General features: G+C 38.1%; 6 protein-coding genes across 6 annotated transcripts; 2 read left to right on the top strand and 4 right to left on the bottom strand.

The window, feature by feature from the left end:
- Positions 1-14,139: 14,139 nt before the first annotated feature.
- On the bottom strand, positions 14,140-22,573 carry LOC18025667 (structural maintenance of chromosomes protein 3). Its single transcript, XM_006408575.2, has 30 exons — positions 22,420-22,573; positions 22,242-22,284; positions 22,072-22,147; positions 21,735-21,773; positions 21,578-21,645; positions 21,404-21,475; positions 20,890-20,969; positions 20,727-20,805; positions 20,485-20,602; positions 20,202-20,377; positions 19,698-19,943; positions 19,407-19,528; positions 19,091-19,235; positions 18,711-18,883; positions 18,534-18,633; positions 18,252-18,388; positions 17,942-18,143; positions 17,670-17,757; positions 17,406-17,555; positions 17,088-17,239; positions 16,788-16,979; positions 16,523-16,706; positions 16,356-16,426; positions 16,131-16,282; positions 15,779-15,947; positions 15,550-15,696; positions 15,042-15,125; positions 14,769-14,943; positions 14,434-14,639; positions 14,140-14,345 (listed from the first exon to the last, which is right to left on the bottom strand). Exons 2-29 carry the CDS (start codon positions 22,254-22,256, stop codon positions 14,449-14,451), a joined length of 3,603 nt encoding a protein of 1,200 aa, XP_006408638.1. The 5' UTR covers positions 22,257-22,284; positions 22,420-22,573; the 3' UTR covers positions 14,140-14,345; positions 14,434-14,448.
- Positions 22,574-32,642: 10,069 nt separating this feature from the next.
- LOC112089286 (uncharacterized protein At4g04775-like) lies at positions 32,643-33,198 on the bottom strand. The gene is made up of 2 exons (XM_024160356.1): positions 33,010-33,198; positions 32,643-32,903 (listed from the first exon to the last, which is right to left on the bottom strand). The coding sequence occupies exons 1-2, from the start codon at positions 33,196-33,198 to the stop codon at positions 32,643-32,645; spliced, it is 450 nt and encodes a 149-aa protein (XP_024016124.1).
- Positions 33,199-44,437: 11,239 nt separating this feature from the next.
- Positions 44,438-44,893, top strand: LOC18025665 (ubiquitin-conjugating enzyme E2 11). The gene has a single exon (XM_006408573.1). The coding sequence runs from the start codon at positions 44,438-44,440 to the stop codon at positions 44,891-44,893; it is 456 nt and encodes a 151-aa protein (XP_006408636.1).
- A 3,521-nt stretch (positions 44,894-48,414) lies between these two features.
- LOC112089285 lies at positions 48,415-48,945 on the bottom strand. Its single transcript, XM_024160355.1, has one exon. The coding sequence runs from the start codon at positions 48,943-48,945 to the stop codon at positions 48,415-48,417; it is 531 nt and encodes a 176-aa protein (XP_024016123.1).
- A 15,298-nt stretch (positions 48,946-64,243) lies between these two features.
- Positions 64,244-65,313, top strand: LOC18025664. Its single transcript, XM_006408572.2, has one exon. It carries the CDS (start codon positions 64,609-64,611, stop codon positions 65,098-65,100), a length of 492 nt encoding a protein of 163 aa, XP_006408635.1. The 5' UTR covers positions 64,244-64,608; the 3' UTR covers positions 65,101-65,313.
- A 720-nt stretch (positions 65,314-66,033) lies between these two features.
- LOC112089284 lies at positions 66,034-67,044 on the bottom strand. Its single transcript, XM_024160354.1, has 2 exons — positions 66,655-67,044; positions 66,034-66,591 (listed from the first exon to the last, which is right to left on the bottom strand). The coding sequence occupies exons 1-2, from the start codon at positions 67,042-67,044 to the stop codon at positions 66,034-66,036; spliced, it is 948 nt and encodes a 315-aa protein (XP_024016122.1).
- Positions 67,045-72,089: the final 5,045 nt, after the last annotated feature.

The raw sequence follows: 72,089 nt of genomic DNA, 5'->3' as shown, positions 1-72,089 counted from the left end.
CAAACTTGATGACGTGGACAAAGCCCTAAACGAAGCCAAGAACGAGTCTTATGACTTTACAGTCGAAGTTTCAGAGAAGGTTTACAAAGTCATCGACAAAACCGAAGAGCTTGACTCAACCATGGACAAAGTAGTCTATGCTCTTGATGAAGCTGAAGAAAAGGTTGAGGAGATCATGCAAGGACTTGGAGAGCAGATTCCAACAACCAAAACTAAACACTCAAGCCCAGAGAGGAAGTACATCAAGCCAGAAGACCTAGGAGACCACCAAGGAGGCAAAGGAGGAAGCAACAGCAGCAGAGCAACTCGGAGGCAAATCCCTGCGGTCGCGTTGGCTCTGACCGCGGCCAACAGGCGTTCCCCCGTGGTCGTGATGGGTCTGCCCGCGGCCCATGGTCGCTTCCCCGCGATCGCGTCACCTGCAGTCAAGGCCAACCGTAAAAATGTTCTAAAACAGTTCCGTTCAGCTCATACAAGCATTTGTACGTCTGGTACACTTCCTGGGATTGCTAAACCACTTCATCAACAACTGGTTTGCTCCATAAGCACCCAAAGATCTGAAGAAGAGGACAAGTCATGGCCTTGCAACATGGCTTTGTCTTGTGAAGATGAGTATGAAGAGCAATACTCTGAAGATGAAGAGTATGGGTTGTTTGTAGAAGATCCAAATGCAGGATATTCCTCAGAAGACGACTCAGGAGAAATTCAATGGATCACCAACAACATCAGTAGAGAGAAGCTAATGGAGTTCAACAACGTAGTCAGGTCATTCCCTGCTCATTTAAGCTTTGATGAAATCTGGAAACTTGGTCGTTTGCAAGTCTTTTTCAAGTACTGCAAGGAGTCTAAAGAGGATATCCATAGATACTTTATGAGAGCTCGATACATGACAACACCATAAGCAGCTGTCTATGCGATTCACCTCAAAAATCCGGAAGAGTGCAGCCACTACACCAACAAAATCAGCAAGGAAAAGCTCGATGAATTCAATGATGTGGTTCGAAATTTGCCTGAAGGAATCACGTTTGCCAAAGCTTGCAAGGACTTCATGATAGGCCACTACTTCTGTGAGAGCAAGGAATCAATCCCTGAGATAGAAGACTTGTTCAATCATGCCAGAAGAGGTAAACCTGTTCGAACACTTCATAAAATAGAAGGTATAGGTCAATTTCTTATTTCTTGTTCTATTAGAGGAGAGATGTTTAAAAACGGTCTATGTGATTCTGGAGCTTGTCTTAACATGATGTCCAAGGCAATTGCTTTGAGACTTGGTATTAGACACCTGCGCAGGACTAGAGCAAAGATTAGCCTAGCTGATGATTCAAATGCAACACCTCAAGGAATAGCTCATGAAATTCCTTTGAGAATAGGAGATTGCATAGTGCCTGTCGACTTCTACATTGTCGAAACGAGAGATGCAACTTATCCAGTGATTCTGGGATGGTCTTTTCTAGCAACTTCCGGAGCTATAATGGACTGGCCAAATCGGAGGATTTCATTTGCTAATATCGACAAAGATGTTTCATAGAAGCTGTCCCATACAACAGCAAAGCAGGAAAACGTTCTGCAACAGAAGAGTTTGAAGAAGAACTTTGGAGTGACGAAGAACCTGCTAGGCAAAGCAAGGAGATGTCGAAAAAGACTTGTCTCAGGACAAGGTCTTCTTCATTGGAATAAGTCACGTCCAACACCAAAAGTCGAGCTAAACGACTTAAAACAGAAGCGCTTAATGGGAGGCAACCCATTTAGGTATTGTTTTCTTTAGGATTTTTCTTTCTTTTTCTTTTGATCTTTTTCTTTTTTCTTAGTTTCAAGTGTTTCTTATAAAACAAAAAAGCCAAAAAAATCAAAAAAACCCGAAAAAACCAAAAAGAAGGATGGTACCTGACTACTCGGCCCAGCAGGAACCAAGGAGAAGCAGGAAGAGGCCGCGAATAAGCCCCCGCGGTCGCAGGTGTTCGGACCGCGGGAAACACCCCTTCGACCGCGGTCGCGTAGTCCTGACCGCGGCCAAACAATGGTTCGCCGCGGTCGTGCAGCACCTGACCGCGGCACTTGGTCGTTGACATCCAAGCCCGACCCAAACCACCCCTTTCACCTCATTTCACCTCACCAATCACCCTCCACCTCATTCATCACCCTCCACCACCTTCATCACCACCTAATCACCTTCCCAAACCCCTTCGAATGAATCCGGTTCATCTCCACCAGCATCCCGGATCTAGGTAAGTTCTCTTTGTCCTTACCAGTTCGATTATCTATGCATTTTTCTCATCCAATCTCGACTTGTTTCACACTGAGGACAATGTGATTTAACTCTGGGGGAAGATTTCATCCCTTTCTAACCACTTTTCTTTCATGAGTCTTGCATTATCTACACTTTTTGCATTTTCTTTAAAGTTTTTCAAAATCGGTTTTCAAAACAAAATACGTTTAAAAGGGAATGGTGAACATGAATCAATGATAGTTGACTGTGTGCTTTAGATTGTTCCTAGTGACATGCTCATTCATGATTTAGGACTAGACTAGGCGGTAGCTAAGCACATTTGAAACAAAGTACCCCAGAGGAATTTGAATGATTTCGATTTAGATGAAGGGATACACTAGCTCTGTTTTATTTGGACTTAATTTGGACTTAATTTTAGTCTAGAGTGGTCGAATTTTAAGTCCCAAGGCAACTGGAGTTCGATTTTATGGAGTTTTGGAGATTGTTTTCTGATTCCCGGAAAGAATCTAAGTCTGGGGGAACAGCTGTTTACAACAAAGGAGGAAGGATTATGCAACAACATTTGGCAAGAAGAAGTGATTGAAAACTGTGGTCATCAACAGGTCCTTATCTCTCTTGCGGTTTTGCATATTATCTTGCATCCTCCAGATCTTCAGGTAACCCGAAACACTTTAACTCCACCACTTAAATAGCCCTTTAATGCCAAACGCCGTCTACCCTGGATGATGTCTTTAATGAGAACTCACTATTGAACTTAATGAATGTAGAGAGCTAGTTGACTGAAATCAAGATTTAAATTGTTTAAGTTTTGTATGACGGAAAAAGTGGACTAGTATCTCTTGTGCATTAGTGAGAATTTTCTAGACTAAGTTGTGGATTGATGCACTATCTTTGGTCCTAGTTTAGGAGTTAATGTCTATGAGATTTGTGCATTTCCTATTTTTGTTTTCACTTAACCAGTTTAGGCTTTTGCTTTGTTTGAGGACAAACAAAGGTTTAAGTCTGGGGGAGTTGATAACACCGTATTTTAACCACTTTTATGGATCGTTTTGAAATACTTTTTCTATGTTTTTAATTGCTTTTAAGTACTTTTATCACGTTTTTCTAGTATTTGTAGTTCCAAGACTCTTTTCAGGAAACTTAGGAAAAAGTTTAACAAAATGGATAGATAACCAGATTTCAGCTCAGAGTCAAACCGTCAGAAATTTACCACTGATTGAAGGCCTTCTCACCGTCTGATCCAGCTCAAATTTGGAGACCTTAAAGATGGAAGTATCAGCTTTCCAGTGCACTTTACAGCTTGGCAATCCAATGGTTCAATCAAACGATACGCGAAGAACAAAATGTCCCGTAAACCAGCCGGCAAGCACTTCCACCCGCGGCCAACAAGCATTTTCCCGCGGTCAGGAGCATCCTGACCGTGGCAAACTACCCATTCCCCGCGGTCAGAGCACTCCCGACCGCGGCCTTCAACCTCCGAGCCCAAAAAGCCCATTTCTGAAGCCAACATTTGGAGAAACCCTAAGTGACGTCCAGAGAGGTCTTGAGAACTATAAATACATGTCTTAGGAGCCCTAGAAATCGTAGAACCGAATACCATCTATCATTACTTCATACTTTTATTGTTTTTGCTTTAGCTTTTAGGGAGAGAGAGATTTGTTCTCTTGAACCCTTGTTCTTTCTTTATCAATTTCGGTTTATATTCTACTTCTTAATATTATGTCTTTGATTTCGTTCATTATGTCTGAGTAGTTTTATTGTTGGGATTAAGGGATTTTCGATGGGGATATATATGTTCGGTGAGGATTCCATTGGCTATTGAGCTGAATTTTAGAATTTTTTCTTCTGAATTTGTTTTTACTGCATGAGAGTAGCGTCATGAACTACAATCTGATCCAGATGCTTGGTGACACGAAAGTGTTCATCAGGTATCAGATCTAGTTTTGGACAGCAAAACAAACATAGGAGTGGAAACCTACCTATGGGCGATTTGTGAATTAGGACGAGTCTTAAACATAATGCATCTCTTCTCTTCCAGGGCCAGAGTGGAAACCTACTGGTCAGGGTTGAGAGAGATAGTTGTCTATGATCACGACAGTGGCGTATTCATATGTCCGTGACTCCAGTTCGAAAAGTTTAAGCTAAGATCTTACCAATTTACTTTCTAGCAATGTTTTGAATCGTTCGTACCCCTGAGAAAACTTCCCTGAACCCCAACGCCTTCTTTTCCATTGATTTACACCGATTTTCTTTAAAGCTTTAGTTCAATATTGTCTTTCCTTTTTAGTTCATTTTCATTTAAGCATTAGAATATCCGTTTTTATCATTTTTAGTTATTTTCGTTAAGTTTAGTTATTACGCCATTTAATTTCCATATTCTCTTTTAATATTTCGTTTTTACATTTTAAACACACTACCAAACCCCCACTAAACCGTTTTTGTTCTAGACTTCCTTACTTTAACTTATTTCAAAGGCTTTTTGCAGCAAAAGATCCTCTTTCTCTGTGGATTTGATCCCTAAGTACTACAATTGATCAGCTGTGCACTTGCGGCTATTGATTTCAATTAGGGTAAAACTTGACAACCCTCACTCAACACCACATCACTCCACCTCTGAAGAACTTGTCCTCAAGTTCTCTTCTGGATAAAGAACACCATCAGCATGGTACTCATAAATGTCAGCCACATTGAATGTATTAGAGATGTTCATGTTTTCTGGAAGAGCCACCACATAAGCATTATCATTTAGCTTCCGCGAAATCGTGAATGGTCCATACTTGCGAGGCTGAAGCTTGCTATATGTGCCAACTGGGAACCTTTCTTTTCGCTGGAACACCATCACTTCATCTCCTTCTTTGAAAACCTTGAGCCGTCTACGCTTATCTTCTGCATCCTTGTTCTTTTGTCCAGTTGCCTCTAACTTAGCTCAGACAGCTTGTTTAGTTGCTAAGATCTCTTCGGCCATAGCCTCAGCTGACGCACTAACTCCATAAGCTCTAGGCAACTTAACCAAATCAACCACATGTTTCGGACTAGAAGTATACACCAAAGAAAAAGGTGATTTCCCTGTAGCTGAATGCACGACACTGTTGTAAGCAAATTCCACTTGAGGTAAAGCTAGATCCCACTGCTTCGGTTTGTCACCACAAACACTACGAATCATGTTCCCCAAAGTTCTGTTTGTTACTTCGGTTTGTCCATCAGTCTGCGGATGAGCTGAAGAACTTCGTTTTAAGCTTGTTCCAAACATCCTCCAAAGTGTAATCCAAAAATGACTGAGAAACTTGGTATCTCTGTCTGAAATTATTGACTTAGGCACCCCATGAAGACATACTACTTCACGGAAAACAATTTGGCTATGTTGGACGCATCCACGGTCTTCTTGCAAGCGATGAATGTGAAATTTTGGAGAATCTGTCAACAATGACAAACACAGAATCCACACCTCGCTGAGTACGAGGCAACCCCAACACAAAATCCATAGATAAATCTTGCCAAATATCTTCAGGAATAGGCAACGGCATATATAGACCAGTATTTTGAGATTGTCCTTTAGAAACCTGACAGATGTAACATCTTTTGACAATGGCAACAGCGTCCCTTCTTAGATGCGGCCAGTAATACCTCCCCTCTAAGCTTGCAATGGTTTTATCTCATCCTAAATGACCACTAAGACCGCCACCATGCAAATCTCGAATCAGCTTCTCTCGTAATGATGAGCAAGGGATGCACAGCCTATATCCTTTGAAAAGATAGCCTTCTTGAATATGAAAATCTGCTGAAGGATGATTACCATTACACTTGTTCCATAGTTCCTTGAATTCAGCATCAACTTCATACAACTCCTTCAAGAACTCAAAACCCACAATCTCATGCGATAAAGTAGTTAGTAAGGAAGCTCTTCTACTCAAAGCAGCGGCCACCTTGTTAAGTGTTCCAGACTTATGCTGAATAATGAAAGGAAACTTCTGTAGAAAGCTTACCCAACGAGCATGCATCTTATTTATCACTTTCTGGCTGTGAAGAAACTTCAAAGCTTGGTGGTCAGTGAACAGAATGAACTCTCGCTGAATCAGGTAATGCTCCCATTGTCTTAGAGCTCAAAATACTGCATAGAAATCTTGATCATATGTACTCCATTTTTGGCGAGCTTCACTTAACTTTTCGCTGAAGAAAGTGATTGGTCTTTTCTCCTGCGATAAAGAGCACCTATTCCGACACCACTAGCATCACATTCAACTTGGAACACTTTATCAAAATCAGGTAAGGCCAAGACTGGTGCAGTACAAAGCTTCTCTTTAATTGAAGCAAAACTATTTTCTTGTTCCGGCCCCCAATAAAACTTTCCTTTCTTCAAACACTCAGTAATAGACGCAGTAATGGTACTAAAATCTCTAACAAATCTCCTGTAGAAAGTAGCTAGACCATGAAAGCTGCGTACCTCAGTTACTGACTTAGGGGCAGGCCAATCCCTTATAGCACTCACTTTGTCCTCATCAACCTGAATCCCTTCTTCACCAACGACAAATCCCAGAAATAATAGCTTGTTGGTGCTGAACGTACACTTTTTCAGATTAATGTACAACTGGTTTTCTTGTAAAACTTGCAAAACCTGTTTCAGATGCTCCAAATGATCGTCTCTGGTTTTACTGTATATCAAGATATCATCAAAGTAAACCACCACGAAAGAACCAATGAAAGGACAAAGAATCTGGTTCATTAATCTCATGAAAGTACTTGGAGCATTTGACAACCCAAAAGGCATCACTGTCCATTCGTACAATCCATCTTTGCTTTTAAAAGCAGTCTTCCATTCATCTCCAGGTCTGATTCGAATTTGATGGTACCCACTTCGAAGATCTATCTTTGAAAACACCTTAGAACCTGTCAACTCATCAAGCATATCTTCTAGACGAGGAATGGGAAATTGATATTTGATTGTTATCTTGTTCATGGCTTTACTATCAACACACATCCGCCACTGGTTTCTTTTCTTAGGAACTAGAAGGACCGGTACCGCACAAGGGCTCATGCTCTCACGAATAAACCCTTTCTTTAGCAAATCCTCAATTTTGTTCCCTTAAAATCTCGTTCTCCTTAGGGCTCATTCGATAGTGAGAAAGATTTGGTAAACTAGACCCGGAATCAGATCAATGTGATGTTGAATATCTCGCATAGGAGGTAGATCATTAGGCAGTTCATCTGCAATCAATTCCTTAAATCCTTCTAGAATCTCTAACACCTCTCGTGGAGTTGTTGTTCCTTCCGTTACGGCGCTCATCAAACCTTTAACCACCACTGGATAGAAACACTTTGTTTCCTTAACAGCTTCATCAAGCCCTTTGTCGCTCTGTGTCATAACCAGGAAACTTGTCTTCTTTTCTTTTGCACCGCTACAAAAAATCCTTAACAGGAGCCATAGCAATTTTATGATTGCCCCACGTGAACATTACCACATTGTCTCGTCCTCGGTACGTAATATTGTTATCATACTGCCAAGGCCGACCAAGAAGAATATGACAAACATCCATGTCAAGAACATCACAAATTATCTCTTCTTTGTAGTGTTTACCGATAGATATGGGAACCTTGCAAGTCATGCTAATTCAAACTTGTAAACCTTTCTTTACCCAACCAAGACCATACGGTTTCTCATGTTGAGTCGTGGGTAACTTCAGATATTCCACCAGCTTTTGAGAAACTAAATTCTCCGAGCTTCTATTATCCACAATCACATTACACACTTTGTTTTGAATAGAACAGTGCGTTCTAAACAAGTTTTTACGTTGGCCTTCTTCTTTAGATGAAAACAAGATTTTTTGCAGCACAATGTTTATCCTCTCATGTGAATCTTCTTCAGCAAATTCAACCCCTTCATATTCTTCATTCTCAGCAAAATCTCCATCCTCCTCTTCTTCTTCTTCTATTATAGCGACTGTTCTTCGACTTGGACAAACATTTGATTTATGACCATGTCCTTGGCAACGGAAACACTTTTCAATCGAAGGTTTAACATAACGATTGTTCTGTCTTGGAGCTGGTGTTTTACTCTGTTGAGTGGGATTAGAAATATTTGCTCCTTTGTTCCCAGGGTTGAAATCTCTGTTGACTACACTTTTTTCTTTCTCGTTTGTTGATTCAAAACTTTTCTGAGTTGTGTGTCTTTTGAATGTTGAATACCCACGAGATGACTTTTCCATTAGCTCGGCCTTCAACGCTAAACTGGAAGCCTCTTGCACAGTCCATACAGTTTGCAAGTCCATCTTTCCTTGAAGAGAGCCTTTTAAGCCACTGATGTACCTGGCCACTTTTTGATTCTCTGTCTCACCCAAGTCATTGCGTTTAGAGAAACGCAAGAATTCAGCGGTGTATTCGGTTACAGTTCTGTTTCCTTGAACACAATCGAGATACATCTTATAGAGAATATGTTCGTAGTCTTCTGGTAAGAACCGTTCCAACATCAATTGCTTCATTCGGCGCCATGTCTTAACAGGTCCTTTCCTTTGTCTTTGCCTTTGGACGACTAGTTTATCCCACCACACAGCAGCAGTCTTCTTCAATCTGATCGCTACCATCTTAACTTGTTTATTCTCCGGGACACCCATGACGTCAAAGAATCGATCAACATCGATTATGAAACTCCTCCACTCCCATAGTTCCATAGAACAATGGAATATCAGCCTTCACTCGATAATCATGATTGTGTTGTTGGTTCCCTTCATCGGTTCCTTCTTCTGATTCGTCTTCGGAACTGGAATTATCAACAACATCACGATTGTTTCTCCCTTGTTGACCTCGATTTGGTTCAACGACCCTACGATTGTTTCCACCTTGTTGAACCCGAATTCGTTCTCCTTCTTCACCTCTTTGAGCGGCGTTATTAACCTGATTGGGAAAAGCCGCAACCTGATTGGTTAACGCTGTTACCAGATTTGCCAATTGAGCAGTTACAGCAGTGAGGTTTGTGGTTGCCTCCTTTAAACCCTCCGCAAAACCCTCTAAATCGGCTTTGGTTGCTGGTTGATCACCCATGGCTGTTCAAGCTTTGAAAAGAGAAGGAGAAAGCCTTGCTCTGGTACCACTTGACGCAATCGGAAACCTCTAGGTTTAACAAGAGTTAATCCTAGATTGAAAACAAGTTTGCAAGCGACAAACTTGAAGAATAAGACTCTGGAATCCACCAGAAAGAGATAACTTCTCTGCTTTGATTAATTAGAAAATAAAGTTGTGTTCTTCACAAATAACCTAGAACCTCTATTTATAGAGGAAAACTAAACCAGAAAAAAGGAAATATCCTAGTTGTAAAACAAAAAGGAAAACATAGCATAAGTAAAAAGGAAAATACTAATTATCTCCTAGGTCATATGTGGACGCCCTGAGAAACCTATATCTTCAATTTTTATTAGTATATAAGATTATCCTAACAAATACAACCTAATTCGTGATAGAACAGAACATATTTGAAGAATTTGATTAATTATTGCATAATTAATTTGTGCTCTCTAAACTAAATTAAATAAAAGAAAAATAAAAAGCAGTTTGTAATATTGTGATGAGACCATATGTATTTAATTATTAATAAAGCTGTCATACTTTCATCTTCTTGTTAGCTATTTGCCTTCTTTTCTAAGGTTAGCATCCGTCTCCCATAAGCCTCGAAGCCATTCACCATGTGTTACACATTTTCTGATGGGATCATTGATTTTATAGCATTCTTTATCACCATCAAAGAGTCCTATGGTATAACAACTTTCTTTGAAAGTTTTATGAGTAATGCTTCTAACAGATCAAATATCTTCATATTTCATACAATTTCTTTTATCTAATTTATTAAAACAAAAATATTCATATCACGATAACCACACAAATCTTGTGACCAATAGAAGATAATATCTAGATGCAACTTGAATAATATGAAGCATCTCTATTGTTATTCATTTTTTCAGTTAACTGAAAGAATTGCATTATAAATCTAGATATATCGACCAAAAAATATGGGAAAGAAGTACATTAAGGTGATACGTGCATTCTGGTGATATACCATATGTATTGACCAAATTCCCTTTTCACAATATTATGAGCAAGTGGCTAATATCATAGCATAAACTTCTAAAATATATCTATAACTAAGAGAGCAAATATCAAAATAATAAAATTGCTATTGCGCATCATTTGTTCTTAGTAAACTTAGCTCACAATATTGTAAAACAATAAAAAACATTATTACCCACCAAGTCAGAGTGCAAAACAAAGTAAGTGAGAGCTAATTTGTGAAAACTATGTGAATTATATAATATGGTTTGATTTATATGTTTCAAATGGTTTAAAACATTCCTCAGTCTTTCCCAATGTTGCTCGTATTTCCATCAGTTTGTCATTCGGAGTTTTGATCCCTACTCTTCTCCTATATATGTCAAGCTTACAATTTTTCAATATTTGAACGTTTACCTTGTCCTGATTTCTTCCGGCGATCAAAGTGGTTTTCATAGGTTTTGTGTTCCCTTGCCATGTACAACTAAAGTGAAAGTGAAGCAATTGGAGAAGGAATCGATCTTTTTTCACCAATCCCTTCATTCTCAAAGACATGGTCAAATCAAATCTAGGGGTCCATGTACTTATTGGTCAGGCTGTTTTAAATTCATGAAAATAGCTATAAGCTTTGATCTTTAGAATGTTCCAACAAATGATAATGAACTCAGATGAATTGGAAGTTTCCTGCAAGTGAATCGGCTTGAGATAGATATTAGTGGGCGAGGTTCAAACTATGTGATCATAAACCTATAGTTAAGCTACCGATTGTGTTACATATCACACACATAAGAGAAAAAATATCTTGGCTTCAAATCCCATGGAAGTAAAGCAGCCAAACACAAGTAATGAATTGAACTCTAGAACGTGACTTTTCTTGAATTAATACAACTTACCTACAACTTGGGAGTGCCAAGAGCCATAATGGTAAAATGTTTTAAAATAAAAACTTCAAAATATACAAGATCTTACAAACGATGAGGTTTTTACCTTTTTTGCTGCCAAAGATCTGACAACAATCAATGTGCTGATATCCGGGCAAAGGGGAAGAATATTCAGTTAGTTTACGTGAATGACTGACCAATTTAGCTACGGAGTTGACGATAAGTCTTAAAGCTCTACAATTAGTGACCAATCATCAAGGTTTATTTAAAAAGGTCAAGATAAACCTAAACGGAAACAAAAATAAAAAGAAGTCATCACGACGAAGCCGCAAATTACAGACAAACTTTAACAACAGCATCGAAAATGTTTCTCACGAGATTAAGATCATCCGTCTTGAGATGACCGATGGTATATTCGCTCCGGAGTTAAAATAAAAGAATCGAATTCATCCGAAATTTTCAATGCTAGCGAGATGGATTCGCCCAATGTAGGCATAAAGGAACATTTGCCTCATAATTCGTAGGGTTTAGCATGGAAACAAGTTTAGGGTTCCGATTTTAAATCTTTTGCTTTGGAGGAGTAATGAAAGAATCGTCCAAGGTGGAAGAGGCCTCTCAGCATCTCAATAATGAAAAGTTTTTTTTGTAGGGTGAAGGAAGAAGAAATTAGGGAACACAAATTGGATATGACAAGTGGCTGATTTTATCTTGATTTTAAAACTGATGTGTATTAAGATGAGAAGCTTATGTGTGAGACACAACTAAGTTTTTATATAATAGATTTTAAATTTAGATTAACATGGGCTGCTTCAAATAAGCCCAGATTTTTTTCTTTGGATTTTTGAATAGTGAATTACATTAAAAGTCATTTTAGTTTGATTAATAAGAAAAATCTAAAAAAGACACATTGTGCTATTATTGTGTAATTATGACTCTATTTTTTTAAGGGGAAAAAAGTTTAAAAAACCCTGAAGTATTTAAAATTTGCCAGTTTCCTACACAAACTTTTTGCGTTATTAGAAACCTACACGAACTAATTTTTTGGTTCAAAAAAAATTCCAAAATTTTATACAATTCCACTTTTTTCCTTATGATTTAACGGCCGTTAACAGCTAGCATAAGCAAACCCGTTAACTGGTTTTGAATTTAATTACAAAAAATTCCTGAAAAACATCTCAATTATTTTTAAATGCCAAAAAACTACATAAACTTTTTTTATTGTCTAAAAAATATCCAACCTAATTTTTTGAGTGCTATTTAGCTCACCATTTTCCAGATCCTCTCGTTGCCACCTTCCCTGTAAATTCATTACCATTGATGGTTTAAATAGAATCGGTAGCTGATGTTAATCTTAATTAACACGTGATTGATTGGTGACTGTGAGAATTCAATATTATCTTCCAGAGTAAATAGCACCCAAAAAATTAGATGGGTATTTTTTAGACAACAAAAAAAGTTTATGTAATTTTTTGGCAAAAAAAATAGTTGAGATATTTTTCTGGAATTTTTTTAAATTAAATTCAAAATCAGTTAACGGTTTTGTTTATGCCGTTAACAGCCGATTCGTAGAGAAAAAACTAGAATTGTATAAAATATTGGGGTTTTTTTTGAACCAAAAAATTAGTTCGTATAGGTTTCTAACAACGCAAAAAATTCGTGTAGGAGTGGCAAATTTTAAATAGTTCAAGATTTTTTTAACCTTTTTTCTTTTTTTTTTAAGTGTTTGACTATGTACAGAATTGTTTCTTGCAATTTAAAAATGAAAAATAACATCATCCTTACTTCTTTCAAATCGCAGCATCATTTTTAGGTAATTGCAGCAACATTGTTCTTGGTCGATCACATTTTTGAGAACTCTTAGATTTCTAGTGTTTTTGGAACTTAGGTTGATAAATTGCGATTTGGGAGAAGGTAAAGCACATTTTCTGTTAGTTTCGAAAAAAAAAATATATATAGTAGGTTCTCTAATAGAGTAAGGAATTTTGCCGATTTCTTATAAAAATAACAACAATTTTGCTATGTGTTTTAGTGACAAACCCCTATCATGTCCATTTTGATGACAGCTTGAAATATACTGGATCTAAGCGAGCATAAATGTTAAGGACACACAGAATTTGTTTAGAGGTTCGGTTTTTCCTACATCTTGGACCTAGTCTAGATCAAATCCACTAGAAATAAGACAACTTATAAACAACTAACCGTGGTGATCTAGATCAGGGATCGAATTTCATCCATTATGTTTCTATGTTAGCCAATTCTAGACGGTTTTGAATGACAAATTCCTTGTGTTTTGATCTCATCCAGATATAATGGCACCGGATTTCTTAATTTTAGCGGTCATACTTCCATCGAAAACAGCTGAGCAATCCATGCGAGAGTACGCATTAAGGTCAGGAGCGTCTACATGACGGGAGCAGCAGCCTCCATCAAGGCTCTTTGCCCTTCTTGGACTCCCTCCATGATCAAATCTGACCTCATGACCACTGGTATTGCATCTTTTTTTTTCGTTTTTGATGTAGGACTGTCTAATAGGAAGAGGCAATGGGCTAATTCAATTCCAAATTTAACTACCTTTCCTTTATATTTGAAAGCCTTAATTTTTCTAAAAATGTTTTACAAACAATCCTGTATACGAATTCACATGAAAACATTCCAAACAGTTTGAGATACTCTGATTTGATGTAGCTAGGTGCATGATCAGAAGTCTCGCTTTACCCCGTATCGAGTCGCCAGAGGGACTTGTGTTTAAAAAACGTAAGCAAGGTTTCATTTAAGGTTTGGTTCTATGGGAAGAAGAGTGCATCAAAGGATTATCTGATTGTGGTTACCTTTTGGTCCGTTCCGTTTTCTCAGTAAACACAAATTAGTGGCTTATAAATGCAAGAACAATGAAGTGTTGTAACGACCACAAGTTGTTACTTTAACGATTTAATCAAAACTCGAAGGTCTCCAAAAGTTAAAAACTAATCAAATAATCAGATATGAGCATAAATGCATAAAAGTCTAGAAAGTGATCAGATTTAATATACGAGAACTGAGAAAGGAAAACCGTCAATTTTCAGGTATACTTAGATAATTTATACAAACCTGAACTGCACATCAGAGATAGATATATATTCCTAGAAGCAAACCTGATAAATAGTTAAATCCACTTTAAAACAAGCGTCACACAAAGCTCTTCAAGACATGCTAATGCACCAACTTCCCTGGTCAATAAAATAAGTTATTTAGCTTTACACACGAAGTCTAATGAAGAGAGTTACTGAGAAGAAGAAGCAGAAAGAGATAACCAACCTGAGTGTGTGATGATCAAGTATCATGGGACTGATCTTTTTCGATAAAGTCCAACGCCCGATCCTTTGATATAACATTTACAATACTCACTCTGTTCTTATGAAATACTCCATATATCTTATCCGCAACTTTCACAAGCTCAGGACGGAAAGTTGTGGTAATGAACTGTGTGCTCACCTCCTCATCAGCTAAACGACGTATCATGTCTAATAAAATCGTTTGGTTAAGGAATTGTGACATGTTAACTGCAGCATGCTAACTGTGTGGAGCAAGTTTTTTTGTGCATGTGTGAGAAAGTTGCAATAAAATTAAAAAAGATAAATGGAAAAGGATACTGCCGACAGCGGTTCGGTACTGAGGATCAAGTGCCGCATCAATCTCATCAAAAAGATAGAATGGTGCAGGATCACATCGCTGGATGGAGAAGATTAATGCGAGGGCAACAACGGTCTTTTGGCCTCCCGACAATTGTTTCATTGATTGTGTCTCCCCTTGACCAGTGAATGACACCTACCAAACAAGTGGTACATGTGATCAGCCTGAAAACTAGACAAGTGATATGGATACACCGTTCTACTTATATGTAGTGTCCACGAGTCTCTCTGTACCTTCACTGTTACACCATGGTATTTCTCAACCCGTCCCTCTTTATCAGCTTCACGACCTCCATCTTCATCATCATGATCACGGTCCTGTATATGCACTCAAAAATATTAAATGTCCACCCAACTGATTAGTAAAAAGATCACACAAACATAAGAAAGACCAAAATAGTCATCTAACACAAACAATTCATATACTGATACTTTTAGTTTATTCCTTGGTGGACACAAGAGAAAGTTTAAGTGAAAGTCAACAACAACACAAAATGCATTAGACAACAACAAAATACAAGTACGATGGCGAATAAATTATTACACCAGGCTTATACTTCCGTACTTAACGCTCACTAGAAAACCTCTGCAGATAGCTTGTTAAGAACACTAAATTTATATCTCGTTCAATTGTACTCTGAAATTAGCTAACCATTTGACAGTCGAAAACTCACAAGGGATTTTAAAGTAAACAAGCGATGGAGAGGAAAGTGTTATCAGGGAAAGGGTAGCAGAAACATGCCTTTTTCTTCATCATGACAAGGTGACCATGTCCACCTTGCACAAGCTCAGAGAATACTTCCCGGAAGTTACGTGCAACCCCTTTGAAAGTGCGCTCTATAGATTCATCTTTCCGCTGATCCAGAACCGTTATCAGTTCTTTAATTTTCTGCAGAATCATCAAATATGTCAGTCAAGTTCTACTTTCTACATAGAATTCGGTAAAGAGTATGAAACCTCCCATCATTTACCTCATCTCCTGCATCAAGCTCTGCTTGCCGTTTCTGAAGTTCTTCTCTTTGTTCTGTGAAATTTACATATTGGTCAAGCGCTTTCTTGTTTACATGGCTGAATTGTTGTAGCTGTTCACTGCACCGGTGTAGCATCTTCTGCAGCTCCTTGATATTTTTTCTTCTATACCTATAATATACCAAAGCATATGCATGTGATAGAACTCCTAAGAGAAAAGTCAAAGGACAAGTACTAGGATAGATGAAAATAAGGACAATATTACTGTAAAAGTTTCAATTAAATTTGAGAAAAAAAAAATAGAGAAGAGCTGGCTGGATGCAGGAGCAATATGAAAAAAATAAGCAAACATACGTGTCAAAAGCGTCAGATGACAATGGACCCAATCCCCTAATCTTCTTTGTATACTCTTCTTGCTTGGCAAGGAGTGAGTTGCGAATGCTGAATAGTTCCTCCAACTTTTTATTTGCATCTTGCACAGTCATCTCACAGTCATCTTCCAATGCCTGAGACAACAAGAAAATTCTGTTAGGTACCTGTAGATAAAACGATATTTATTGTAATTACAGATTATATTACCTTTAACTTCGCTTTCTCATCTTTAATTTTCTTGACCTGCTTTGTCTTCTCATCAATGGTGCGACAGAGACCTAAAACCATGAAAGCGCAGTGGGTGTATCGACCAAATAGTAAAAGTCAGCTCAAAACAAAGTCAAGCAATGCAGATAAGAATGTTTGAGGCTCACTTTCGAGCTCGTTCGTGGCCTCTTCAACCAATAGTTTTGCATCATCAAGTTCTTGTGTTTTTAAGCCAGCAGAACTAGGCAAACTATCATCCTCGATAGAAGATATAGTAGCCTGTAACTCATTCATCCTCCTCTTTAGGTTGGTAGACAAGTTAGTCTCCAACTCTGCTTTTCTTGTCTCCCTCTGTAATGAAAAGCGAATAAATTATAAATCAACTCAAAGAGAAAGCAAACATTTAAACTATCTTTTTATCCCATTGCCAACCTCAATGCGATCTGTCTTGTATGCAATAAGTTTTTCTTTGAGATCCTTAATTTCGGGGTTTAATCGTGACAACTGCTCCCTTTCTTCTGGGGTTAGGTGATCCACAAGTTCCGTTCCCATTTCAGCTTCCTTCGTGGCCATGCTAGATCTTAACTGATCAATTTGTGTTCTAATATCACTTAGTGATTTCTCCTGCAAACAGGCGAAGAAACTTAGTATGCACAGCATGGGAAAAATACATAACACATAAGGCTGTTCTAATAATAAATCAGAACAAAAAAAGGCATAAAAGAATGAAACCTTATTTTCAAGGGCTTTATGTATAGCATGTTTCTGCTTATTCGCGTTAGCTATCTCTTGCTTCAGTTGCTCCACCTGTACTTTGGAATGCGTCCAGTCTGCTTCAAGTCTCTGCTGCTCAGTAACAAGCTGTGTGATCTGCTGATCTATCAGTGAGATAAGTTAAGTAAAACGCTAATGGAGAACTGTTGGCATGGAAAATGAAAATAAAAAACACACATATCACACTCAACAGATATCAATGAGCAATATGATATAGTTAATCAGAAAGCGAAAATGCCATCAAAACTAAACCAAAGTCAGTTATGAAAAGGATATCTTGCAGCTGTCTTCTAACATCCTCCAACACCTTCTCCTTCGTATCTATAGACTTTGTATTTTGTATAACGGTATTCATAAATCTCAATTTTGATCGCCTGTGGTCATAGAAGCCACCGGTCATGCCACCTTTTCTGCTCACCTGGTCACCTGTCATGGCACACCAGAACCTTCAGGTACTATATACATGTTTTTTTTTCGACGGTACTATATACATGTTCAAATGGGAAGTAAAGTAAATATAAATGCATTTTCAGTTCCAACCTTCCAAAGTTATGCAGTCCAAGCCATCACTTTTAGCAACTCTTGTTGCCACATTCAGATCACGACATACTACTGTTCTACCAAAAACCTACATCAAGACACATTAAGATATGATGACAATATGCACCAGGGAAAAAGAACACAAAAGTTAACTAGTTCAATCAAAGCTGCATATAAATCTAAATAAGTGGGCCATATGAGAACAGAAAAGCACAGCACAGAAATTAAAAGAGCTGGGCATAAAGGTGGTGGACAGAGAACGAAAGGAGGACCTGGCCAAATGCTGGTGCGAATTTGGAGTCGAACTTCAATCTTTTTAGCAGTGGTATTGCATCAGAACTTTGTGGGTAGTTTACGTGAGGCGCCTTAACCCGATTCAGAGGTATGAAAGTCACCCGTCCACCCTTTCGAGAATTAAGTTGTCTGATTATCTTGGTTGAAATTTCATCATTCTCAACTACCACGTGAAATAGGCTGCTTGTACAACAACAGAGGAAAAGAACAGATAATAAGTTAGAGCCAAATAAAGAACAGTTTGATAATCGTAGCTGTGAGGTAAATATAAGCAGGTTTCCCGCATACCTGTTTCCAGCTGTGACTTCAACTGCAGTAAAAAACTTTTCCTCGCAATCAACCAACTCAACAAGTGGACCAAAGACTCCATTGATCCTATACTCATTGCAAATCCGTTTGATAGAACTCAGACCTCGCCTTACATCCTGAGACAATGAATGGCTTGAGTCAGAAATGGAAACTAAATATGGCAAAAAGTTACTTCAAACTAGCAGAGATGTAAGGTCAGCATATTGGATGGATCTAATGCATTAACAAGAAAAAGGAAACCAAAGCCAATTAATCACTCACTCCTGGAGTTGCATGATCAAGGTTTTTCTTTGCCCTTTCAAGTTCCGTTTTCAACTTCTCAATTTCAGAAGATAGTTCACTTTCTTCTCCCCATTTTTCCCTGTGTTAACATATCTCATGTTATATTTAAAAAATTGTTTACTATACATGCAAGTATGATATGAAAGCAATGCTTACTTTCTTTTCCTCTGTTCTTCATCTCTCTCCCTCTTTTTAACAATGAATTGTTCATGGGACTTGGAGATGTGAGACTCCAGTTCACCAATTTCAACTTCGTATTTCTTGATATGTGCATCACGCTCTGTCAAATCAGTATTGAGGCGAAAAATTTCATCCTGAAGTTTTTGCTCCTACAATAGACGAAGCATGTTAGATCACCAATCATATGAAACTGATTTAATATATATGCGCTGCAAAACAGGATATTATAGAGCAATCCAAATGTTATAGAAATACAGAAGAGTAGGTAAAATTTCCATCCTTTCAACGTAAAAACATTGTGCAATCATATTAATTATGCTATGATGCATCTTCCATATTCAATAATGTAAACTCACTTGAACCAGATTTGAGTCTAGAACACGCTTAAGATCTTCAATCTCCTTCCGGAGCCATTTGTCTCGCGCAGCCTTATTTGAAAACTGAGTAGCACGGCCCTGTTTCTGATATAGAATACTAAGCTTCTTCTCCAGCTCCATGATTCTGAAAGAAAAAAAACCAAAAATAGTAGTTATCTGTAAGAGGACTCCATGATTCTGAAAGGAAAACGGAGCAAAAAAAAGCAATCACGAGGCGTGTTGCAACATACAACCCGCTCATTGTCAGCAGGAACAAAGCTAATGTCTGTATTGCACTGACATTTTCTAGGCCTACCTTTTTGTCGTCTGCTTCTCCTTGTCAACTTGACTTTCATACAAAGGATTAATTGCCTCTAGTTCCTTCAGAGAATCTTGCATTTCTCTTTCCACCATATTAAGTTGCTCAAGGGCATCATTCTGAAAGCCATAGTACTTCATTAGTGCACAATATCCACGAATATTATAACCAACTAGACGTTCATTTGCAGTATAAGTAACTTTAAATGCATACTGATGTACACTTCATACTGATGTGAGTGAGTATCAGCTTGTGTGACCACATGTGTGGCCATCAAGTTATTGGTACCTTAGACTGGATATTTCCAGCAATCCGTTCCTTAAAGTCATTCTCATCAAGCTCCAGTTTTGTCTTCTTCTTTATAGCTTCAGTTTTTCGTGCTTCAAGAGTTTCTTTCTCCTTGTTCAAAGTCTGAAGCTCCTTTGCCAGTCCTTTCAGCGACTCATCTAAGCTCCTGGACTCGTCCTGTGCCTTCTCAACTCTATCATACATTTTTGTAGACTCTTCAGATGCTTTAGTTCTTGCAACTTCTACCTGGATCATGACATAAAATGCCCAGATGTAGAAAAGGTATCCCCCAGTGATGAGTGAACCGATTAAATAATAAAATAACATTCGCTCACAGAAGTGCACAGAAGCTCAGAGAGAGCCAAATAATACAATAATATTTAAAAAAACACCAGCAACAGAAAGCCCAACAATTCATAATTCTCACGTTAAAGGGAACATCAAGTTCAATGGACAAACTAGAAAGACAACATTGAAAACATATGCCTAGATTTATTGGCTGACCTGTTCTAGTTTATCCCTAGTATCGTGAAGCTCTTTGTCGTTAATGGTGTATTCCAGTGATTTCCTCTGCTTGTCAAGTTGTTGATATTTTCTGAGTTCTTCTTTCTCTTCGTCCAATTCCCTTAGTCTTTCATCCAAGTATTGGACAACTTGGATGATCTGCTTTCGTTTATTCCCTGGGAAACAAGTCATTTGAATGTATTAGATTTTTGAGTTACATATGCATGCATGGGAAAAATAAAGAGATTTTACTATCACTGCATACTGATAACTCATAACTTGCCTGTGTCCTGCATAATTTTTAAACTCTCACGGCGCCTCTCCTCATAAACACGGGTACCACCAATCTCTTTTAGCAAATCCAGCCGTTCTGAGTCTTTCATCAATGTCAACGAGGCTATCTACAAACGTACCACAGACAAAAACGCATTAATCTACAGAAATTTGTTAGCCCACATTAGCTACTCCTAAGGTGCTTGGCAACACAAGATTAATCCAAGTATATCTTCTCTTGCAAAAACTTACCTTTCCTTGTTGAACAACATAGTAAGGATTAGCACGAGAAAATCCAGCACTCTCCAGTAAATTCATAACTTCATTTTTCCTGCAAATTTTGTTAAATAAATTTTCACCCATCCAAGAAATACGGCAATGGAAAAGAGTGTGCAATTAGAGAAAAATTACGCACGTAATGTGTTTCCCGTCCAAGAAATATTCATCCTTCTTCAGACCAATTGTTCGGCGTAAGCGAATTTCTTCCTTATCAACCTAGTGGAGAAGCATAAGCCACAGATCAGAGAACAAATGAAATGTACTATTTTTTAAACTACTTTGCACCCAGGGAAAACCAGAGTTTCAAAGCTGCGGCGAAGATTTACACATCTTTCAAAAGGTTAACTATGACTGAAGAAAAACACACCTTACAAATAGCCAAGAAAATGATAAAGGTTTCATAAAACCTAAATGGGACTTTAAATTTAAATGACTGACATGAAGCGATGAACATTAACCTATAACACTAGACTAAGAAATGACGGATCCAATTCTTCCAGATTCTAACTGACAGAAAAATATTAGAAGATGGCAGCCAGTACTACAGTTCATCATCAACAACAAATACGAATATCTATTTCATGGAAAAAAAAGTAAAGAGCCCGTCACAATATCCAGACAGAACAAGTTTAAAGCAATTGAATTATTACCAGGAGGCGGTTGTCAGTATTATCAAACACAATCTCCACGAACGCAGACCCAACTTGATGGCCAGCACCTTCCTGCAAAATAACAGGCTCGGAGTTATAAAAATTCAGAGGAAAGCATGAGATGCACACTCAACAAAACAGGTTTAAAGCCTTTTAGCAAACTTGTGGACATACGTGGAGTAATGCATGCCTATCTTCATTCCGCAGATTGTGGAAGATGTCACTCAACACAAAACGAATTGCTGCATCCGAAACCAAAAAATTCACTGAGAATCAAGAATTTAAGATGTTTAGAGAAAGTATGGAGGATGATCAAGAGACTCAATCTCACCATGGAAGAAGTTGCTTTTCCCAGACCCATTTGCCCCAACTTCATCAAAACAAAAAGTATCAGTCAAAACAACATATAGTTCACCCGACTTAAAGATCATCAGTTTCAGCAACAAGTTCAGATAATGATTATAAAAACAATCCCTTAACAAAACGAAAGAGAGAACTGCAATGACCAAAGATCCAGAAACTATTGACAACTAAGATACTAAGGTATAACAATTAACCTCGATTACTCCACACAACGAGATTGAACAAAGAGAATCAAAGTTGTAAAACATTGGCAAACTTAAATCCATCGGAGATCAATCAAGGAGGTTCGCAAAGAGAGACATTACCAACACAATTAACCTTGGGGCTGAAATCCTCAGTAGCAACTTGCTCTTTGTAACTCTTGAATCCTTCGATTATAACCTTTCGCACGAAACCCAGAAAAAACAAATATTCAAAACCAGATGAACAGCAGTTACTAATACAATTTAGAGGAAGAGAGGGAAAAAAACCCCACCTGCTTGATATACATAGCGAAGGGTCACACTAGCTACTCCTACCTGTTGAAATTAACACAATCCTAGAGATTATTAGGTTCAATCGAAGCAGATTAAACGATGGATTAAACTCGAAACCCTAATTTCGTTATGCAACTCAAAGTACGAAATGAAAGGGGTTTTAAGAAGTTTTCTTACTAGGGTTTTTCTTTCCTAGTTCTAGCGGATCCAAGCGAAACGCCGATGTAGCCAAAGGAAGAAGACGATGGAGAAAAGCTCGAGTTGAAAAAAATGGAGGCAAACTAAAAGAAAAATGACCGGGAAAAAAAAGATCAGCCAAAAACTAGGACTGGAATGGAAATGTATACAGCTGTTATAAAAATCAAGTGGAGATAATTATCCACTTTCACCGCCATAAACCAACTTGGTAAGTCCGTAATTCCTTCTATTATATTCATTAATAATGTTTGCTATAAGTATGTTGTTACCCCCTTGTAAACTTTATAAGTAACACAAGTGAAACATAAGAGCTTCCCTTCTCTTCTCTCTATTCCTTCGTTCTTCTCCTTCTTACCCCACCATCCAAAACTAAATAATATAATATATAATACATATATACATAGACATATATATATCTTCACTTATATCATATATAATATCTAAAACGTTATTAGCACGAACTGTTCTTATACCGTTCCTATACCGAAAAGGTGAGGTTTAATTTATGTTCAATCCATTTACGTTTATATTTTATGGTCGGGATGATAGACGCTGCCTTCTCCGAACCGATCGTTATGTAGGCTATGCCTTTACGATTATGATCATATGGTAAACTATGTCTCCTCAGATCAAATATATGGTTGGTTTATGATCATATGGTAGTTGACTCCTCAGATCATTACCTCCATATAATAAATATCCAGAAGATATTTAAGAAAAGTTCCTGAAGAACTAAGAAAAACATACTATGTCCAGAAGACATACTTGAAAGAAAAATATGTCCAAAAGACATATGAAAAAAAATAGTTCCAGAAGAACTATATGAAAAATATATATCCAGAAGATATATAAAAGCGTTCTTGAAGAACTGCATAATTAATTTCGTCTAGAAGACGAATGTTTATTTTAATTATCGTACTGTAATTTCTGTTAATTATTGTTATTTATTTTCTGTTTATTATTGCTTTAAATTCAGTCTTTTACATTGAGTTTTATTATGTTTATGAATTCTAAAATTTTATCATGTTTTATTAAAATCAGAATTTCTAAAACTGGATTATGACCAAATTTATAAATTGTTATATTGATAACAGTTATCATGTCGAATTTGACAAAACTCGAGATTACTGCCCTTGATATTTCTGGAAGAAATTATATGAGATGGGCAGTAGCTGCAAGGATGCATTTAAAAGGAAATGAGCTCCTTGGTACCATCGATAAAACAAAAACAACTCCTGAAGAGAAAAAGGTGAAAGCCATGATCTTTTTATTCCACCATATCCATGATGGTTTAAAAGATGAATATATCACGAAAGAAGATCCTGCAGATCTTTGGCAATCACTCCAAGATAGGTTTGATCACCAGAAATATGTGATCTTACCAAAGGCTAGATATGAGTGGTTGAACCTCCGGTTCCAGGACTATAAGGGCATTAGTGAGTATAACTCCGCTCTATTTGGAATCACTTCCAGGATAATGTTATGTGGAGAAAATATAAGTGATCATGATATGATTGAGAAAACTCTCTCAACATTTCATCCTGGAAACGTAGTCATGCAGTAACAATACCGGGCAAACGGATACAAGGAGTATTCAGAGTTAATGCAAGTTCTCTTGGTGGCAGAACAAAATAATGAACTCGTGATTTTAAACCATCAAACTCGTCCAACTGGATCAGCTTCATTCCCAGAAGTGAATGTTACATCGTCAAGCCATGAAAATTGGCAAAGTGGACGTGGACGCGGTCGCGGAAATGATCGTGGTCGTGGACGAGGTTTTGGACGTGGTCGAGGTCGTGGACGAGGAAGAAGATTCCGTCCTGCTGATTTAAACGATGGAAGAAATAACAAAAAGCTCAAAGGTAATGAAGTTGGTCGCAAGCAACATGAGAATGCTTGCTACAGATGCGGCATGAAAGGACATTGGGTTCGTACATGTCGTACGCCAAAACATTTAGCCGATCTGTACCGAGAATCGCAAAAGGCGAAAGGAAAAGAAAGTGAAACCAACTTCATCCATGGTGAATCCAGTTTTTCTTTTGATGGTATAAACGATGACACAAATCTCGATATATCTGATTTCATCGTTGATCCTGAAGATATCAACGAAAAACAAAACGAGTAAAATCTTCTCGAAGAAGAAGATGTGACATGATGTATACATAGTGTGAAAAATAAAAATGTAAAATATAATGTTTAAAATGTATTTTTTGTTATAAAAAGTTTTTTATTATAATATAAACTCTTTTGTTTTACTATATTAATTTATCTTTTATGAATATCTTGAATTCAGAAAATGTCAAAGATTAAGATCGAGGATGGAGATATATGTCTGGCAGACAGTGCTACAACGCACACAATATTAAAAGATAAAAAGTATTTCTCCTCTCTTAATATGAAAGATTCCGCTGGAAGCGTGAATACAATATCTGGTAATGCAAAAATTATTATGGGCTCCGGAAGAGTCAGATTTTCAATGCCAAGGGGAACAAAGTTTGAAATAAATGATGCGTTATATTCCCCGGGATCTTACAGAAATTTGTTAAGTTTCAAAGATATCCGCAGAAATGGATATCACATAGAAACTATGAATAAGAACGGCATTGAATATCTTTGCATTACATCAGTTATTTCGGAGAGAAAAGTTGTACTGGAAGTATTACGAGCATTATCCTCCGAAATATATTCCATAAATATGACTGAATCATATGTTACAGTAAACCCGAAGTTTACTAGTACATTTAAAATCTGGCATGAACGATTAGGACATCCTGGTTCAGTCATGATGCAGAAAATTGTGGAAAATTCTAATGGCCATCCATTGAAAAACCAGAAGATTTTTCAATCGAGAGAATTTATGTGTAATGCTTGTTCTCAAGAAAAACTTATAACTCGGCCATCACCAGCTAAAATCGGGAATGAATCTCCAGTATTCCTAGAGAGAATACATGGTGATATATGTGGGCATATTCACCCACAATGCGGGCCATTTTGATATTTTATATGGTATTAATTGACGCATCCAGTAGATGGTTACATGTGTGTTTATTGACAACACGTAATACGGCTTTCGCAAAATTCATTGCCCAAATAATCAGGTTGAGAGCACAGTTCCCTGATTATACGATAAAGAAAGTAAGACTTGATAACGCTGGTGAATTCACTTCCCAAGCTTTTAATGATTATTGTATGTCATTGGGAATTGATGTTGAACATCCTGTTGCACATGTTCACACACAAAATGGCATGGCTGAGTCATTGATTAAACGGTTACAACTCATTGCTAGACCGTTAATATTGAGAACAAAGCTCCCAATTTCAGTATGGGGTCATGCTATCTTGCATGCAGCGGCATTGCTTCAGATAAGACCGAGTTCTTATAATAAATATTCCCCAATACAATTAGCATCTGGCCAGGAGCCAAATGTATCCCACCTGCGTGTGTTCGGGTGTGCGGTTTATGTTTCGATAGCCCCGCCACAAAGATTAAAAATGGGGCCGCAAAGAAGATTGGGAATATTGGTTATACGTCACCGAGTATAATTAGGTATCTTGAACCGCAAACTGGTGATATGTTTACGGCACGTTTTGCCGATTGCCATTTTAATGAAGATGAATTTCCAGCGTTAGGGGGAGGAATTAAAGAAGTTCCAAAAGATGTTACATGGTGCACACCATCTTTGTTGCACCTTGATCCTCCTACGAAACAACGTGAACTCGAAGTTCAGAAAATTGTTCATTTACAAAAATATGGCAAATGAAATACCAGATGCGTTCACAGATACGAAAAGGGTGACAAAGTCATATATACCCGCTGCAAATGTTCCATCGAGAATTAACGTTCCGGAAGAACAAAATGATGGAAAATAGCGAATGAACCCAAAGTTCAGTTGAAGAGGGGGATGCCGATTGGCTCAAAGGATAAAAATCCCCGAAAGAAAAGAAATTGGGAAAACAAAATGAAAATGGTCCAGAAGAACCACATACAGAGAAATGTCCTGAAGACGAAAATGACGAAGAAAATCATGAGATTTCCATCAATTACGCCCAAGATGGGATATTATGGGCTAGAGATGAAATAGAAGATAATGATGGAACATTCTCATTCTCTGTATGCAAAGAAATTGAATATGAAATTGATGATCCAGATCCAAGGTCCATATTGGAATGCCAGAAAAGATCTGATTGGGAGAAATGGAAAATGCCCATAAAAACTGAATTGATCTCCCTTAATAAAAGGAAAGTTTTTGGACCTATTGTCACAACACCTAAAGATGTACAACCGGTTGGGTACAAATGGGTTTTTGTGAGAAAAAGAAATGAGAAAAATGAGGTGACAAGATATAAAGCCCGACTTGTTGCCCAAGGATTTTCTCAAAGACCAGGAATTGATTATGAAAAAACTTATTCTCCGGTTATGGATGCAATTACCTTTAGATTCTTAATGAGTCTTGCGGCATCCAAAAATCTTGAAATGTACCTTATGGATGTTGTGACAGCATATTTATATGGATCACTTGATAATGATATCTATATGAAAATCCCAGAAGGATTAAAAATGCCTGAAGCATTAAGTTCCAAATCAAAAGAAATATGTTCGGTCAAGTTACAGCGATCACTTTACGGATTAAAACAATCCGGACGCATGTGGTATAATCGCTTAAGCGAATATTTACTAAAGAAAGGGTATATGAATAATGCAATCTGCCATTGCGTCTTTATTAAGAAATCTTCGTCAGGATTCGTGATCATTGCTGTTTATGTGGATGACCTGAACATTATCGGAACTCAAAAAGAGATTGATGATGCAAGAACTCACATGAAAGAAGAGTTCGAAATGAAAGATCTTAGAAAGACAAAGTTTTGTCTTATATTACAAATAGAACATTTCCGAGATGGAGTATTCGTACATCAATCAAATTATACTAAAAGGATATTAAAACGCTTTTGTATGGATAAAGCGACTCCTTTGAGTACTCCAATGGTTAATCGATCTCTCGATACGGAAAAAGATCCGTTTCGACCTTGTGAAGATAATGAAGAAATATTAGGTCCTGAAGTACCTTATATGAGCGCTATTGGTGGACTTATGTATCTTGCGAATTGTACCCGACCGGATATACCATTTGCTACAAATTTACTGGCAAGATATAGTTCTTCCCCTACGCGCAGACATTGGAATGGAATAAAACATATATTCTGTTATCTTCAAGGAACAATTGACTTGGGATTGTTTTACCCTAGAAACTCCAAACTTGGTTTAGTTGGTTTTGCAGATGCAGGTTATTTATCAGATCCTCATAAAGCTCGATCGCAAACCGGATATGTTTTCACGTTTGGAGGAACCGCAATCTCTTGGCGTTCTCAAAAGCAGACATTAGTCGCCACTTCTTCAAATTATGCAGAAATTATTGCGCTTCATGAAGCATGTAGAGAATGCGTTTGGCTCAGATCTATGACTCATCATATACAAGAAACAAGCGGAATAATCATCAACAAAGAGCCGACAAAATTGTTCGAAGATAATGCTGCATGTGTCGCTCAACTAAAAGAATGCTACATCAAGAGTGACAGAACAAAACATATTCCTCCAAGATTTTTCTTTTACACCCAAGAGCTCGAGAAAAATCAAGAAGTCGATATCCAGTATGTTCGTTCAAGTGACAATGCGGCGGACCTCATTACAAAGGCGCTTCCTACTACAGTATTCAGAAAGCATATTCAATGTATCGGAATGCGTCATTTGCGAGATTTATAAAGAAACGTTATATCTATCATTCCAGGGGGAGATTACGTTACTGTACTATTTTTCCCTTGTCATGGTTTTTATCCCATTGAGTTTTTCCATGATAAGGTTTTTAGCAAGGCAATACGTAATATATTAGCGGTAATGGATAATTAAGGGAGAGTGTTATAAAAATTAAGTGGAGATCATTATCCACTTTCACCACCATAAACCGACTTGGTAAGTCGGTAACTCCTTCTATTATATTCATTAATGTTTGCTATAAATATGTTGTTACCCCCTTGTAAACTTTATAAGTAACACAAGTGAAACATAAGAGCTTCCCTTCTCTTCTCTCTATTCCTTCGTTCTTCTCCTTCTTACCCCACCATCCAAAACTAAATAATATAATATATATAATACATATATACATAGACATATATATATATATCTTCACTTATATCATATATAATATCTAAAAACAGCAAATTTTTAGTAATTTTTTGGTCTAACGGAGCGGAAAAAATAGTATGCTTCTATTAATGTTTATTTCATTCATCGGAAAAAAAAAATATTTGTGTGTGATTGTAGCAAGGGGTTTTGATTGTAACTAATATTTTAAATATCGGATGGATTAGAATCTGAATTCAATAGAATACTAGTGGATTCTTTGCGTTAGGAGCGGTATTTTAACCTAAGCTGTATGAAATCAGAAGCGGAATCGCGGAAGCGGAAACATTTAGAAGCGGGGAAACAAATTTTTCAAAAAATTTAGAAAGTGGATACGTGTTGGAAGCGTTTATATGAATATATATCAAACATCTAACATAAAATAAATAAAAAATATTTTAAACTTAAACAATAAAGATCCAATACATAATAGAAATATAATAATTCAATTGACGATAAAACTAAAATTTATAATCACACATTAATATAGCCCCAAATCCTTGATTTGGCCAGGAAAGACTGCACTGCTTTGGGCCCAGGATGTCAGCTCACATCAAACATGACCGCTTCCAATTCTGATTCATCAAGAGAAAGATCCTCAAACTCAAACTTCCTAGATTAATCTCATCCAATGAATCAAATTGATCACCTCCAAAATCCCACATATGATTGGGACCTTCTTTATAAGCAGAACTCCTTCTAGATAGAATACGAAGGTTAGTGTGTACAAATACCAAATCTTCAGCTCTTTGTGGCATAATCTTGTTTCTTGTTGCAGAATGTATAAACTTGTAAGTATTCTAATTCTTTTCACAACATGAAGACGAAGACGGTTGTCCAAGCAGCTTAAAAGCTAATGCTTGAAGCTTCGGTGCTGAAGATCCATGAACTACCCACCATCTCAAAGGTTATAGGATAGACCTATCATAAATCGCATCAACACTGCCAAAATCCTCCAAGCACGAAGAAAAATTAGAATATTCAACATTAACCTCTCTTCTTTCATCTTGATTTGGAAAATACTTCATGATGCAATTCTTTCTTTCTCTAGTAATTTCCAAATCTTGATGTGGAGCTTTTTTAGTGCTCTTCCCCAATCCACTCTGAACTATAATATCTGCATCCAAAATAATGAAAAAATATTACTATCTAAAACCAATATAACGAGCACCAGCCATTTTGTAAACTGATAAATCATGTAAATTAAAATAGATTTAGAAACTTACTTGGGGTTTAGAGAATGTGCCATACAATGAAGAGGAGTGTTACTCTTGCTCCAACGAGATGTCAAAATAGAATGCACAGCATTCCAAAATACTGAATCATCATCAAGTTGTGTTCTTTCTTTTTTGAAAATAGCCATCTTCACGAATCATACTTTCCCACCATTCATAGGCTAGATGAAGAGAAGGCTTATCAGTATCAGCAGCTCTAATCACACTATAGATGGGCAAAATGAAAGATAAATATTCAAGATCGTCCCAAAACATCTCGTCTAATCTTTTTTTCACTGCAGATGCCCTCTCTACCCCATCTTCTTTATAGTCATTCCATTTAGGACTGATCACCATTTGTTGCAACCCTGTTTTTATTTTTTTTTGAATCTTTTCAACATCACAACTGTGGAGGCAAACCTGTTACCATAAAATTTAGGGAAGATTACTACACTAACCTTAAAAAGTATCTATATTACTTGTTTGGCACACTTTTATTTTTTTTACAAAACTAACCTAGCATACCCAAAACATCATTTTCGCCTTTGTTGAAAAAAAATCTAATTACAAAAATGACATTACTTTTTTAATGCCACGTATGCAGAAAATAACGCTGAAAATTTGATAAGTCTACCAGGCTTTGACGGTAGACTTATCAAATTTTGGTCAACGCAAAAATTTTGTCGGTAGAGTTCTTAGGACGATGGTAGATTTATTCGAGAATTGGTAGATTTTACAAATGTTGGTAGACTTATCTTGGTAGACTTTTGACGATGAGAGGTAGATTTATTATATTTCGGTAGATTTGTTGTTATGAATGGCAGACTTGTCAAAAATTTTGGTAGACTTGTTAAAAAAAGCGTTGACTTTCTCGCATTGTTGACTTTTTCGGTAGATTTATTGACAATGAAGTAGATTTATTTTCTGAGTTGGTAGACTTATGTCCTTTAGCGGTAGATTTATGTGAAAAAGTTGCCAATACGTGCGGTAGATATATCTGTTTTATGGTAGAGTTATATATAGTTGGAAGAGTTTTCGCTTTTGTGGTAGATATGTTTGGCTTGTGGTAGATTTAATTCAGTTAAAATTCATTCCGGTGAGTGGTAGATTATATGTTACATGAGGTAGACTTAAAAAATGTTGGTAGATTTATTTGTTTTGTGGTAGATATGTTTGTTTTGTGGTAGATTTAAATTTAAAATAAATTTCCTTCCGGTTTGTGGTAGATTAATAATTACATGAAGTAGACTTACAAAATGTTGGTAGATTTGTTTGTTTGTTTGGTAGAGTTTATGTAATCTGGTAGAGTTATCGTACGTATGGTAGACTTCTTAAAATAATAATGTGGTAGATTAATTAAGTTTGGTATTTACAAAGATAACCTTGATCTGGTAGACATATGACATGCTTATGGTAGACTTGTTTATATGGTAGAGTTATTTTTCATGCTTGAGGTAGACTTAGTTATTAATGTTTGGCAGACATTTGACTTTATGGATTGAAATTACTTTTTTGTCCTAAAAGAGTTATCGTATCTACGAAAAAACCTACCGTTTGGTAGACTTATGGTTGCAGTGTTGTACGTCTTTCTATTTTCGTCCCTGTGGTAGACTTTTGGTAACGGTTATGTGAAACCATTACCAAAGAACCGTTGCATCGATTTAAAAAACTGTAAGTTCTCTATAAATACCACAACCGAGAAGATTCATTTCCCATCCCGATTTTCCTATGGCGAATCTCAACTCGCTCCCTTCTGATATTTTGTACGAGATATTGTTAAAAATATCTTCAAACTCGTATGCGGATCTTTGTCTTGCAAAAGTTTCGTCAAAAACACTTAACAACATCTCTAACTAAGCGGGTTTTCTTAGGAAAGTTGATTTAATCAACTTTATCGCGCCGTGGAAGTGGGATCAACATGGAAGGGTGGGTGCATTCTTCACACGGTGCTTGGAGGCAGGAAATCCATCCGCACAATTGCGAAGAGGTTTATCGCTGATTTTTTTCGAAAATAGCCTCCAAGCAGGGTTGGATTTCATTAAAATGGCATCAAACAATGGATTTCTCATGGGTAAGTACTGCCACACTATGTTACATCTAACCATCGATGGCACATCAGAGGTATTCAACTCTGTTAAAGCTCTCTCCCGGGAAGATGCAACGAAAATGAGATTGACTATGGAAAAGATCTTCATGCCTCCGTTCAATTTCCAGAAGCCCGAGGAACTGGTGGAAATGGTTTTCCAGGCTTATAAAAAATCTTTAAGTACAAGGATTTGTGGTTGTCTCAAAGTACCAGACATGCGTTGGATGGGAGATGAATACCTGCTCGATACGTATGGGGATCAACTTTGCGAATCCTGCTTCTGGAAATTGGAGTGTGCCACTTTCTGGTGGATAGTACCGTCATTTTGTATGGAATGGCCTCGTTGATTGCATCAATAGTTGTACTTTCATGTTTGATGAAAGACTTATGTTTACTTAAGTAGATTTGTTTTCATTGTGAAGTAGACTTATATGAAAGTTATTACTATTTATGTTGTGTTAAGTAGATTTATGTGTCTACCATTCGTTCGATTGTAATTGAAATAAGGGAACATGACAAGTCTTTTATACTCGAAAGCTATTAATTATAACAAATCTACCAACAATATAATAGAAGTCTACCATTCGACCTAATGGAACATTACGTTGTACTCCAAGATTCCTTAGTACTAAACATAAGGAAACTGACTTGTACTTAACATATACGCAATGGCTGCAAACACGAACAGCAACGCCAGCATCAAGTAGTGGTCACCTCTGGCGTTTTGCTATGTCATCCAAACAAAGTCTCCTTGAAGCCGGAGTATCTCATCTTTCATTTCACGAATGTCTCCGACCAAGTCATTGCATTCCATAGACCTCTCCAATGACTGGAAAAGATTCTCCAAACGCATGAAACGAGGATCAAAAGCTTGATCCCTGCCAAGCACTTGCAATTTCTCCTTATGGTTCCCAAGGTCAATCTTCAACCGTTCCAATTCCTCTGTAACAGCCTCATCCCACCATTTCCAGATATGTTCTCGACTCCCCTACATACATCAGGCCAATCTCATACATTAAGTATCACAACAGTTAACTAAAGATTAACAAATGGATATTTTAAGAAAACTTAAGACAAATATTCAAGCTACTTACCTCCTTCAACCAGAATGGACAAGTGTAGTACCTACGGCCAGGTGTTGCTGGCGTATCACCAGTCATTGATTTAAGGATCATATCCCGACCACAAAAACACTTCTCTGGAATCCCAAAATCTCCAAAACCCCACCACTGTAACATGTCCATTTCCGGCTCTTCAGAAGAACTGTCGCTATAGCTCGGCATTGTCTGCGTCGATAAGAAAAGTATTAAACAACACAAATCAAAATAAACAAAAGTCTACTATAAATATTAAAAGTCTACCATCATTATCGAAAGTCTACCAGAAAAACCAGAAAAGTCTACTATAAATGAAAATACCAAAACTCTACTACATATCAAAAAAAGTCTACCATTCACACAAAAACTAGGGTTTCTGGGTTTAGGCCTACAACCGCCGATAGCCGAGAAACAACCTTTCAACGACGAAATAGATGCATTTTATCACGTTTACTAAAGCAGGACGACGTTTTCATTGAACATTAACCCCAGCAATGATAGAAAACTCCAATAATCTATAACAAAAGTCGTGTAATGCTATGAACACTAAATGTTTACCGCGGTTATGAATGTTCATACCAAATAATCTGTGAGTACTCCTTCGCCGTTGGTGGAATTGCCGAAGCGCAGACGTCGCTATTACCGTTTAAACTCGCCTATGTCGCAAGACCAGCAGATTTATATCTCAACTTGCTCTTAAGTTTATGTTTTCTGCTGGGTTTTCACCTGCTTAAATATACTGTACTTTAGTTGGTAGATCTATAAATATTACAAGTACATATGTTTTATTAATGGTAGACTTAGTCACTTATATGGTAGACTTAGGGACTTATATGGTAGACTTAGGGACTTATATGGTAGATTAGTTTGTCAAATGTTAGATTCAATGTCAATGTGGTAGACTTAGTTATCGGGCAGTGCAATTTTACATTTTTGCCCTGTACGTATTGTCTAAAGTACGGAACAAAACCAGAGTCCATCTTCAACCTCTAGGTTTCGTCGTCGAGCTGTTAAACTTGGGATAACTCTTGCATGTTGATTTTTCCTGCATCTCCATCATCCACGACTGCTTCGCATGTATAGTAATTTCACATCAGTCAAACCAAATATTAACATAACTAAATCTACCTAAAAATCTACCGAATTAATTATAAATCTACCTAATATAAATATCACTGCCAAACTATGTAAAAATCTACCACATAAGTTAATCTTGTATTCCAAAAAAACATTAAAAGTCTACTGTGCAGAAAAAGTTAAAAAAAAAACCATCAATACAAGTCTACCAAAGTAAAAAAGTATTTCGTACAAATCTACCATAAAGGAAAACGATCTGTTTTAACATAGTTGAATGTTGCCTCCAGTAACTTTTGCTAAGTTACTGATATTAGAAGAGAGACTTGCGTACCGGATCCTTTTCCAGAGCTCCCGTTCCGTTCCCGTTCCTGCTCTACCTCCCGTTGACGTTCCTGCTACTGGCGCTGCTGCTGGAGGAGATGCTTTTGCTTTAGGGGTTTTAGGTGAGGTTTTGGATTCTGCATCTCCGGCATTCTTATCATTGTCAACATGGTCGTTGTCAACCTGGTTCCCAGAATTCTCCATAGCCTCATCTTTCTCTTCATGTTTATCCTCAATAACGGCAATCCTCTTATCCAGGTGGTCTATACGAATTACAGCACTGCTGACATTGCTGTTTAGCAATGCAACCGTCGTTGATAAACCATTAATTGCCATGAGGATCTCATTCGTCCTATCCTCCTTCTCCACAGCCGGCTCTTTTTCCTTGCTCTTGTTCTCTCTTTGCTTCTCTCTCTCCTTCTCCTTTCTTTCCTTCTCTCTCTCCTTCTCCTTTCTTTCTTTTCTCTCCCTTTTCTCCTTTCTCGTTTCTTCAATTGCATCCTTCAGTAGCTTCACCGGCGAGTTAAAATCATCATCTTCTTCCTCATCCTCCTTCTTACGTTTTTTTTTCTCCTTTTTTTCGTGCTTCGTCTCTTCTTTCCTTGCCTCTTTTTCCCTTCTCCTTTTGCTTCTCGGAGTTGAAGCCGTTGCTTCAGCCTCTTTCACCTTCTCTTTATTTTTCTTCTCCATGCGTGAAGTTTCCAACTTCCTCTTCGACTGTTTCGGCGTCTGACCTGTTGCATCGCCACCTATGTTTTTGGGAGATTCCCAGAACCCCTCATCCAAGCTTCCATCCAGAATATCACATATCATGTTATGCACCTTTATATCGACGTCTACACGTCGGGGTTCTTCTTCCCAGACAGGATATATTTCCTCCAAGGGCTTCACCACCATTAGATGTCTAACCCGAACCTGCCATGCCATAGAAAATGATATTAATAAATCTACCATGATATTAATAAATCTACCAAACTGAAAAAAACTCTACCAAAATGTAAAAACTCTACCAAAATGTAAAAACTCTACCAAAATGTAAAAACTCTACCAAAATGTAAAAACTCTACCAAAATGTAAAAACTCTAACACATTTAATAACTCTACCACAAATTGTTGTATAATAAATAACTCTACCAAACACTAAGCTATTATCAAAAAACTCTACCAACTAAATAGCTGCTAAGGTACAAGTACCTTGTGGTCCTCGGTTTCACTCTTATCCATCTCCAAAAGAGTCTAGAAAGCATAACGACACTGTGATGAAGTCCTCCTAAGAAGAGGAACAACCGAGTCATCTACATCGGGGCGTATTTTCCCTGCTCTCTCAGCCAATATAGGGATGCACTCATAACCCCAAACAAGCATTGCCTGTACACATCCGTGGAGAGTGTATCGTGCTCCCCCCAAATTAGCAATCTTGATGGAATAAATTAGTTCATGGAATCCATAACGACCCCACGGCTGTCTCTCAAAAGCTGCTTCATCCATAACTGTTTTGGCTAAACCCAACGAGATTCGACTGTTGCGGTGAAGTCCCAATACGCCAACATGCAAAATGAAAAGCAACACCAACATCTTCTTCTTCTGATAAGTCCATGCTTGGCAAGTTTTCATCCGAGCTTCTAACTCATTCCAATTAGGGCCTTCCCCACCTCTCACTCCAATCTCAGCCCAAAATTCGGTGTGATCTATTTCCAACTTGTCATTGGGATCAATTGGGTCACAGTTTAGCCCTGTGATTTCAGCATACTCGAAGAGTGTAAATCTAACCGGGCGACCTCCAATAAGAGTCCAGAACTCATGATTCCTATCCACCTTCAGTTGGTTGCTCACGAAATACTGAACCGTCTTAGCACTCCATATGAACGAAGTCAATGCAAGCTTCAGTAGCACGCCAACTTGAGAATTATTCATGATGTCGTTGCAAATTTCTTCCCCAAGGTGATCCCTGATCATCATGATGAACTCATGAAGCTTGCAGTTATGATGACAACTCTTCTTCAGCAAAGGAGATTTGCCTTCCGGGTACAATCTTTGGGGATAATCCTTTGAGCCGCTAGCTGAAGCCATGTCTGCAAACAAATAAAAACATTAAAATCTTACAAATCTACCACACATCAAAACAAATCTACCATGAACAAACACATGTCTACCAAACTGACAGCAACTATAGAATACCTAGCACAAAACATTTACAAATCTACCAAAACGAACACAAATCTACCACAAATGAAAGAAAATATTGAACACAAATCTACCAAATAAATACATAAATCTACCACACACAAAGAGAGAACGCAAATACAGAATACATAAGTCTACCAAACACAATTTTTAACCCAACCATTACAAACACAAATTACTCACCACATATGAAAACAAATCTACCATGAACATGTCTACCAAACTCGAAAGCAACTATAATATAAAATCTACCAAACCCGGGAGCAACTATAACATATAACTCTACCAAATACGACCACAAGTCTACCACACATGGTATAAATCAACCAACAATACATAAATCTACCAATACAATCTCAACAATAACTCTACCAACAATACTTTGATTATTCAAACAAGACAATGAAACGAAAACAAATCTACCTCACATAGAAAACAACTCCGTTAAACACGAACAAATCTACCGTTTAGCATATACAAATCGACCAAATGCAACAACTACTGAAAATTCTACCAAAAACAAATTAGAACCGAACCACTACGAACATAAATTACTCGCCGGAAATCGTGTAGGGTCTCTGGAAATCGTTCTCGAAAGACGGAAACCGCCGATAATAATACTTCCCTGAAAAAAAAATAAGAAAAGGGTTACGATTTCTGAGTAAAATCATGTGAACAGATGGATTTCTCTTCCGCCGTTTCCGCCGTTAGTGCGAAACCACCGTTGAAACCCAAACACAACCGTCGCGACTAAAGGCGAAAACAGTTTTCGACATAACCCCGAAAACCCAAGACAAAAACTTGTTCGAGACGAGAATGAACCCAGATGTGAAACACTTACCAGATGAGTGGCCGAAAAAACTTTCGTCGCCGCCGAAATCGCCTTCTTCGTCTCCCAAAACCCTGAATCGCCTCTCTAGTCGCCGAATCGCCTCTATCGTCGCCGCCGGAATTAGGGTTTAGAGTTTTTTTGTGTTGTAATTTCTATTTTTAGAATTAGGGAAATGTATGTGTATATACGTGTATATATATATATATATGATTTAATATGAAAATGTTATTATGTATATAATTTGAAGTTTTTTTTAAAATAGAATGGCAATCTGGTAATAATATTGATTATTTGGACAAAATGATATAACACCAACTTTCTAAGGTTAGTCTAGTAAACTGATGAATATGTTAGGCTAAGTTTGTCAATACATTAACCTTAAAGGTTAGTCTGAGGAATTTTCACTAAAATTTAATGATCGTATTTCAGCCAAAGTAAAACTAAAAGTTAAAAATATATATAAAAAACATGTGTGCATCATTTCCATTGTTTCAAGTCTTCTGGATCAAAAAAGACCACGTACGTGTAATTAAGTCCAAGTGTCGAAAATATGAGTGTTAACTTGTCTAGCTATAATAATTTGGCAGCACTCATCAAGTCACTATAGTATCATCATAATAGTTTTTTAAGAAGTCTGGTACTTTAACGATTTGAATAGTATGTATAATATAGAAATAAATGTGGCCGTAAAAGATTTCACGTACTTTTACCCAAAAAAAAACGAATAATAACTTAACAAAGAGAATACAAACCTTGTAGAAGCAATTGTAAGGAGCTTAAGATCACAATGCTCTGTGAACATCACAAGCCTCATTCCATGGTTCATAATAAAATTCTTGATCCAACTCACATCCTCACTAATAGACTTTATCCAATAAAAAGCTTCATACACTTCTTCATTACTTTTTATGTTCCGTACTGGTACACATATGTTCTTCAAAGCAAGGTTCAAGGTATAAACCACACATGATGTCCAAAATATAGTAGGATATTTGGCTGAAATAAGTGCACCAGCATTTATACAATTCGGAGCATTTTCAGTGACTATCTGAACCACATTCTCATATCCAACCTCCTTTATGCACTCTATGATCAACTCTGCGGTCTTCTCACCAGTTTTTGTTTCACCTTGAGAATTGATCACTCTTAACATCATTGGACCACTCTCATTTGCAGCAATCAAGTTAAATATCGGTTTTCGTTGTGGATCTGACCAACCATCACTGCATATACTTACTCCTTTTTGTTTCCATGTGTTCTTCAAAGGCTGCAAGTGCATCTCAATGTTATTTCTTTCCTTTTGAAGTAGTGTAGTTCTCAACGCATTATATCCAGGTGGAACATATCCTGGAATTTGTGATGCACGCACATATGAATTTCGGTAATGAGGATTCCTTGCAAGGTTGAAAGACAAACCACCTGTGAAGAACATTCTACCTACCTCACCATCACATTGTTCTCTTGCTTCATTCTTAAATGCTTTTTCCAATGGACCCAATATTTTATTTTAACTTAGTTGTTTCTTTGTTATTTTATTTTGTAAAAGTCATTTGACCTTGTTTTTTCGTCATTTTTGGAGTTATATATCGTGATGTTTCATAAGTTTAAGAAAATTATAGGCTGCTGAGGAATTTATTTATTAGAAAGATGTTTGTCTACATATTGAACAACTTTGGAGGAATAAATTCGCGTACTCCTTCCGCGTTATAAAAATTCTCATATCTACTCGACAAAATATTTATTATAATTGATTTATTTTAAAGGAAAAAAAGTGGTCAAATACGCCGATGTTGCCAAAGGAAGAAGACGATGGAGAAAAACTAGAGTTGAAAAAAAATGGAGGCAAAATAAAAGAAAAATGACCGGGAAAAAAAAGATCAGCCAAAAACTAGGACTGGAATGGAAATGGGTACATCAAATTAGTAATTTTTTGGTCTAATGGAGCGGAAAAAAATAGTATGCTTCTATTAATGTTTATTTCATTCATCAGAAAAAATGATATTTGTGTGTGATTGTAGTAAGGGTTTTTAATTGTAACTGATACTTTAAATATCAGATGGATTAGAATCTGAATTCAGTAGAATATTAGTGGATTCTTCGCGCTAGGAGCGGTGTTTTAACTTAGTTGTTTGTTTGTTATTTTATTTTGTAAAAGTCATCTGACCTTGTTCTTTCTTCATCTTTGGAGTTATATATTGTGATGTTTCATAAGTTTAAGAAAATTATAGGCTGCTGAGGAATTTATTTATTAGAAAGATGTTTGTCTACATATTGAACAACTTTGGAGGAATAATCTCGCGTATTCCTTCTGCGTTATAAAAATTCTCATATTTCCTCGTCATAATATTTATTATACTTTTGATTTATTTTAAAGAAAAAAAAAAGCGGTCAAATACTTGGGGATCCTTAGTAAAGTTTCATATTTGCGAATCCAACCACCAAAATCCACACCCAGTCTGTCATATCGGGTTGAATCCAAATAAATCAGATCTTCGTTCAAATTGTGGTAAGTCAAACCCTAAATAGTAATTATACTTGTCAAAATTAAAAAAAAATTTCAAAATTTTAAATCGACATCTCGTCGTCCTCGTCGTCTTCGTTTAGTATTCTCTGGGACAACTACGAGTGATTTGCTGCTGCCTGTCTTGAATCAATGCTAAATCAGGTTCGTTCGACTTCGTCTTCTGATTTCTACTTTCTATTTAGATAACTTTGTAGAATTGAACACGATTATGTGTAGAATCGAAAATCGATTTATATGTTTTCTATTTGGTTGGTAATTACAAAATATGAGTCATGGATGGTATCTAAAGAGAGTTTAGTTATGCTAGACGAGAACTGTACTCAGATTCCGATTCGCCGCAGGAGAAAATGGTAGAAGGAGTTGCCGATTCGGAGACGGGTAATAATCAGATAGTGTTGTGACAGAACACTACTGAAACTACGGAAACTGAGGCTGAAGAGGAGGAGAACCACCCATGAGAATGTTCTTCGAGTCAAGTCAGTATCATAATGCAATAAAGCTGGAAACAAGATGTTATATCCACAAAGCTGTTGCGAAATTGGAGTCCCTAGACCTTGACCCCTATGAGCTAATATGGTTTACAAAACACCCACATTTCAAGCCATAGGGCCATGCATGAGGACAAAACACACAAGATGATGGGAATGTGGTTGCTTCTTCTTCGGACAGCAAACACAAATAAGAAAAATGAAGCTTGGTTTGTAGTGAATAGCGTACCAATTCAATATTCCCTTAGAGAGCATGCCCTTTTGTGTGGATTAAATTGTCTACCATACCCAGAGGACTATGAGAGCATATGAAGTTCTTCGTTTAAGAATAGATATTTCCAGGAAACCATCTCCTCCCTTGCTGCTGTTGAGAAAAAGGTAGAGTCGATGCGAGGGGTAGATCATCCTGATCGGTTGAAGATGTGTGTCGCCTACTTCTTATCCTCTATAATTAGTGGGAAAAATAAAATCGGTAAGGAAGCACCATCTGTTGAGCCCTTATTCCTAAGGATTGTGGATGATTTTGAGGCTTGTAAAAGGTTTCCTTGGGGTAGGTATTCATTCGATGTAAATATGAAGGAGATTGAGCACACAATGAGGCATTTCAAAGGGTCCGTCGAAACAGATGTTTGGACATTTCCAAGATTTGTTACTCTTTTGGAGGTGTGTCACATTATAAAGAATTTGTAAGTGTGTAATACTATAAGCTTAAGTGTAATTTGTTGGGTTTATGTGTTGTTGCTAGCTTTTGAGGCCATCTCTTATCTGAAGTTCCCGGATGTGCAGGCAGAAGTTCCAACCATTCACCCTAAAAGGTTTCCCTTTGTCGGAACTCTATGAAACACTAGGTAACACTAGAGTCATCGAGATTATATTGCAACCATCCTAGGAATAGGTAATTATGCTTGCTGGAGTCATAGAGAGGAATGAAGAGGAAGATGTTGGTGATATCATTTCTGAAAATTGGACGAGACGTTTAGTTGAGGAAAAGAAGCCGATATCGATGTTGATGCCCAAGATAATAAGGAGTGGGTAAACCATCCTACAGTGGCTAAGAAAAATGTGGGGACAGAGAATGTGGCGCCTCTTAGATTGGTGGAACAGCTTCAGAGCTTTCAGAAGAGTATGGACGTTCAGTTTCTCCGAATCAGTGCCCGAATGGATGACATTGATACAAGACTCTGCTCTGTAGAACAATATGTAAAAGAGGCAAGAAGAGAAAGGGAAGGACCAGAAGATGAGGAAGGAGAAGTTTTACGAAATGATGTAGAACATGAACATGCACTAGGTGGAGAGAAATTTGAAAGTGTGGTGACAACTGAGAAAGCTAAGAAGCAGAAGCCGAAGAAGAAGCAGAAGGTGCCAGAGCAGAAGAAGCCAGAGCAGAAGGAGCCAGAGCAGAAGGAGCCAGAGCAGAAGGAGCCGGAGCAGAAGGAGCCGGAGCAGAAAGAGCCAGAGTAGAAGAAGGCGGAGTAGAAGGAGCCAGAGCAGATGGAGCCAGAGCAGACGGAGGCGGAACAGAAGGAGCCGGAGCAAAAAGAGCCGGAGATGAATGAGGCGGAGCTAAAAGAGGCGGAGCAGAAGGAGGCGGAGCAGAAGGAGGCGGGCAGAAGGAGATAGAGCAGAAGGAGGCGGAGCTGCTTGTAGCCCGATCTCCGTACCTGCTTAGAAGTAAAGAGGTATTGAAGTTTGAAGATTAATATCCGTTGTTTTGGTAATACTTAATATTTCGTGGTAACACTATGTTGTATTACTTGGTATGTGTTGGTAGAACCAGACGGTGCTGATGCTGTGAATACAGAAAGTGGGTGCAGATAAACGGAAATAAGAGCAATCAAAGCTAGGCCCAAACACAAAGTCTCCTTTGATATTTGGTATTTGTATTTGTATTTGGATTAAACTCTCAAACTTTAGAGTGTGTACTTACTTCTATTTTTATTATTGGTTTTGGATAACTAAGTATTATTTGGATTATTGAAAACCATAAATTGGTATAACTAAGTATTAATTGGTGAAACCAAAGGTATTATTGAAAATCATAAATTGGTATCACTTGGTATTATTGGTGAAATCACATGTAAATTGGGAAACCCTAAGTTCAAAGGGGTCGACATTCATTTGTATAACCTAGTAGTATTTGGTGTAAGTACTTATATGAGAAATACTTGGCCTAAACAGTTCGAGTTAAAATTATCAGAATAATGTTTATACACAACATAAAGAAGTACAAAACATTACGAATTGTTAACATAAAGAATCCAGAACATAAGGAAGTACAAAAAAACACAAAACATCAGACACATTCACTAGTTCACCATTTCAGGAAAAACCCTAACTACTTGTTACACATATCGGAAGAACTTTCCGCATTCGCGAGTTAAGAAGCAGTAGTAGCAGATGTTCCCTGGTTTATACTCATCATTCCACCAATGCTCCCATCGGTTACTGTACCGCACGGACAGTGGATAAGAGTAATGATGCGCTGTAAAAAGCGACGGTGGCTTTCAACGAACATCTCCGGCAACGCCATTGGCCAACCAAGATATACTTCTTCAACGAGCTCGCGGCTGCACTTCCTTATTGTTTCCCGGCTTAGTTTGATGAGGTACTCATCACCCTCGGGATGTTCCATAACAAGTTTCATGAACATCCCATAGACATATATTGTACGCGTGCACCCTCTACCCGCCGCATCCTTTATCAGTTGAATTCCTCCAAAATCGTGTCGATGAAAATAGAGTTGCATACCTCGCATGAAAAGCATTCATGGATTTCGTGCATCATAGAACTCTCTGAAGACATCAATGATGAAATGGACATCTTGATCCACTGGATGACACATATTAAAGGGATCAACTTCAGCTTAGAAGCTAGGGCCTCTGGTGCAGGCGTTGAACCTATGAAAAATATAGCGAATCCATATTAGGTCACCAACTGTGTTAACCGACGCTACCATAACCTTTTTCAGTAGTTTGTCCGGTAGGGCTAGTAGGTAGGAGTACTCTGCCATGGATTTATATTTGAAAATGGTTGAGGCCGAGTTTTGTGAAAGGGATTTTGAGTAAAAGATCTGAAACCCTAAGAGAAAATGATGGATTTTTGTAATATAAAAGGAAAATATGAACCCTAAGAGAAAGGAGGAAGGAAAAAGTGATGGATTTGGGAAAGTAAAGAAGAAGGAGAATGGATTTTGGAACTTCTTCCCGCATGGATTTGAATTGGGAACTTAAATAATAGAAAATAGAGCAAGTGAGTAGTCTCGTCGAGTAAAGAAGACCGTATGATGATGAGAACTAGAAAGAAAGAGAGGAATAACTGCTACTCTCAATAATACGTAATTGAAAATATATGATTATTATATATTCAATAAAAAAAGATGAATAAATCTGGAAAACTGATATATTCGGATATTTATCTACTCAACATTTACTCACGTGAGAGGAAGTTATTTATTTTTAAAAGCAGAAAAATTGAGTACTTAGTTATATAGATGCGTTGCATGGACGAAAGGAGAGGATAAGGAAAGAGGGAACAGTCACTTCCAAGGTAGATGTTAGATTAGACGTGATCTATATCTCTGTAGAAGTAAATAAATAAATAATAATAACTAAATTTAGCTGTCAAAAAGATAATTACAACGCGTTTCATCGTTTCATGGATGAAAGAGAAAATGATCAAATTAGTGTTGGTAGTTGTACCAGTTTTACTGCAGTTAATGCTTTCATTAACTGCCTTAAGACTGATACAACTACCAACATTCTAAATCCTTTTTACCTATACATTAATTAAATAATTATTTTTCAGGTCTATTAGGGGAGAGACGTGACTTTTATCTTCTCCGCACGATTCCCCTAAGGCTGAACGGTTGAAGGGAATTTATTAAATGAGTCGCATCTAAGGGTTTTCCTTTCTCTTTCTATAAATATAATCACTCATATCTATCTTCTAAATCATCTTCTCTCTATTTAGTGATATCTTTGCTCTCTTTATCACTTCAAAATGGTCCCTACATCGTGGATCATGATTCATCTGAGGGAGTTGTTTAGGTTTCCGGCGAATCGGTTCAGTGCGAAGCAGGTGGCGGAAAACATTTACGAATGGCAAGCAACGCTGATGGGACCCCTTAGGAGTCCATATGAAGGGGGCCTCTTATTCATCTCCATCCATTTCCCATCAGAGTACACCTTCAAGCCGCCAAGGGTGTCGTGGAAGACACCGATTCTGCACTCCAACATTGACAAACATCGCGTCTTCCATCCGCTACTCGTTACCACTACCTTGAGGCCCGAGACGACGGTGAAAGAACTCCTCCAAGCGCTCCATGACATGTTGCTTCACCTTAAGGTCGAGGAAGACGACCACTTCCTCGAAGACGTCGCCCGCATGTGCGTCTTGGAGCCAGAGAGATTTCAGAAGGAGGCCTGCTTGATGACTGAGGCACATGTCATGAATTAATTCATGGCGTTTTCACCCAAAAATAATGAATTTCATGTTTTTATGTTTTTAGTTATTTAAAATCTATGGTTGAAGTGTTTTTAATTTTTGCTTTTATTGTTAAATATTTAATTATTAAAATTATTATTGTAAAATATTTAATTATAAAAAATTATTATTAAATCTACCTGTGTTGTTCTCTCTACTATATTATCTCAGCCGATAAATAAAGAAGTTCTAAGAAAACTGGTATAACTCAGTATCATTTGGTGTAACTGGTATAACTCATTATCATTTGGTGTAACCAAATGTTATTTGGAAAATTGAAAACTGGTATAACTCAGTAGCATTTGGTGTAACCAAATGTTATTCGGAAAATTGAAAACTCGTATAACTCAGTATCACTTGGTGTAACCAAATGTTATTCTGAAAATTGAAAACTTTTATAACTCAGTATCCTTTGGTTTAACTAAATGTTGTTAAAAAATTGAAAAATTGATAATACTGGTAACATTAACTAAGTTTTAAGTACAACCAGTAATCTTAACTACTTGAACAGGTAGATAATTAAAGAAACTGAAGCCACAGCAAGAACATAGAGAACAACCATGTCCTTAACTTCCTTAAATATCCTATCTCGTCGCGTCTGATCCAATTCCCAATCCATTTTCTTCAAAATACAGTCCCAAACCACCTTATAAAGGAGAATATGAGACCTCCTTGCCTCAATCATTTTCTCCTTCAGCTTGTTTACCGATTCCTGTAACTGGGAAATCTCAGTCGAGTAAATCCGGTTCATGGCTCTTGTCCAACCACTCCCCCCTTGCATCTCGGTCAAATCATGCCGAACATCTTGAATCTCTTCAAGCATCGCCTCATCACACCACTTGAAGAGATGACATCCGTGACTCTACAGGACACAAACCATATAATTTTTTTTGGTAATTGCAACAAAATAAAAAGCAATCTACAGCTGAACTTTGCTTACATATTCCTTATTGCAAGCAAAAAATCTTTTTCTTGAATCCAAAACGGTGTGGGAAGTTTTGATGATTGGTTGATATTGACAATAACAGACTCGCGGGATTCGAGAATTTTCGTACAATTCTGGTGGAGGGCTACCGCTTGAAAGCTCCGAATCGGACGACGAGCCAAGACTTGGCATTCTTGCAAAAAGATGTTATTTTGCAAAAACTAAGTGTTCTGGTGGTTTTGGGCATAAACCCAGATATTTGTTGAATTTTGATGTTTAGGGGGAAACTCAAATTTGGAATGTCTGATTTGGGGGGAAAATACAAATTTGAGTTTCATGGATAAATCCCGTAAATAATAAATAATAATGGTGGGGTCTATTTTTTCCAGCCAATAAGACATGTGTTCATGTAAAGAACACATGTCCATCATAATAAGAGTTTGTTTTATTATAGACACATGTCTTTATTGTAACTGGGAAATTTCAAACGTAGTTGTGCCCGTATTCGTAGTAATACTGTATTGTAAATAAAATATTCCGATTAAACGCTTCATTATTGGTCATAAAATTAAGTTATCAACGTTTTCATCAAACAAAATTCGAGGAAAAGTGTTATACGTATTCTTTCCATCATTGATGGCCTAAGCTTAACAAAGTGACTATAGAAGCATAAGACACTTATGGGTCAGCTTTGGTGAGATTCATAAAATTTATTCATTATTTTCAATATTTTAAAACACAGGTTCGTAGTCCGTGATAAGAAGTAGCATGAAAACGAACTTAATTTAAAATACTGATTATTATCGTGATCGTATTTTGACATGTTTGCATTATTAAATCGGTTTAAATTGGTATATTGGTGGTTAAAGGGTGGTTAACCTTGTGTAAAACGACGTCACATAAAAACGGGTCTCCTTTAATCTTATTTTCTATTATTATAATAATATTTTACCTCACACATGATCAACTTCTCTTGTACCGAGGAACATTCCATCGGGTTTTTAACTTTTAGACGACATTCTCTGACCTTAAAGTGTGACTTGGTTTATTTTCACTTTTCTTTCACACAACATTCTCGCTCTTGCTTCTATTCCCCAATTCACAATTATTTGTGTTTGATAGAACAACAAAGGTCCGTACTAGAGCATAGTTATACCAAGTTTTCCTGAGAAAAACTAAACATTTAAATTGTTGATACACTTAAAAGCTAGACATCGTTTTATTTTATTTTTTAGCATTGTTTACAAATAGTTTACAGAATATAAATAGTCAAAGTAACAACAAACACTTCGATTTTACATTGAACTTGTGAGAACATCAAAGAACATCAAATATTTGAGAGAGAGAACAATTCAGTAGAACAGTGAGAGTATCAATTTGGCCACTCCTTCGCAAACCTCCTGATAAATCGACTGAATTTTGCCACCTGCATTGTCCAGTAGCAAGTATCGCACAAATTGGTGGGTTCCTCCATGTATCCGTATATAACAAGACACCTGTGGGGTAAGTACATGTTTCCGCAGTGCAAGTTACAAGCTTTGTGAAAAACCAAAGTAACATTTTCTGCAAACACTTGCGGAAGGTTAACATTGGAACCCCTCGGGCTTGAATGTTCCATTCTTCGAAGCATTTCTCCTACCTCCGCCCGGGTAATATCTGTCACAGATGTTAATCTCACTTTGCATCTGGACATGATGAGAACAAGCATTTTGTGGCAGTATTTCACCATAGAGCATCTCGCTTCCGCTGACTCTTTAATCATAGCTATCCCTGCTTCGATATTACGGTCATAGAAAATAATTGAAAGACCTCTTTCAAATAAAGCCTTTGGATTACCTGCTGCCAAACATCTGCCCTTAAACATTCTCATCCATGCCATATCAAAGAACCAATGTGTGGGCACGGTTAACAGATCCACGCTCCGTAAGAAGATTGGATCCTTGGAGATTTCGTTAAAATCCCTAAGAACCACTTTTGCTGAACAATAATCTCTAAAGGAGTTACTGATTATCTTCTTTAGTATTTCGATTTTCATCTCGATGGGCAGACCAGAAATCCCTATTTGTTTTGCCATAGGAGAGGAAATGTGTTTCAGATACTTCTTGGGTCTATGTTAAATAAAAGAGGACAGAAATCCCTAAAAACTCTTCGAGTCGACGTTGGAAACGAAACGACACGTCGTTTGTATTCCTATTTTCACTTTTTTTTTTCAAAAATAGTTGATTGTAGTTGTATCAAGTAATTCCGAGTAAAACATCACATTTCTAAATACAATAGTCGACTGTAGTTGTACCAGGTAATTCCGAGTAATACAATAAAATTTTGAAAAACAATAGTCGACTGTATTTGTACCAAGTAATTCCAAGTAAAACATCACATTTCCAAATACAATAGTTCAGAGTAACTAAATCACGTTATCACATGCAGTATTTTTAGAGGCACCTGCAGTATTTTCAGAGGCACCTGCAACATTTTCAGCTCCAATATTTTGACCTGCAGTAAAATAGGAATAAATTCTATAAGATTCAGGGCGACACTTATTACTCGTATTCGCCTTCTTCGACTTCGGTCAACGCTCTCCAACGGATGGATGCCTTTTCTGCTGTTTTGCCCCCATCATTTTTTTCGTGTTCCGGGGCAAAGCACTCAATTGCTTTATATCATCGGGGATAACCCAGTGTGACTTGTGTGGGACATGATAGATCGTTCTGTTATAAGCAAACGCCCACTGCTCGGTTAAATAATACATCGAACACAAGTCATCTACATTTATATCCTCTTCTCTGTCTGGCCGCTTCATGTAATGCTCTAGTGCGGCTAAGGCGTGGACACAAGGATACTTGTCTATATCAAAACATTTGCACGAGCAAGTTTTACTTTTCAAGTTCACCGTGTAATTCATCCCATCGTTTCCAATTACACTGTATTCAATATGACTGATATTTAACTCGGTGACAGTTAGCCTCTTCGCTTCAGCACATCTACTGTGAAATATATTCTCCACAAAGGCCACCAGTTTATGTCCTGGTGGCGTAGAAGCAGCCTTGTTCCTATGCTTGTTAAACCACTCACAAAACTTTGCAACAATCTTATCCAACATAGGTAATAAGCATAGCCTCTTTCATCCTTAAATACATTATTCAAGGACTCCACAACGTTACTAGTCTCTAGGTTGTGCCTATCTCCGGAAAATAGCACCTGGCCCTTTTCGATACTTCTACACGTCTTTCTAGATACCCAGTTACATTAGGATACTTTAATTCCATTCTCATATAATGATCAAGAAAATCGGCCTTTGTATACTTTCTTGCGCTCTCCATGAATGTATCTGCAACTATTTCTGTATCCCTTGAAACTTGCAATTTCACATTCTTCTCAGATGCCAGATGCAACACCCATGTTTAGCTTCCGTGTACACCTCAGCTACTGCCTTGATGAACCTTGAATTTCTGTCAGAAACAATAACCAATTCAGGACTATCGGGTATAACAGTTTTCAACTCTCTGAAAAACCACTCCCAACTGTTATTTTTTTCTGCATCAATTACTCCAAAAGCAATCGGATAATGGTGATGATAACCATCCTGACAAGCAGCAAAGACTAGCTGACAATCCATTCCGGCTTTCAAAAATTTGCATCAACAGTTACCGCTTTCCTCATTGCTACACATCCATCAATGCAAGCTCCAAAGCGACAAATAAGAACTTGAATCTTCGTTGTCCGTCCAGTAACACATTGTGTTTTGTACTTTAATTCACCTGCTCTAGCATGTACAAATACAAGTAGAGATCTCTATAGCTGTCTTCAGGAAAACCACAAACTAGAGATTTAGCTTGCTGTATTCCTCTTCATGCGGTAGAGTATGACACACTCACAAAAACATTATTTTTAACCATAACCATGACAGCGCGATGAGTTGGTGTAACTAATCGACCTGGATACGCTTCCTTAACAACAGATGCAACCAATCCTGGTGTTCGTTTCCTTTGTTTGCTGTTTGTACTCGCACTGACCCAAGAACAACTACATATCTTACAGTATACTGTAATAGAAAAAAGGATCACATCCTTCCAAGATCGTAAATACCAATTACAACCCGTTTCACCGCATTTCACCACGTCTTGCTTCTTATCTGAATTCTTTATATTCAGACCAAAACAATTCTGATGTGAAGCTCTATACAATAAATCTATAAAATCTTGTTTACATGTAAAGTGTTGCCTTACTCTCAGATTCATACCATCATCCCATTCAAAATGTTGTGTTTCTACTTCAGCACGGGGACCATCATCAAAATTAAACCGTCGGTATTCTTCCTCCTCGTTATCAAACTTTGCTTTACTATCATCTACTCCATTGTCACGTGATACATCATCACCATCTACTCCATTGTCACGTGGTACATCATCACCACCTTCTCCATTGTCATGTGTTACATCATCACCATATTTTCTCTCGTCAACATCATCACCATCAGCTTCCTCAATCACCGGGACATTCTGTTGATGTTGTTCTGCTGAACAGTTTCCTGTGTAAATAGCAAGTACACCATTATTTAGTCCACCATTACCTAAACGCAATGCCCCGTAATTGATACCAACTGAACTTACCCTCTCAACTCTAGAAAATTCCTGATAACACCGTATTTAGACCACTTTTATGGATCATTTTGAAATACTTTTTCTATGTTTTTAATTGCTTTCAAGTACTTTTATTACGTTTTTCTAGTATTTGTAGTTCCAAAACTCTTTTCAGGTAACTTAGGGAAAAACTTAACAAAATTGATAGAAAACCAGATTTCAGCTCAGAGTCAAACCGTCAGAAGTTCACCCCTGATTGAACGCCTTCTCACCGTCTTATCCAGCTCAAATTTGGAGATCTTAAATATGGAAGTATCAGCTTTCCAGCACACTTTACAGCTTCGCAATCCAACGGTTCAATCAAAAGATACGCGAAAAACAAGATGTCCCGTAAACCAGGCGGCAAGCGTTTCCACCCGCGGCCAACAGAGCATTTCCCGCGGTCAGAAGCACCGCGACCGCGGCCAGCAACCCATTCCCCGCGGTCACAGCTATCCCGACCGCGGCCAACTACCTCCGAGCCCGAAGGCCCATTTCTGAAGCCCAAAATGATTCCCTCATTTAGAGAAACCCTAAGTGACGCCCAGAGATGTCTTGAGCACTATAAATACATGTTTTAGGAAACCTAATTTGTATGCATTCATATGTTCTTATTGTTTTAGAATACTTTTTAAGTTTTAGGTTTTAGGGAGACATAGATTTGTCTCTTGAACCCTTGTTCTTTCTTTTTCAATTTCGATTTCTATTCTACTTTTTAATACTATGTTTTTGATTTCGTTCATCATGTCTGAGTAGTTTTATTGTTGGGATTAAGGGATTTTCGATGGGGATTTATATGTTCGATGAGGATTCCATGAGCTTTTGAGCTGAATCTTAGAACTTTTTCTTCAGAATTCGTTTTTACTCCATGAGAGTAGCGTCATGAACTACAATCTGATCCAGATGCTTGGTGACACGAAAGTGTTCATCCGGTGTCAGATCTAGTTTGGGAGAGCAAAACAAACATAGGAGTGGAAACCTACCTATGGGCGATTTGTGAATGCTGACGAGTCTTAAACATAATGCATCTCTTCTTTTCCAAGGCCAGAGTGGAAACCTACTGGTCAGGGTTGAGAGAGATTGTTGTCTATGATCATGACAGTGGCGTATTCCTACGTCTGTGACTCCAGTTCGAAAAGTTTAAGCTAAGATCTTATCAATTTTACTCTCTAGCAATGTTTTGAATCGTTCGTACCCCTGAGAAAACTTCCCTGAAGCCCAGCACTTTCTTTCTTATAGATTCACACCGTTTTATTTCAAGCTTTAGTTCAATATTTTCATTCCTTTTTAATCGATTTTCATTTAAGCAATTAGATTAGCCGTTTTCCCGTTTTTACCCGTTTTCGTTAAGTTTAGTTATTAGGTCATTTTAATTCCCGTATTGTCTCTTTAGGATTCGTTTTTACATTTTAAACTCACCACCAAAACCCCCCACAAAACCGTTTGGTTCTAGACTTCCTTACTTTATATTTCTTTCGAAGGCTTTTGCAGGAAAGATCCTCCTTCCCTGTGGATTCGATCCCTAAGTACTACAATCGATCAGCTGTGCACTTGCGGCTATTGATTTCATTTAGGGTAAAACTTGACAACCCTCGACACACACACCACATCAAGTTTTTGGCGCCGTTGCCGGGGAAGGCACGCATTTTCTTTTCCGCAAAACCCCAAGAAAGGTTGGTAAATCGACTCTAGAACCCCTTTTCTGCATATTTCCATTTTTTGGTTATTTTGTTTCCATTTCATAAGATATGGATCTTATAAATCGAAATACACACTATGAGGAAGGTTTCTATAACACTCCTCAAGCCACCGGACGCAGAGAGAAGCAGTACTTACGCGATCTCTACGGAGAAATTCAAACCGAAGACTACAGAACGTTCCAGAACGAGCCCTACGTACCTCCAATGGCAAACCCTAGATATCCTATGTATCACCTACCTCACCAGGTCCTCCACCGTGATGAGAACGTCCAGCTCAGCAACCGATTGAGCCAGCTCGAAGGTGTGATCAGGCAGTTCATAGAGGCTCATGTAACCGCTACAGCCGCTCTAAACGAAAGGATTGACGGGATATCAAAACTTTTCAATGAGAAGATCGATAACCTAGCCTCACAAGTCAATTCAATAGAAGAAAGAGCAACCAAGGACGCAGATACGATCGCTAACAAGTTCAACAGCATGGAGGAGGAGCAAGCAAAGCACACCTATGAGCTTCGCAACACCAAAAACAAAGTCATGGACCTGGATTTCAAACTTGATGATGTGAACAAAGCCTTAAACGAAGCTAAGAACGAGTCTTATGACTTCACAGTCGAAGTTTCAGAGAAGGTTTACAAAGTCATTGACAAAACCGAAGAACTTTACTCAACCATGGACAAAGTAGTCTATGCTCTTGATGAAGTTGAAGAAAAGGTTGAGGAGATCATACAAGGACTTGGAGAGCAGATTCCAGCAACCAAAACTAAAGACTTGAGCCCAGAGAGGAAGTACATCAAACCAGAAGACCTAGGAGATCATCCAGGAAGCAAAGGAGCAAGCAGCAGCAGCAAATCAACTCGGAGACATCTTCCCGTGGTCGCGTCGCCTCTGACCGCGGCCAAAAAGCCTTCTCCCACGGTCGTGTTAGGTCTGCCCGCGGCCCATGGTCGTTTTCCCGCGGTCGCGTCACCTGCAGTCAAGGCCAACCGGAAAAACGTTCCAAAACAGTCTCGTTCGACTCATACAAGCATCTGTACGTCTGATACACCTCCTGGGATGACTAAACCACTCCATCAACAACTGGTTTGCTCCATCAGCACCCAAAGATCTGAAGACAAGGACAAGTCATGGCCCTACAACATGGCTTTGTCTTGTGAAGATGAGTATGAAGAGCAATACTCTGAAGATGAAGAGTATGGGTTGTTTGTAGAAGATCCAAACGCAGGATATTCCTCAGAGGACAATTCAGGAGAAATTCAATGGATCACAAACAACATCAGTAGAGAGAAGCTAATGGAGTTCAACAACATAGTCAGGTCATTCCCTGCTCACCTAAGCTTTGATGAAATTTAGAAGCTTGGTCGTTTGCAAGTCTTTTTCAGGTACTGCAAGGTGTCTAAAGAGGATATCCATAGATACTTTATGAGAGCTTGATACATGACAACACCAGAAGCAGCTATCTATGCGATTCACCTCAAAAAGCCCGAAGACTGCAGCCACTACACCAACAAAATCAGCAAAGAGAAGCTCGACGAATTCAATGATGTAGTTCGAAATTTACCTGAAGGAATCACCTTTGCCAGAGCTTGCAAGGACTTCATGATAGGCCACTACTTCTGTGAAAGCAAGGAATCAATCCCTCAGATAGAAGATTTGTTCAACCATGCAAGAAGAGGTAAACCTGTTCGAACACTTCACAAAATCGAAGGTGTAGGTCAGTTTCTTATCTCTTGTTCTATTAGAGGAGAAATGTTTAAAAACGTGCTTTGTGATTCTGGAGCTTGTCTTTACATGATGTCCAAGGCAATTGCTTTGAGACTTGGTATTAAACACCTGCGCAGGACTAGAGCAAAGATTAGTCTAGCTGATGATTCCAATGCAACACCTCAAGGAATAGCTCATGAAATTCCTTTGAGAATAAGAGATTGCATAGCGCCTGTCGACTTCTACATTGTCGACACGAGAGACGCAACATATCCAGTGATTCTCGGATGGTCTTTTCTAGCAACTTCCGGAGCTATAATGGACTGGCCAAACAGGAGGATTTCATTTGCTAATATCGACAAAGATGTCTTCACAGAAGCTGTCCCATACAACAGCAAAGCAGGAAAACGTTCTGCAATAGAAGAGTTTGAAGAAGAGCTTTGGAGTGACGAAGAACCTGCTAGGCAAAGCAAGGAGATGTCGAAAAAGACTTGTCTCAGGACAAGGTCTTCTTCATTGGACTAAGCAACGTCCAACACCAAAAGTCGAGCTAAACGACTTAAAACAGAAGCGCTTAATGGGAGGCAACCCATTTAGGTATTGTTTTCTTTAGGATTTTTTTCTTTCTTTTTCTATTGATCTTTTTCTTTTTCTTAGTTTCAGGTGTTTCTTATAAAATAAAAAGCCAAAAAAATAAAAAAACCCGAAAAAACCAAAAAGAAGGATGGTCCCTGACTGCTCGGCCCAGCAGGAACCAAGAAGAAGCAGGAAGAAGCCGCGAAATAAGCCCCCGCGGTCGCAGACGTTCTGACCGCGGGAAACGCCTCTTCGACCGCGGTCGCGTGTTTCTGACCGCGGCCAAGCACCTGCTTACCGCGGTCGCGTGGCTCCTGACCGCGGCAAATGATCGTTGAGATCAAACCCGACCCCAAACCACCCACTTCACCTCATTCCACCTCACCAATCCCCACTCCACCTCATTCATCACTTCCCACCACCTTCATCACCACCCATCACCTTCCCAAACCTCTTCGAATGAATCCGGTTCATCTCCACCAGCATCCCAGATCCAGGTAAGTTCTCTTTGGCCTTACCAATTCGATTATCTATGCATTTTTCTCATCCAATCTCGACTTGTTTCACACTGAGGACAGTGTGATTTAAGTTTGGGGGAGGATTTCATCCCTTTCTAACCACTTTTCTTTCATGAGTCTTGCATTATCTACACTTTTTGCATTTTCCTTAAAGTTTTTCAAAACCGGTTTTCAAAACAAAATACGTTTTAAAGGGAATTGTGAACATAAATCAATTATAGTTGACTGTGTGCTTTAGACTGTTCCTAGTGACATGCTCATTCATGATTTAGGACTTGACTAGGCGGTAGCTAAACTCATTTGAAACGAAGTACCCCAGAGGAATTTGAATGATTTCGATTTAGATGAAGGGATACACTAGCTCTGTTTTATTTGGACTTAATCTGGACTTAACTTTCTCATTGAAGCATTAGACCAGGGAAACGAATCATACATTCAAGACTCCTTTATCCTTTTACCACTCTCAGTTGATCCTGAATGGCTAGTTCATCTTTAGCTAGTTCCCTACCTTAACCAATCCTCTTTCAAACCACATGCACTCTTGTTTTCTATTGTCTTATATGCAGATAAGTGCAAAAACGTTGGAGAGAAAGAGGAACGACGCAGTTTTCAGTCACCAAGGACAGAGACCTGCGATTTGCCGGAAATGTTCCCGGAATGATTCAACACAAGAGGAAGCTCAGTTTGCCTTAGAAAAATCTCAAATTTTGGTACAATCTCGTCCTCTAGTCTCTCTCTCTTTAAAAGGCATTTCCTTCTCAAAAAAAGTAAAATCCGAAAATAAGAAAAGAAGGAAATAAAAGCCTTAAAGAGTCTAGAGAGGTCGAATTTTAAGTCCCAAGGCAACAGGAGTCTGATTTTATGGAGTTTTGGAGATCATTTTCTGATTCCCGGAAAGAATCTAAGTCAGGGGGAATAGCTGTTTACAACAAAGGAGGAAGGATTATGCAACAACATTTGGCAAGAAGAAGTGACTGAAAATTACGGTTATCAACAGGTCCTTATCTCTCTTGCGGTTTTGCATATTATCTTGCATCCTCCAGATCTTCAGGTAACCCGAAACACTTTAACTCCACCACTTAAACAGTCCTTTAATGCCAAACGCCGTCTACCCTGGATGATGTCTTTAATGAGAACTCACTATTGAACTTAATGAATGTAGAGAGCTAGTTGACTAGAATCAAGATTTATATTGTTTAAGTTTTGCATGACGGAAAAAGTGGACTAGTATCTCTTGTGCATTGGTGAGAATTTTCTAGACTAAGTTGTGGATTGATGCACTACCTTTGGTCCTAGTTTAGGAGTTCATGTCTATGAGATTTGTGCATTCTCTATTTTTGTTTTCACTTAACCAGTTTAGGCTTTTGCTTTGTTTGAGGACAAACAAAGGTTTAAGTCTGGGGGAGTTGATAACACCGTATTTTGACCACTTTTATGAATATTTTGAAATACTTTTTCTAAGTTTTTAATTGCTTTCAAGTACTTTTATTACGTTTTCCTAGTATTTGTAGTTCCAAGACTCTTAACAGGTAACTTAGGGAAAAACTTAACAAAATGGATAGAAAACCAGATTTCAGCTCAGAGTCAAACCGTCAGAAGTTCACCCCTGATTGAAGGCCTTCTCACCGTCTGATCCAGCTCAAATTTGGAGATCTTAAAGATGGAAGTATCAGATTTCCAGCACACTTTACAGCTTGGCAATCTAACGGTTCAATCAAAAGATACGCGAAGAGCAAGATGTCCCGTAAACCAGCCGGCAAGCGTTTCCACCCGCGGCCAACAAAGCATTTCCCACGGTCAGAAGCACCGCGACCGCGGCCAGCAACCCATTCCCCGCGGTCACAGCCATCCCGACCGCGGCCAACTACCTCCGAGCCCGAAGGCCCATTTCTGAAGCCCAAAATGATTCCCTCATTTGGAGAAACCCTAAGTGACGCCCAGAGATGTCTTGAGCACTATAAATACATGTTTTAGGAACCCTAATTCGTATGCCTTCATATGTTCTTATTGTTTTAGAATACTTTTTAAGTTTTAGGTTTTAGGGAGACAGAGATTTGTCTCTTGAACCCTTGTTCTTTCTTTTTCAATTTCGGTTTCTATTCTACTTTTTAATACTATGTTTTTGATTTCGTTCATCATGTCTGAGTAGTTTTATTGTTGGGATTAAGGGATTTTCGATGGGGATTTATATGTTCGATGAGGATTCCATGAGCTTTTGAGCTGAATCTTGATCAAACTTTTTCTTCTGAATTCGTTTTTACTGCATGAGAGTAGCGTCATGAACTACAATCTGATCCAGATGCTTGGTGACACGAAAGTGTTCATCCGGTGTCAGATCTAGTATGGGAGTGGAAACCTACCTATGGGCGATTTGTGAATGCTAACGAGTCTTAAACATAATGCATCTCTTCTTTTCCTGGGCCAGAGTGGAAACCTACTGGTCAGGGTTGAGAGAGATAGTTGTCTATGATCACGACAGTGGCGTATTCATACGTCTGTGACTCCAGTTCGAAAAGTTTAAGCTAAGATCTTATCAATTTTACTCTCTAGCAATGTTTTGAATCGTTCGTACCCCTGAGAAAACTTCCCTGAAGCCCAGCACTTTCTTTCTTATAGATTCACACCGTTTTATTTCAAGCTTTAGTTCAATATTTTCATTCCTTTTTAATCGATTTTCATTTAAGCAATTAGATTAGCCGTTTTTCCCGTTTTTACCTGTTTTCGTTAAGTTTAGTTATTAGGTCATTTTAATTCCCGTATTGTCTCTTTAGGATTCATTTTTACATTTTAAACTCACCACCAAAACCCCCACAAAACCGTTTGGTTCTAGACTTCCTTACTTTATATTTCTTTCGAAGGCTTTTGCAGGAAAGATCCTCCTTCCCTGTGGATTCGATCCCTAAGTACTACAATCGATCAGCTGTGCACTTGCGGATATTGATTTCATTTAGGGTAAAACTTGACAACCCTCGACACACACACCACATCAATTCCTCACCAACTTCAACACCTTTGATGATCTCTACATGAATAATACTTCTGCGTCCCTCTTTTTCCAATGAGGTCAAGAACACAGCTAGGTCATCGTCATTCGAAATATAGAATCGTCTCTGAGTTTGCACTAGAACCGGAATTTAACTCAGTTTCAGCTTACTTGAAGATTCGACAATCCCAACATTCGTGCATATCTTATACACTAAACCAGAATAAGTAATCTCCTCCAAACTTGATGACTTAAACATTACACCATACATGGAAGCTGGTGCTGAAATCTATTTATCCTCCGAAGTTGAATAATATCTCCCGTAATCAAAAAATATGTTCGTAATCATTATCACCTGAAAAAATAACAGATACCATACTCAACTGCATAAAAATGGAGTTTCCAGTTGTACGCAAGTGATACCATGTTTCCAGTTGTAGGCAAGTGATACCAATTGTTACTCTCTCTCGTCCTCATAATTAGTCAATTGGGGAAAAAAAACTCTAATCTAACTCTCATTTACTGCGGTATAACATCTAAACCTCCAATCCACTGAATACTCATTCGATTAGCAACCAATCACTATTTCCATAGTCTACAATTCCCTATTCAATAATCGAATTTAATCCCCAATAGTGGTTCTAGGGCAACGACTTATAAAAATCAGAACGAGGGAAGAAAATCCAACGACAGAAATGTCAATTACCTCGATTAGCCTTCAATGTCGGATCAGTGCAGCAAAATGTCAAGAAGGACTCGACGATTTCTCGTTCTCTCGTTCTCTCTGTCGCGATCGCTGGGAGAAGAAGCTTGTCAAAGATGGTTTCAAGATTGTCCTTCCGACAAAGCTTGTTTCTGATTGGATAAATTTTTGCCGCCAAATATTTGTCTCCGTGCTCCTGATTGCTCAATTTTTGAGACGATCGTTTCTGATTGACTAGTTGTGCTTATATCTCATTGGTCAAAATTTGTTTCGCCGCTCTTGATTGGTTCATCTATGCTTAATTATCATTGGCCAAATTTCTGTTTCTAATTTTCTTCTATAAAAATTACAATGATTAATTGGAGATTTCCAAGATTATTAAAAAGTGAAAGACCCGCGAGGGATACGAGAGAATGAAAGAGGATACGAAAAAATAAATAATTCCTCAAAAGAGTGTTTCAGATTATTCCTCACAACTTTGCATTGTTTTATCCATTGTATCATATATTTATGATAATAAGTATGGCTACATGGTAGATAATGTTTTTTGCTAATGTGCACGGTAGAGAGTTGACATCTTCCCTTCTATTAACCGTTTATGAACAGATTGGACAATCTTTATTTTCCTCTTCTTGTGTTAGTATTTTTGTTGTTGTCTCAAAATTAGCAATGAGTAAGTAAACGTTAATTCCAGTCGTAGCGTGCGAGTTAATACGTGTAACTGTGAAGTACATATCCATGCTTATATATTTTCCATTCTCCGTTGTTATCATGACTACGATGATGAATTAGCTAAACCTTTGTGTAATTATGGTTGCATGTTCTTCGCTAATAAGATGGTATGTAAGTAAGAATCTGATGTTTCTCATTATTGTTGTTATCAGCAAAATTTAATAGAATTTTATTATAACTACTATTTTACCTCATTTTAAATAAAAAAAATTAGCTATTAAGGAACAAAATTTAAAAAGCGCCCACTAGACCCAAAAGTCGTAGCTCTAACTCAAGTCTGGTGCAGCCCAAAAAGACATGTTCCGCAAATTACAACGACACCAAACTATCCAAACAAAACCATAGAGTGAATGTTTGAAACCAAGCTCCCTCTGCCTTAGGAGACATACTTCATCCCATCAAACTTTAGTCAAATAAGACTAGTTGGAGAAATTCGACAAATATAAATATTTACATACAACTTTCTTAATTTCATTGAAACAAAGGTTTTGGAAGACGAAAAACATAGCACCACGAATTTGGATACTCATGACCATCGTAAAAATGATCAACTGCAAGCATCATGCATCGGATGAGCTATGACTAGTCAAAGATAGAAGTCAAACGAATGCGATCAATGAATGGTGCATAGTTGAGTTTTCTAATTGGTTTTGTTGTGATGGGAATTCCTAGGTATCAAATTGGTAATTCTATCATGAGGCTCCCTACTGTCATGGAATCTATTTGGATAGTCTCGATTTTTTTTTTCTTTATCGTCCACATTTTTATCTAGATAGGATCTATTTTGAACAATTTATTAATTCATACACCATGGTCAATTAAGGTGTTGATTGGTTCACCCGCTATCACTCGCAAACGCTGCATTTGCGGTTGGTAACGGTTAGTGGCATTTTATAACAATCATAGAAATCACTTCAAACCGCTCCATATCGTTTTATACTGCTGAAATCCAAAAGCTGCTTTCCGCCAGCGTTTGCGATTGCGGACGGTAGCGGTTGGATAAAAAAATGTACGTTAGAAAAAAATAAAAGATCATGTTAAAAAATTAATTACAAAATTAGTTTGTTATAATTCTTTTTTTTGTTCTTCAGAAAGTTACATAGTCAAACGAGATACATATGCGTTACTTCAACGGATCATTATGGAAAAACAAACTGAAGATAAAGAACCTAGATTTTTTAATGCACTCCAGAAAGAATGTATTATGAAGAATATTACTGAGCAATTAGAAGTTGATTTGAGTTGAGGTCATGCAAAAATCGATTAGATCAATTGGAGATGAAGCAAATCCAACAGTTCCACGCGTTGGAGAGGAGATTGACGTTCCCAGCGGGGATTGGAGTGACAGCGAATCTTTTGCTACGGCGGATGAAGGGAAAGGTTACTCGGTTAAGCCCTAGTGGATCTGGGAACACAATTCCAAATCAAGACAAAGCACCAGTCGAGTCCACTGAGGTGGAAGGCATCGATGGTGAAGATCTAAAAGAGACAGCGGAGGTTGAAATTCTAGAGGAAAGCGCGCAACAGGAAGCTGAGAGCCCTCGAGTGAACCAAGGTGAAGAGGCTCAGGAAGCTGATCTGAGAACCGGCGATCTACCCGAAGATGTATTGGTTCGGGAATAGTTTGAGCATCAGGAGAGGAAGAGGAATCAGGCACTAGCAACTCTTCCGTCAGCAAAGCAAGCTCGAAAGGAATCTTTGTACCCACCTCCAAGATCTCTGAAGCCACCGGCGGAGTCATCCTCAAAGTTGCTGAACAAGATCATGAATCATCAAGCAAGAGAAAAAAGAAGAAAGAAGAGCAAGGCTCAAGCCAAGAAAGAGTCTCCTGCTCAGCAAAGGTACAACTCTCTTCTGTCTCGTCATATCTGGGCAGAGAGAGTTGTAGACATAGATGATGCAGATGAATGGGAATATCACACGGTGATCATTGAGAGTGGGATGCGACCGATTGTGACGGAGATAGAACAGTACGTGAGCAGTGGCGAATCTAGAAAAAAAAAATTAGTTGGGAGCATAAGTATATAAACAAAAAAAAATTAATTAAGGGCAACTTATTCTTTTTTACCACTAAATTGAAATTTTTTGATTAAATTTATTTAAATCATTTAAGAAAAAATATAAACAGTAGGGGGCACTTGACCCTATTGAGTCTTCACTACCTCCTCCCTTTTACGTGAGCAAGGTTGTCAAGGAGTTCTATGCAGGTCTGCCCTCTAAGATGCCCAGTATTTTTTCTCAAAGCTGCTCAGTCAACATCAGAGAAGTGGAAATTCAGGTCTAGCCAGGACTAATCAAATGAGTCTCTTCAACGTGAGCCACTCACTAAGACAGAGAAGAAAGAGGAGGCATCAGCTGATCTAATTCCTCTGTCAGAAGTTGTAAGTTTCCTGTCTAAGGGAAGACAGACAGTCTGGAGTGAGTTAACCTCTGGAACTTTCCTCCTAAGATTGCTGCTCTAATGGTGATTGCCTCTTACAACTGGGTCTCATCCACTAACAAACACCATATCTCAGAAGAACAAGCCAGACTGATCTACAAACTGACTCATGGAATCAAGGTGGATGTTGGCTTACTCATGTTTCGACTGATGCTGAGCCTGAGAAAGGTCATAAAGGGAGATCATCGTTGGTTGATGTTTCCATGTCTGATCAGCAGAGTCATCAAACGACAACAAGTGGTACAGCTGGAAAATGGAGAAGCCTGGGTATTCCCGACCATGTACAAGAAGGATCCTTGGAGTGGAGCAACTTTTCTGGAAAAGGAGGCAGCTGCTGCAGCAACTGAGAAAGCCAAGGGTAAGAAGAAAAAGGATAACGAGAGGAAGCTTCAGACAGGGTCTACTTCTCAGTCAGCTCTTGAACCAGAACATCAGCCATTTACTGCTTTTGAACCATCCGCATCAACTGGTCCAGCTCTTGAATTAAACTTTGGAATAGTCTGTGTGTCAGAAGCTCCAGCAAGTGCAGAAAGTCGTAGAACAGCACTGGAGGATGAATCTGCAGCGCTGCAGAGTCTTGGAGTGATCATGGCTATGCTTCATCAGGCGATTACAAGTAAGTATGCCCAACTCTTTCAGTTGACTATCTGTTTGTGAATTGATATTGTTTTTAACATGTACTCACAAGCAGAGAGAGAAAGTTGAACGTCAAAGGATGCAAGACTTATGGGGGAGTAGATTTTTTTTGGGGTTTTTTTCTTTTGATTCCGGTGGAGTAAGGAGAGAGTGTCAAAAACTTCTGTTTTTTTATTATTATTTATCTCCTTGACTCAGTTTGTGCTTAAGACATGATACTCTATTTTTGGAGTTTTATTTGGAATCATTTCAGAATATCTAGTGTTTGCGTGTGTTGGCTTATTTGTGATTCTATTTTTCTGTTGTCTTGGTGAACAGGTACTTATGAGGTACCCATGCTAAAAAGGGGGAGATTGAAGCTGCAAACAAAGCCATGGCAGTCTAGCTAGCTCAAGCGATAATACGGAGAAGACTTGCAGAGCAATCTGCATACGTGGAAGTAAACTTGTAGCTGAGCTGGAGCTATTGGACACACTGGATTCTTCAAGAGATGAGAAGCTGACTTGGAAAAGGAGCTTGGAGTATCTTGGAGGCAATGTTGAAGAATTGTGAAGTTTCCTTATTCTTAGGAGAAGATAAGGGAATAGAGGATTCACTTGAAGATTTGGAGAAATCGACAAGGGGAGTCACGGCTAGGTTTAGCCGCAAGTCCTATTATATATGATTAGACATGTTGAAGCTTCGTATGAGCTCAACAAAAATGAGAGAATTTTTAGGAAAGAATGAGTGATTATCTTGTAAGAAATTATGAGCTAAAATGTTAAGGAATTTGAGTGAGTGGTTCTTGAATCACGTATAGATGCAAGAATAAAGTGATGCTAGAACAACAAATCAAAGTGTGTTTTGAGTTTGCTTTAAATCGAGTTATGTATACTTGTAAGTTACAAAACAAATTTATTAATAAAATATTTTATGTAGAGGAAATTTTTATATTGTGTTCTGTGTTAGTTCCTGTACTATTGCTCTCGTATTTTCATAGTACTCTTTCATTGCAAATAATGATCATTTTCAGGAACCTATATACATAATTACTCGAGCTTAAACAAGGATTTTGATCAATTCATTTGAAATACTAAAGTCATTGATTCAAACTCACAAATGTCTTTAAATATATGTCTCTTAGATTACATTTACGTAGATTGAGAAGGATAATTCATTTACTCTTCACGAATATATCGTTACAAATCCATATCCTCAGGAAAAACACATTATAGATCATTTTCACTTATATCTATCTCCACATAGATCCATTGTAGGATAAAACAAGGACTCATATATAAAACAAAAAATCTTTTGCTTTGTTATGTATTTTCTTTTCAACCACTATTTTTAAAATTTTAATTTCCTATTAATGTATGCTCTTATCTAGCTGGAAATTCCACAAAAAAAACCAATCAAACAGATGGAAGATGAGAAAAGAAGAAATTCAGGTGCTTTTATAAGCAAACATTTGGTGGTTCATGTGAATTTAAATCAAACAACATAAAAAACAAAATAATAAATAAATAAGAAATAGAGAACTCCAAAATGACTTTCTTCCAAAAATCACTAACGTCACGTGTGGACCAAACCACACAAAATCTCTCTCTTTCTCAAATCGCAGCAAAAAAAAAAACAATTATTTTATTTTAAATTGTTTTTTGTAACCCTTAATCTTATTTCTCATTGTTGTTAACCCTTTAATCTTATTATTAATTTGTTTATGGTTTTGTCTAATTTTAGAAAAAACAACAAGAAAACAAAATCTTTGGTTATATCCTCCCCGATCTTCTCGGTGACTCTTTTACTTCCATTTTTTTATCACCTCAAATTCGTTATTTTCTCTGACCAGACAATTCGATTTTCTCTCTCACTTTTTCGGAAAAATTCCAGCGAATCCCGAGAAAATTTACACAACGGCTATTTTCGTTAATCCTTCCTCCTTATTTCTACTTGTCATCCACCATATTTTTTTGGTTCACTTTCTCCTCCTGGGATCGTCATGATTTGATTGCAACATAACCAGAATCAATGATGAATGACCTAAACAAAGATGGGTCAATTTTCACTAGATTCTATTTTCTCGGGGAAATCAAATTTCTCTGAGACGGTTATCTCGCTTTAATCCTGAAGATCCCAGAGAGTTTCGCGATTCTCATCTCTCTATCTTTCGGGTATGACTCGTCACGTGATACTGAAATCGCCATTATTGGCATCGGAAGAAAGAAACTCTCCGCCGACGACAGCGACGGCGATGAGCAAACACGCGGAGAGGAGAAAAGTGGGAGAGGTAGCGGGAGGAGCAGCGGCGGAGTGCGCGGCGGTTTGGTGTTGCTGCCCTTGCGCGGTGGTGAATCTGGTGGTTTTGGCCGTGTATAAGGTACCGGCGGCGGTTTGTAAGAAAGCGTGGAGACGAAGCAAACGGCGACGTTTTATGAGGAAACGACACGGTTTGCTTGCGTCAGCGGCGGCGGAAGGGAGTCAGAGCACCGTACACGCTAGATTGAAGGAGGAAGATCCAACGGCTGAGATTGTTTTCGAGGAAAACACAGCGAGTGGTGAATTAAACGACGTCGTAAGGCTTGAGAATGAAATGTTGGAGCGTTTCTATGGGGCAGGCTTTTGGAGAAGCCCGTCACAGAGAGACACGTCATTGGGAAGTTTTTAAAATTACATTCTTTGGGTTTTGGAGAAAATAATAGTAATTAATTTGAGATATATTTATTTATGTGACTTTAATTATCAATGTGGGTAATGTGAATAGGATAAACTTAGCATCATTTATACGTCGTTTTGGTTTTGTTCTATTCAAATGTAATTACAGTACGTCTCGTTGTGTTTCCATGTTATTCGCTAATTGAGATTCATGTTATTAGCCAAACTAGAGAAATTAATAGGCCTCCCACTTATATCTTTAAAGAACATGAATTGGATATAATCGATGTACGCGTAACGCCAATGCCAACTCGATTAAGCCATGCAAAACCTATGTAAATTCCGAATTAAAAATACAAAAATTTGGAAAGCGGATATGTGATTAGGACCACCACATTGGTGAACCCCATATGGGGTTTGTGATGAATATTTTATTAATAAGATTTGGAGAAATCAAAAGTGATTGGATCCCATCTATTTTCTCCTGAATCTCTGCAGAAGTTCTTAGAAAATAAAAAAAATATTTTTTTTCAATGTTAAATTTGAAAATAATGATTAAATTGATATATTATGATATTGAAAATATATGATACATGATTTGCATTACATTATTAAATAACATAGACAATAAAAATATTGAAAACATAAGATAAAACATCAAAGTAGTTATATGGAATTTAGCCAAGTGTCTCCCAAATATGTTCAACTAAATCAGCTTTCAACTGATCATGTATCAGTTTGTCTTTTACTTTTTTTTCGGTTGCCAATCAAATTGGTGAAATTAGTAGGCATATTCGTAGAATACGACCTATCGGCCTGTGATGTTCTGCTCCCTTCTCCTTGCTCGAAAGTTGTTAAATCGATAAGTGATAGACTTCCTCGTTCATTCTCTACGATCATGTTGTGTAGGATGATACTTGCTCGCATAATCTTGCCAATTTTTACCTTATCCCAAAATAGAGCCAGGTTTTTTCACAATTGCAAAACGAGGTTGCAGGACTCCAAAGGCACGTTCGATATCTTTTCTGACGGATTCTTGCGTTGTAGCAAAAAGTCTTGCTTTTTCACTTTGTGTGAGTGGAATAGATTGGATAAACGTTGCCCAATCGGGATATATACCGTTTGTGAGGTAGTATGCCAAATCGTATTGATGTCCGTTAACCCAGTAGGTAACCTTTGGAGCTCGACCTTTGAAAATATCATCGAAAACAGGTGAACGATCAAGAACATTGATACCGTTTAAAGTACCTGGAGGTCCAAAAAAGGCATGCCAGAACCAAAGATCATATGATGTCACAACCTTTAAGACGATTGTCGGCTTTTCTGAACCACGTGTATACTGTCCTCTCCATGCCGTAGGGCAATTTTTCCACTCCCAATGCATGCAATCAATGCTTCCAATAATCCCCGAGAATCCACGCGATTGACCGACATCAAGAAGTCGTTGAAGATCGTCAGCGGTTGGTCTTCTCAAGTACTCATCTCCGAATACATTGATTACTCCCTCCACAAAATTTTACAGGCATAAAAGTGCAGTCCTTTCACCGAGCCTGAGGAACTCGTCAACCGCATCAGCAGCAGAACCGTATGCCATTATGCGAATTGCTGCTGTGCACTTTTGAAGTGCAGAAAGACCAAACCTTCCAGCAGCATCTCTTTTTTGTTTGAAATATGAAACTTCTTCAGACAATCGATCCACAATGTGCATGAACAATGGCTTGTTCATCCTGAAACGGCGTCGGAATACATGCAGTGGGTATGTACAATCTTCACTAAAGTAGTCATTCCATAGTTGCTGGTGACCCAATTCTCTTTCTCTTTCTATGAATGCTCTTTTCTTCTTTGGCTTTGGTGGTGCTTGAATCTCCGAAAGGGTATCAAACAAATGATCCATCGTTTGATCAAAAAGATCATCAAACCTTTCATCAGAGAAAGGGTCGTTTGATGATGATGCCATTATTGATGAATAAGAGAAGAGATGAATATATGAGAATGGAAGAGAAGATGGTGATTTAGAGTTTAGAAGAGAGTGGTGTTTTAGAAAGAAAGAGATTGGCGTTTGTAGTAGTCGCTGTTTATGAGGAGAGTGGTGTTTTAGAGAGTAGAAGTTTTTTGTGAGTTTTACTTATGAAATAATGAGCACATTGGGTTCTCTCTTATACATGTCAAATGAACAAGTACGAAAAGATATGGTCACCAAAGCATCAAAACATATGGTCACAATAGTTTGTAACTTAGATATGTGGTATATAAAAGAAACACTTCTGGCCACAACAAAAATAACCCGTGACCTCAACAAAAGTACCACATAGAAATACATGTCCGAAAAGTTACATGATAATTGAAACAAACAAAAGAGATAGGACCCTTGTTATAGAGATAGGACCCAATTCTCGAACAGAACAAATCCCGTGACATCCAAGTTGAGATAGGACCCTTGATATACCCCAGCAACCTGCAAAATAACAACAACACAATGATTACCGAATTAAACCCAATCAAACATTATAGCAACAGTTCATTATACCAACAAGATTATCAATATAACCAAAACTATATTACCTAAACGTTATAGTAACAGTTCATTAATGAGTTTGGTTTTCAGTGCCACTTCTGCTTCCATAAGTGGCTCGGGTTTAGAAAGTAAACCCTCAAGAATCCTCTTGTCCGACAATTTGTCTCTCAATTCCATATCCTGCTTTCTGATCTCCCAGACACTGTGTATATCCACAACCAGTTTTTCTGCCTCGTTAGCGGATGCTGTCTGTTTTCTAGTTCTCTTACTTTGAGCTGCTTTTACCGCCTTAACACCAATCGGCCTAGGCTATGCATTGTCTGCGGTTGAGCTGTCATCTGCAACCGTGGAGTCCTCCATCTTCCGGCGTTTATCTGCGTTTTGGCTTCTCACTATCTTTAGTTGATGTAGTCGAACACCATTTCTGGTCGTGCCTCAGTTCTCTCCAAGCGTGTTCCTGGGCGAATTTGGCTCCATAGTCATTATAGAAGATCTCGTGTGCTGCCTTCATCAGGTCATTCTCGCTTTGCCCGCTTGTTTGCTCCTTTTTTGCAGTCTCAAACGAACCCACAAACTTGCAAACCTGATATAAGATCGGGGGTAGTGGGGATGGATCCAAGTGATTGGCCGAGAGGCTCTCTTCACTTAGATGAAAATAGGATCAAGTGCGGAGGGATGGAACCTAAATAACTGGCCGAGAGGCTCTCTTTACTTAGATTAGCGAATGAATGAAGAACAAAGGACCAAGGGATCAATGTGACGCCACACAGCTGATGGAGAGGCTGTGATAAGTCGGTGAACTCATGAACACAAGGGGAAACCACACAAATATTCAAGAACTCGGAGGGAGGGGCGACTGCTCTAAGAAAATACGCTCTTTATTGATTTAGGGTAAAAAGTTGTGTCTTACAATGCCGCATGTGGGACTTTATAAACAGTCCTTCGGCCTTGACCTTCTAGGGTCGACAGAGACTCAAGAAAAGGAAAGAAAACTTGCGACAGACTCTTGTAAAGTAAATAAGGCAAAATGGAAACATTACTAGAGTTCTCGACTAAATTAAAAGGAAATATAACTAATAAGGACCTTAAGACAAATTCTGCAAAACAAAGAGAGGGAAACTCGTTAGTCTAAAAATATAATTAAACCAAACACTCACCTTGGTGTCGTTTTGACACTTAGTCGTTTGTAGCTTCAATGGAGAAGATCATGCGAGCTCCTGGAGTCTTTATTAGTGGCCATTCCACAGTTGGTGTAGACTTGATGCTTGTGTCGCCATGATCTTGATCTTCAAGCTTTAGTTCTTTCTCGCTCTGGTCCTTGTCTTGTATGAATAGCATCTTGTCCTCCGTTAAACTCATTGCTACTTGGTTGAGAAGCGGTTGATCGAGGCCGAGTTGAGCAATACCCTTGGTGATGTCCTCTAAGCTGCTTTGGTTGATCAAGGTGTCCATGGCATTGTTAAACTCTTCCCTGAGCTTTCTAAGTCCTGATCTTGTCCTTGGAGGGTTCTTCATGGTTGGAAAAGTATCTTTATGGGCCATGTCCTCATCATTCCCTTCCTCTTGAGAAAGTTCTGGCCTCAGAACTGTTTCACCTGCATGAAAAGGAGAGAGATCAGCAACATTGAAACTCGGTGAAATGTGTAACTCACCTGGTAAGTCTAATTTGTAAGCATTGTTGTTGATGCATTCTAAGACTTTAAAAGGTTCATTGCCACGAGGTGTAAGCTTTGATTTCCTCTGGTTTGGAAACCTCTCCGGCCTCATATGGATCCAAACCCAATATCCTGGTTCAAAAATTAGCTCCTTGCGGTTCTTGTCAGCTTGCTGCTTGTATTGGGCTGTCTTCTTCTCCAAATTATCCTTTGTCTTTTGATGGATCTTCTTGATGAGCTCCGCTTTGTTTTCCCCATCTTGGTTGGTGAACTCTAGTGGTTGTAATGGCTTTAGATCAAGAGGCGTTGGCTTAAATCCATACACAATCTCAAAAGGTGACAGCTTAGTTCCCGAGTGGGTGGCATGGTTATAAGCAAATTCAACATAAGGAATGCAATCTAACCAATTCTTTAAATTGTTACCGACGTTGGCCCTTAAAAGGGTGGACAAGGTGCGGTTCACCACCTCAGTTTGTCCATCGGTCTGAGGGTGACAAGTGGTGGAAAAAAGCAACTTGGTGCCAAGCTTCCTCCACAAAGTTCTCCAGAAATGACTCAGGAATTTGGCATCTCGGTCTGATACAATGGTGCAAGGTAAACCGTGCAGGCGTACCACTTCTTTGAGAACAGGTCAGCTGTTTGTGACGCATCGTTTGTTTTGGCACAAGGAATGAAGTGTGCCATCTTTGAGAACCGTTCCATCACCACAAAGATTGAATCCCTGTTTCTTATCTTGGGTAATCCTAAAACAAAGTCCATAGATATATCCACCCAAGGCTTGTTAGGAATCGGTAAAGAACGCCTTTTACGTCGGAAGATATCGACGTAAAATCGACGTAATGGGCCATTTGCGTCGAATTAGCGACGAATGAAAAATCATCGTAAAACAATCTTCGTAAAAGAGAAATCGTCGTAAAATCGTCGTAAAATTGCCAACACAAGGAAATCGTCGTAACATCGTCGGAAACAATTCGTCGTAAAAACGACGTAAACGTTCCAACGAAAGTACGACGAAATAATTTTAACACAACAATGAAGTAAAATCGATGTAAATTACATCGGATTTACAACGATTACAAGCGATCTATTTCGCAAGAGTCAAATAAATTTATTATAGATCGATGTAAACTCGTCGTAAAATATCGACGTAAAGTCGACGTAAAATATATCGACGTTAATTCGTCGTAAAATATTTGCCTTTAATTGGACGTAAATTTACGACAAGTTTACGTCGAATTAGAAAAATAATTATTAAAATTCGATTTTAATTTAATTATTGAATTTTTAAAATAATTAAATAAATGAAAATTAAATAAAACGAATTATAATTTAAAATTTAAATTCGAAAATAATTCATAAATTAAAATACAAAATTAAATACAAATTGTTTTTTTTTAAAACCTAATATACAAAGTAATTTCATAATCCTCGAGGTTGAGATCGACATCTCGAGGAGGCTCTCCGTCATGTCCATCCGTCGCTGCTGTACCGTCGTTTTCCATCTGCACTACGGGATACGAAGTCTGACCCTGCGTCTGCTGGTCAGAAGATCCACCGGAAGTACCACCCGCAATAATCCTGCGTGCTCGCCGTTGCCTCTCTAGGATGCGGTGGCCAACTGCGGAACCGCTGCCGCTATGATGTCGAAGAGGCCGTTCATCTCGGTGAGCTCCTGCTTTGGGCCACTTGCTCATGCCGTAGACTGGTGATCTCAGCATTAGCCGTAGCAAGCTCCTGATGAAATTGACACAGATCCTCCTGCGTGCGGTATCCGGAAGACGAGGCGGCGGGACAGTCTCTAATAGAGCCCATCCCTAAGGTGCGGCCCTTCTTCTTCGGAGAAACCTACAAATAAAAATAAAAACGTTAGATCATATATATACAGATAATTAAGTACTAAATATAATAAATTTTTTAAAATTTTGAAATCGATCATACCTCTTCGAAGATCTGGTCTTGCTCGAGGACGGTCAAAGGTACTTGGATAGTATCGTCAGGTGTTGCCTGGGTTTCCTGCTCGGCGATCCTCTGAATAGTGGCATTGTAGATGTCCTCTGACCGCGCATCTACAAAAGTCCCGTCCCTCTTCCGGTGAGTGGTCTCGAAGAGCTTCGTCCGTTCTCTCCTCCGTTCTCCTTGGCCTACCAAAAAAAGTTTCAATTAAACATTAGCAAAAATATATTTAAAAATATATTATAGAAATGTAAATAATTGAAAAATAGAAATAATTAAATAATTAAAATTACTTACCATCATTAGACGTCTTCCCGCAAATGATATTTGGCCAGAACTGTGCGGGGTCACTAACTTCTGACCGTCAGGACCGACCCGGTTTCGAACGCCCGAACACTTAGCAGCTATGTCTTGTGCATGCGGGTCCATCCAATATGCCTTCAACCCGTTCCTGCAGGAAGTGGACATCGGGCTCGGCTTTGCGTCGTCGCCGTCGGTCTCCCACTTCCGCTTCTAATCGGAAACGGTGTTGACTAGGGGTTTCTGCGCCTTCAGACGAAACGCTTCCCGGACCGTCTCATTGATCCCGATGTCAAACTTCCCGCCACGATAGACCCTTCAACTTTTGCTAAGTTTTTAGCCTTACCCTTTAAATGCTTCATAAAGCGTTCAAACGGATACATCAACCTAAACTGAACAGATCCTCCTAACTCTGCTTCGTGAGGGAGGTGTATAGGTAAATGTTCCATAACATCGAAGAAAGCAGGTGGAAATATTTTCTCTAAATTGCACAACAATATTGGAATATTTGTCAAAAGTTGTGCAACTACATCTGCTGATAATGTCCTTGTACTTAGATCACGAAAGAAAGCTCCAATG

This window comes from Eutrema salsugineum, unplaced genomic scaffold (genome assembly GCF_000478725.1).
Source record: "Eutrema salsugineum unplaced genomic scaffold, Eutsalg1_0 scaffold_12, whole genome shotgun sequence".
NCBI classification, from domain to species: Eukaryota; Viridiplantae; Streptophyta; class Magnoliopsida; order Brassicales; family Brassicaceae; genus Eutrema; species Eutrema salsugineum.
This window is presented reverse-complemented; position numbering and strand designations above follow the sequence as displayed.

Bases quoted from the DNA above. Each gene is read 5' to 3' on its own strand.
- LOC18025667 (XM_006408575.2), bottom strand. The intron at 16,707-16,787 runs GTTGGCAATGGG...TTTTCATTACAG, and splicing joins ACAAGACAGATCGCATTGAG to AGGGAGACAAGAAAAGCAGA. The intron at 15,948-16,130 runs GTATGTTTGCTT...GGTATATTATAG, and splicing joins TCATCTGACGCTTTTGACAC to GTATAGAAGAAAAAATATCA.
- LOC112089286 (XM_024160356.1), bottom strand. From the start codon at position 33,198: ATGCCGAGCTATAGCGACAGTTCTTCTGAAGAGCCGGAAATGGACATG. The intron at 32,904-33,009 runs GTAAGTAGCTTG...TGATGTATGTAG, and splicing joins GTCCATTCTGGTTGAAGGAG to GGGAGTCGAGAACATATCTG.
- LOC18025665 (XM_006408573.1), top strand. From the start codon at position 44,438: ATGGTCCCTACATCGTGGATCATGATTCATCTGAGGGAGTTGTTTAGG.
- LOC112089285 (XM_024160355.1), bottom strand. From the start codon at position 48,945: ATGTTGGATAAGATTGTTGCAAAGTTTTGTGAGTGGTTTAACAAGCAT.
- LOC18025664 (XM_006408572.2), top strand. From the start codon at position 64,609: ATGACTCGTCACGTGATACTGAAATCGCCATTATTGGCATCGGAAGAA.
- LOC112089284 (XM_024160354.1), bottom strand. From the start codon at position 67,044: ATGGCATCATCATCAAACGACCCTTTCTCTGATGAAAGGTTTGATGAT. The intron at 66,592-66,654 runs GTTGACGAGTTC...AATTTTGTGGAG, and splicing joins ACGGTTCTGCTGCTGATGCG to GGAGTAATCAATGTATTCGG.